Source organism: Strongylocentrotus purpuratus, unplaced genomic scaffold (assembly GCF_000002235.5).
Source record: "Strongylocentrotus purpuratus isolate Spur 01 unplaced genomic scaffold, Spur_5.0 spur5_scaffold_19, whole genome shotgun sequence".
Classification (NCBI taxonomy): domain Eukaryota; kingdom Metazoa; phylum Echinodermata; class Echinoidea; order Camarodonta; family Strongylocentrotidae; genus Strongylocentrotus; species Strongylocentrotus purpuratus.
In genome coordinates this window covers 24,073,261-24,145,349 of record NW_022145604.1, presented here as the reverse complement: position 1 = coordinate 24,145,349, position 72,089 = coordinate 24,073,261, and the positions used below count along the sequence as shown (strand labels likewise).

The 72,089-nt window shown below is 38.0% G+C and overlaps 1 long non-coding RNA gene across 1 annotated transcript; it reads left to right on the top strand.

Moving 5' to 3' along the window:
* The first annotated feature begins 40,001 nt into the window (after nt 1-40,001).
* LOC115925922 lies at nt 40,002-44,345 on the top strand. The gene is made up of 3 exons (XR_004064858.1): nt 40,002-40,119; nt 41,084-41,232; nt 44,274-44,345. It is a non-coding gene; the product is annotated as an uncharacterized LOC115925922 (long non-coding RNA).
* Nucleotides 44,346-72,089: the final 27,744 nt, after the last annotated feature.

The window sequence follows — 72,089 nt, the reverse complement described above, 5'->3', positions numbered from 1 at the left end:
AGACCGAGAGCTGATGCCGGTTCGAGCCCCCCAAGCCCTGATACAAACCTGCTTCCGACTCTCCGACGGCTGCTGGAGCAGCAGACAGAGAGATTAGGAGAAAGATTCTCTTCCCTGGAGGCTAACATTAAAGAGCAAATGAAGCAAATTGAATCTCAATTCAAAGATTTAAAGGAAGCAATTGATTTTCAAAGTAAGGAGTTGGATGAGATTAAGAAGAAAATGAGGATGATGGAAGCGAAAGCAATGGAAAATGAAGCGGCTCTTCAAATGGAAATTGACAAACTTGCCGTGTACGTGGCAAGAGAGAACCTTATTTTCATGGGACTACCAGAGAAGGAAGGAGAAGACATCAAACAAGTTATGAAGGATTTCTACATTAATAATTTGAAGATGTCAGAAGAAGAGGCCGATGCCGTAGAATATCAGAGGGTGCATAGGATCATGACGAAAACCATGCCACGCCCCATTAAGGCGCGCTTCTTTCGATACAGGGACAGGGACACCATTATGAAGAATGCGAGAAACCTGAAAGGGACAAGGCTTTCGATACGGGAAGATATCCCATTGAGAATGAGGAATTTGAGGCAAAAGCAGATGCCAGCTCTTTTTGCGGCAAGAAAAGCAGGCAAACTTGCGTACTTCTCAAAGTCTGAACCAAGCAAACTATTCATAAACAAGGTGTGGCTGCCAGTGGCAGCCCACCAAAGATTCATCCAAGGTTTGCGAGAGGAGGGTCAAGATGTCATACGGCCTATGGAGAACTGAATTTACAGCTACCCCAAAGCCATGATTTTGTTTGTGATAACAAGTAGAAGACCTACCACGATTTGATTTCGGATAGTCGAGCACCGTCTTTAATGGAAATCAGCTGAAGATTAATTAAATGCAAGTTTTCGGACTACTGTTGTTGAGTTGTGCGTCACCTAAAGTTTAGTTCATGCGGGAAATCTGCAGATCGAGTCGGTTTCGTTCGTCGAGATTTTTCATTATACAGTGATGTATGTTGAGTTACTCTTTACACATGGGAAGATACAGTGCAAAGTTAAAGCAGGGACTAAAGGGAATATTCTCTGTTCAGCCAAAAGAAGAGATTAATAAGAAATTAGAGGCAAGTGCTCCCGAATGGAAGCTGAGGAGAGGGGATATTGAGTCAAGTTTCGACAATCTTCGTATGAGTTCTACAGTTCTAAATCATTACAAAATAGGAGCATATCAATATGTCAGGAAGGAAAAAGTTGTATGCAACAAGTGTCATCTGACAATGCTCTCGATTTGGCTACGACATGCCTCAAGTCAAGATGTCATACGGCCTATGGAGAGGCAAGTGCTCCCGAATGGAAGCGGAGGAGAAGGGATATTGAGTCACGTTTCGACAATCTTCATTTGAATCCTACAGCTCTAAATCGAGCACTTCATTACGCCAGGAAGGAAAAAGTTTTATGTAACAAGTGTAAAGCTCTCGTTTCTACTACGACATGCCTCAAGTCAAGATGTCATACGACTTATGGAGAACCTGAATTTCCAGCTACCCCTAATTCATGATTTTGTTTGTGATTACAAGGAGACCTACCACGATCTGTTTTCAGATAAGTATCCTTTACTTCATAGATGTGCTACAGTGTGTGAAGCAAAAAGCGAGCTACATGTATTGTTTTCAATGGAAATCACGTTTCGACAATCTTCGTTTGAACTCTACAGCTCTAATCGAGCACTTCATTACGCCAGGAAGGAAAAAGTTGTATGTAACAAGTGTAAAGCTCTCGTTTCTACTACGACATGCCTCAAGTCAAGATGTCATACGACTTATGGAGAACCTGAACTTCCAGCTACCCCTAATTCATGATTTTGTTTGTGATTACAAGGAGACCTACCACGATCTGTTTTCAGATAAGTATTTTTTACAGTGTGAGAAGCAAAAAGCGAGCTACATGTATTGTTTTCACTGGAAATCAGTTGTAGATTAAATTATGTGCAAGTTAATGTGAATACTTTTTTCAGCCAAAAGAAGAGATTAATAAGATACTAAAGGCAAGCGCTACCTACAAGAGCATATTATGATGGTGTAGAATTGTACGAATGAGCAGCGAGATTCACCCTAACTCAGACGGTAACTGCAACCAGGATTGACTTATAAACTTCAAAGTGATTGTCAGGCATGGACACAGAATAACATAATGTGCAGCCATTTAATAGGTCAAAGACCATTTTGTTACTGTAAAAAAGGTTCCTATGACAAAGATGAATAATATTCCAAGATTTACTTTATGCCTTTCATATCATTCTTGTAAACAAAAAAAAGAGTGTGGTAATAGCTGATGAGTTATGTAATCAAGAATGTTACACCAATCAATATGTTATTAAGATTTCTCTTTTCCATAGGAAATTGAGAAAAGAAAAGTACAAGCTATAAAGTATTGTGAACTATACATTGGCCAATGTGAAATGTATGGGTCAAACTAGCCTGTCAGGTTCCGTAATACAATTCAAGTCATTTGTTAAGGGTTAAAAGCTCTTTGTATTTTTATTTTTTTTTAATTAGATTACGGTTATATAACAATACAACGTATTTCTCATCGACTTGTGCAAGAAGAAATGTTCATTGGTTTATTCTGTCATTGGTCTAGTTAAATTGACAGGGAAAGGGGGAGGCTCTTGCTCTCGGATGTTTACGTACACCGAAGAGCAGATTTGGGTTGTTTTGTGTGGGGGTGTTGTGTGTGTAGTGAATATGCTTGTGTGTATGAATGCGTTGGGTTGTGTGGTACGGGGTGGATTCTGTTTGCATTTTTTATATAATTCGACGATAAGTATGCATGTTTGTTTGGCTGCAGATAGTTTTTTCTATACATTTGCTCACGGTGGAAATAGATTGTGTGGAAGTTTCTTTGGAGTTTATCGATGTAAGGTTTTGGATACAATTACACATAAAATAACATGGCAGTGAAATTATCTTTCATGACATTAAATGTTAGAGGAATAAGAGATAGGTTAAAAAGAGTGAATATTTTTGAATGGTGCAAAACTAAAAAGAATAGTATAATTTTCTTACAAGAAACATTAGTACAGTAGAGATAGAAGAGCGGTGGAAACAAGATTGGGGAGGGCCAATGTTTTTTAGTCATGGGTCAAACCATAGTAGAGGGGTTCTTATTTTATTTTCTAATCATTTAGATTTTGAAGGAAAAAAAATTAAAGTAGATGAAGAGGGGAGATACATTATTTTTAAAGGTGAAATACAAAGGGTTAAAATGCTATTGGTTAATGTTTATTTTCCAACGAGAGATAAAGAAACTTTACAAATTGAATTTTTGAAGAAGTTAGATGAAAGTATTTTTGATCAGTGTGATCGGGACTATTTAGTTTTATTAGGAGGTGATTTCAATAGTATATTGGATGGAAAATTAGATTATGTGGGGTCAAAAACACCGGTGAAATCTCGGGTTATTGATTTGATTAAGGAATTTTTAAATAAATACGATTTAGAAGATATATGGAGGAAAAAAATCCGAATGTAAAGCAATTTACTTTTCGACAAAATTGGCCGGTGGTGCAAAGCCGTTTAGATTATTGGTTTATACCTTGTAGTGTTGAAAAATTGGTGGGTACGTGTGAGATTTTGACATCTATTACGCCAGATCATTCTGGCGTTAGGCTAGAATTTAATGATCTTGTTGATAAGTTTGTTTTTGGGAAATCATATTGGAAATTTAACAGTAGTTTATGTATGGATAAAGATTTTGTTGAAGAGATGAATAAGGAAATACAGGAATTAAAAGCTGAATGGTCATTACAGATTTTGAATAAATTAGTATTTTGGGATTTTTTAAAGATGAAAATTAGAGAATTTATTATAACATACTCGCGGAAAAAGGCAAAAGCAAGGAGGGTTGAAATAGAACTGTTAGAGAAACAAATCAAGGATTTAGAAGGCGAACTGGTAGTGGGACCCACTAAATATATTGTTGATTGTATTGAGGAGAAAAGGGATAAACTAAATAAATTGTATGATTTTTCTCGACAGGGCATTAAAATAAGATCAAGAGCACCTTGGTTTGAAGATGGAGAAAACGATACGCAATATTTTGAACAGTTGTTAAAATCGAATAAAAGGAAAAGTGTAATTAGGGAGGTGTACAAAGAAAATGGGGAAACTACTAGAGATGAGGAGGAAATTTTAAAGGAAATTAAACTATTTTATAAAGATTTATATTCTTTAAGGGCTGATATAAATCAAAACGACCCTTTCTTTTTTAATGATATTTCAAAGTTAAATGAAGACAATAGGGATATCTGTGAAGGTAAATTAACTAAAGATGAATGCTTGAAAGTTTTAAAAGAAATGAAATTGAATAAAACCCCGGGAAATGATGGGTTAACAGTTGAATTTTATTATACTTTTTGGCCAGCTTTGGGTGATTTGTTAGTAGAAGTATTGAATGAAACATACGAAAGGGGGGAATTAACGGCATCTCAAAAACAAGGGGTAATTACCTTAATTGAGAAGGAAGCGAAAGATACTCTCCATATAAAAAATTATCGACCCATCACGCTTTTGAATGTAGATTATAAAATTGTATCTAAAGTTCTAGCAAAAAGAATGAAAGAGGTTTTAAATGAAATAATTCATCATGATCAAGTTGGATATATAAAAGATAGAAATATTGGGGAAGCTGTACGATTGATAGATGACATGTTATTTTATTCTATGCATTATGGGGAACAAGGGAAAGGGTTTTTGTGTGCAGTGGATTTTGAGAAAGCTTTCGACTCTGTATCTCATAGATATTTATTTCAAATATTGAAATTGTTCGGTTTTGGAGATTCATTTTGCTCTTGGGTAAAATTATTGTATAAAGGGATAAGTAGTTGTGTTATGAACGGTGGTCACTCCACGGGGTATTTTGAAATAGAAAGGGGAGTAAGGCAAGGGGATCCATTATCGCCATATTTGTTTTTGGTTGCCATCGAAATTTTGGCGCATGCAGTAAGGAGGGACAACGGTATTAAAGGGATTACATTTGGAAAATCTGAAATTAGGCAAGTGTTATATGCAGATGATATGACAATATTTTTGAAGGATATTGATTCGGTTAGAAGGTTGCAATATATTTTTGAATCATTTGAAAAAATTAGTGGTCTTAAAGTGAATAAAACAAAGACACATTTTATGTGGATGGTTGATTTGATAAGCTTTAATACTTATTTCCATATTTCTAGTAAAAAAATACAGTTTGTGGATGTGGGTTCAAGAACAATCTATGATTATTTCATCAAAGCACTGCAACGAACGTATGATTTGCAGGTAAGGGATGGGCAAAATAATTATGATTTTATAGATAAAGAATTAAAAGAAATATTTGTTAGACCAAGAATTACTATACTCATTAGAAAACAACGTGAATTTCAATTTAAATTATTGCATGGAGCCATATACACTAATGAGCATCTTCATAGATTTGGTTTTGTTGGTGATAATTTATGTTCGTTTTGTAAGCAGGAAATAGAAACATACAAACATTTATTTTTATCTTGTGGGAGCGTTCAAAGGTTATGGCAGGCTTTAATACAACTTTTTGAGTTAGATGAAATTAAAGATTTAGAATGGCGAGATATATTTGTTGGGTTGGTAGGTAGTTCATATAGAATAAAAATGTGTAATACTATCATTTTCATGGTGAAGTATGTTACATTTATGTCAAGATCGGGGGGGCGAGTACTAACTTTAGAAAAGATGAAAAAAAGCATTTTTAAGTATAGGGATGAGGAAAAGAAAATAGCAATTAAAATGGGAAAGCTAGGATCACATTTCTTAAAGTGGGAGCAGCTTAAGATTAATTAAGATTTGCTTTCTTCTCCACCGTGAGCTTGTTAAAAGCGTAACTCGATTTTGCGGCCTGGATAACTTATTTAGTATATTTTCTTAAGTTGAGAATGTTGGCAGACATCTACTGAGTGAGTACTGTGTGTGTGTGTGTGTGTGGGGGGGGGGGGGGTGGGTGGGTGGGTGGGTGAGTATGTGTGTGAGTGGGTGAGTATGTTTGTGTGATAGAGGGTGAGTATGTCTGTGTGATGGAGGGGGCAGGGAGGGGGCAGGATTGTTTCAGTAAAATTATCTCCAGATTTGTTTTTTTTTGTAATATATAAGTTAATAACATTTACAATTGACATATTATGTTTAGGTACTTATACGTTTATTTTGTTGCTAAGTTATATTATACTTCAAATAAGTTTGTGTTTAATTATGTTTATGTAAAAGCATCAATATTGAACACGTTTATTTTATTCAATTGTATGTCATGGTTTGTATTACACATCTGGAGAAATAAAACAAAATTGTTTAAAAAAAAAAAAAGTAACGAAAAAACGTATACAATAGCTTGGCAATTCTCATGGTTATGAGATACAATGTGAAAGGAAATGAGAGAATAATGGTCGCGTAGCTTAAATCAAAGTTCCCCATTGCAGTCCTCTCTTTTTGGATATTTTGGCATTTTGTTTTTGTAAGAGGTGTAGCGCTAGAAGAAAGAAGAGGAAGAAGAAAAAGAAACGGGTGAAGAAGGAGATCGGGGGGCGAAAGGGCCTTGCCTCCCAGGCTGTTGCACCCCCCCCCCCCCTCCAATAAAAAAATAAGAGAGAAGGAAGGAAAGGGAAAGGGTAAGAGGAGATAAAGGGAAGGAAAAAGAAGGAAAAAAAATAAAGGGGATATCATTTGCAATTTTCCCGCCGGTGGATCGAGGAGGGGCAAAAGGCCCTTACCTCCCCCGCCCCCGCTATAACAAAGAGAGAAAGAAGGAAAAGGGAAAGAGGAGAGCTAAAAGGGAACAAAAAAGAGGAAGAAGAAAAGAAAAGGGTGAAAAGAACGGGAGATCAGTTCCGGTTAATCCCGCCAACAACGTGTGGATCGGGGTGGGGGCCGAAAGGCCCTTGCCCCCACCCCCCCCCCCCCCCCCCCTCGGCAAACCTTAAGGAGGAGAGAAAGGGAAAGAAGAAAAAAAGAGAAAGACAAAAAGGGGGCACTGGCGTACTGATAGGGGGGGGGGGGCTTGGGGGAATTCAAATTCAAACGTGGTTTATTTCAAATTCCATAACGGTGGCTTACCAATAATGCTGAAATCTTTTCGAGATTTTTCCTCAGTTTTTAGTAAATTATACTTTTGTATGCGTTTGTTGGAAAATGACAAATTCCTAAATTTACAGCCAGGCAAGAAATATGATTCTTGAGAAAAGTTAGGGCCCGGGGATCGGCTGGAATCGCAAGCCTCGAGCCCCCCCCCCCCCCCTCCACTTTTTTTTAAAAGGTAAAGTAAAGAGAAATAGAAATAAAGAGAGCAAGAAAGAAAGAGTAGTTAACTAGCTGCTCATCTGAACGAAATTAAACGCCTAAAAACCCCTGAGCTTCCGGGGTTCTTGATGCTAATCTGACGGAAATGTAATGCCTAAAACCCCTGTTTTCTGGGGGCTTCGCCCGCTGGACCTCACGCCAATTAGTGTCCTACCAGTGTCACAAATAAGGTATAAAAAATATGTTCATCTGACCGTAATCAAATGCCTAAAACCCCTGAGCTTCTCGGGTCGGACAAGGTATCAAAATTTGTTTATCTGACCGCAGGCACGTAGCCAGGGGGGGGGGGGGGGGGGGATAACAAAAAAAAGAGAGGAGAGGAATAGAAGAGGACGTAGGGAGAAAAAGGAGCAGACAAAAAACATCTTTGAAATTCAGACAAGAATTAAGAGTATAGAGAACGGTACAACGAATCGTCTTCTATCTCTAGTAATTTAATGAATCGTCAAAGCTTCCGCGCTTCGCGGAGGGGGGGGGACTGAATTAAGACGAGGATTAAGAGTATAGAGAACGGTACAACGAATCGTCTTCTATCTTTAATAATTTAATGAAACGTAAAAGCTTCGCGCGAGACGGGGGGGAGGGGGGCTGAATTAAGAGTCGAGAACGGTACAACGAATCGTTTTCTTTTGTCAATGATTTAATGAAACGTAAAAGTTTCCGCGCTTCGCGCGGGAGGGGAAAATTGCATTCAAACGAGGATAATTTTCGAGAACGCTATAACGAATCGTCTTCTTTCAATAATAGTTTAATGAAACGTCAAAGCTTCCGCGCTGCGCGGAGGGGGGGGGCTGAATTAAGAGAAGGATTAAGAGTCAAGAACGGTACAACGAATCGTCTTCTCTCTCTAATACTTTAATGAAACGTCATATATAGCTTCCGCGCTTTGCAGAGGAGGGAGGGGGGAAACTCGCCCCTCCCTACATCCCCCTGCATTACGTCACTGCTGGTCACCATAACGTACCAATATTTGGCTGGCATAATTTCAAATTTGGCCCCCCCCCCCCAAGAAATCCTGGATCCGCGCCTGGTAATAGACCAGTTTCATGGTTAGCACATGTCCCAAATGACCCCGAATATCCACAGATCTTCAAATCATGAAGAGGTCCCACTGTGTACATTTAGAAATAATCACTCCTACAGCGATGGAGGTGCTACATAAATATCCTTTGTTTCCCCTTTTCAAAGCATACTTCCACCTGTGTATCATGCATGGAGTGCACTGCTTGTGCATAAATGAATAATGATTACATAACTTTCATGAGCACGTATCCAGTATTTTGTCTCCGTGTATTTCACAGTTTGGTCTGCAATGACCTTTATCTGCTCAGACTGCAACTATGAACTGGCGTATAAGCGAGTTCGTAAACAGAGACTTTTAGATTGAGTGGACGAGAACACGACGAACTCCGACTGTTCATGCGTGTCAACGTACTTAACTGCCCATGTTGACTACACTTATAAATCCTTTAGATTCCACTCGACGATATACATGCATGCAGGAAGTAACACTATGAACATCACGGACAAAGAAAGAGGACAAAATATACAGTTCCCCATTCTACCCTCAACAAAAGAACATCCCTTCACTGCTATTAATATGTAAAAATGTGAAGAACAGGTGAATATGCATGTGACACCTGTTCTACACATTTTTACATAGCAGGGAAGGGATGTTCCTTTGTCTACCTGAGGAACTGTATATTTTATGCGCACGCGGCATACTAGTACCTTGAGCATGTAAAGGCGCTATATAAATATCAATATGTATGTATGTATATGTACTAGATTTAGGAAAATCAAGGTTGACGCATTCTCGATCGCCGACTGAGACGACATAACGCATGCACAGTGCCTTAAAATGACGTCACACGTTGCAGTCAAAGCTGTTGACGTGCAAATCTAAAAGTCCCTAATAGCTCTGGAACGCATGACCCCAAAATATCCACAGATCTTTTACACGTTGGATACGTCCCACGTGTGCATTTTAGAATAATCCCTGCCAAAGGGATGGAGGTGCTTCATGAATACTTTTTGTTTGCCTCTTGAGAAGAATACTTCCACCTGTGTATCAGATAAATGTACTGTTGGTGCATAAATGAATACCGATTACATAACTTTCATGAGCACGATCCGAGTATTCGTCTCAATGGTTTTACAATTTGGGTACGAATGACCTTTATCTGCCCATGCGCAAATCCTAATTACGAATTCGCTTATTATCATGGTCCTTCTAGGTCCATGGTATCAAGGAGCTTGGTATTATCTGCCCCTAATTTTTCTTCTCACATCATAAGGCCACGTGATATTGATTCCTCGTTTCTCGTCCGGATTTGCCGATATAATATTAGGGGTTAGTGGTCAGATAATCAAAGTTTGTGATACGGTAAGCGTAAGTTTTAAAGGGATATAGGGTGATTAAGCATAATTTCGTCCCTTTTTTCACGAAGTGACGGTAGTGAATGAACATCGCATACACTTCCTTTCCCGAATTTCGTGGGATACGGTTAGCGTAAGTTTTGGTGATAGGGACACAGGCTGAATTAGCATAAATAAATTAACTAACTTCCTAGCCACGGAATCGGAATAATGCGAGCCAATAATCCAATAAATGGCATATTTCCGTCCTATTCACAATAAACCGCTTCCAATGTTAGGGTATTAAATAATCAGGCCTACTCATCTAAAACCATCCAGTCCATAAAGTCATGGTCTTTTTACATTTCTGGTTTGGGAATCGTATGTCAAAGGGACATGGATATATTAGTATAACTCACACTGGATTATTTATCCTGCAGTAGCTTGATCGTATGAACCAGTAAAATAAACAAATAAACAAATAAAAATCACAAAAACCTGGTGAAAATCATCTGCAATCAAAACTGAAGCATTTGTCTACATCAATAACCCACTTCTTGTGATGGCCAAGATTAAACTGATTGAATCTTTGCGCAGCATAAAACGTATGACCATTTGGTACAATTGTCTGAAAATCAAGACTATTACTTTTGGGCTCTATAGCCCTAAAGTCGATTTGACAACTAATAGTCGTTATTTTCCCACTTGAAGACATTTTCAAAAACCACCTTTTTTAGGGAAGTTCTAAATTAGTATTATCTTTCAAATGCAGTTGGTATTTTACTTTTTCATTTTTTGGGCCTGCAAATGGGACATAATACCTTTAAGGCACAATGATTTTTTGATAAAGCTGCTATAAAAGTCATTTAAATTGCATACTATTGGCACATAAAATGGCCATGCATTTGATAACATTTTCCCCATGTAGAACAAGTTCAAAGGCACTGTTCGTACGTCTACAGGTATTAGATGTGCATAATCTGTTCAAGCATTCAGTATCGACCTTTGTATATGACCTGCAGAAAGGACATTTACCACATTCGTTAATGGATTACTTTGTTTTAATGAATCACATGTATAGAACAAGAGGGAGAGAACATTTAATGCCACGATTACCTAAATGTAGTACGACACATGGCACTTTTTCAATTTCTTTCATTGGAGCAAAGCTGCTGAATAATTTGCCCATAAATATAAGAGAAGAAAAAACAAGATCATCATTTCGTCAAAATCTCAGAATTAAACTCCTAAGCAGAGATGAATCATGAGGATCAAATAATAAATGATATTAAGTCAAAATAAATATCAATATGAATTTGCATATAGTTTTAGAAACTTGGAGATCCAATCCCGACAAGCACTCGTGCTAACTTTTGGATCTCCCTTTAACAACATTTTAAGTTTTTAAGTTTAAAAATATCCTTTATTTAAATAACTTAAATACGCTATTTAAACTCTGTAAATTTCAATTCCAGCCACAAATCTCTACGTATTATTAAGTTATAGCTAATTCAAAGGTTTTGATATGACATGGTATATGATTAATTTAATTTGTACACATAGTTCAACTATGGATATTTTCTTTTTCCTTGTAACTCATGTACATAGATATTTTTGTTATTTTGTTACCCACTTGAATACATTTGTAACATTGTGTTATGTTGTTGTTTTGTTGTTAATAAATTCAAATTCAAATTCAAATTCAATTAGGGTCTGTGCTTGCAGACTACCATGTGACCCGTGTTATATAAGCACATGTCTTTTATTTGTAATCTTGAACGTTCAATGTACATTTTGCTGGATTCATTTTTCTCATTAAACCAGAACTCAAATTTAACTATTATTGAACTTCTAATACATGTAGCCTCACATCCAGGCGCGTACACAAGGGGGGGGGGGGGGGTTGGGGGGTTAACCCCCCCTTAGGTATTTTAATGTGTGTAAACCCCCCCCCCCCATACCCCCTAAACCCCCCCCCCCCCTTTGATTTTTTTTTTGGATTTTTTTTAAAAAAAAATTAAAAAACCTTACCCCCCTCCCCAACGGAGCAAAATTTCAAATTTCCAAATTTCGAGACCAAAAAAAAAAAAAAGGTGACCTCTTACCCCCCCCCCCCCCCCCCCCCAACCCCGCTTATTCAGCGGCTGGCTGAGTCGTTGCGAAATTTTCGGCCCGATTTATAAATGTTAACCCCCCCCCCCCCCTCCCCCTTGAAAAAATCCTGCGTACGCGCCTGTCGCACATGAATTATACAAAAGGGCACTGAATAAATCCGCAACTATTACAATTAACTTTTAAAGGTAATTTGTCCCATTTACAGGCCCCAAAAAAATGAAATGGTTTAATTCCAGCGCAGCATTTGAAAGATAAAACTAATTTCTTCCCTTAAAACGAAAGGGCTTGAAAATAACGAGCATTTAAGTTGTCGAATCTACTTTTAAGAGTGGTTGAAATCCATTTAGTAATAGTCTGATTTTCATACCTTTGTACCGAATGGTCGTACGTTTTGTGCTCCGCTAAGATTCAATCAGTTTAATTTCGGCTATAACAAAAAGTGGGCTTAGTATTGGTGCTCATGGATCCTTTTTAGCTCATTTTCTGTATGTTATTACCAAAGAAGAAAAAGAAGTCAGTGTCTGACATTGAAGTCTAGAAAATAAATGGATTTTCCTTGCATAATTTGAATATTAGGACACTACAAACGTTTACATTTCACAAAGAGGACACGTGTGACATCCCATATTCATAATTCCTGCAAATTTCCAGTACATAATGTGATGTTGGCTGCAGAAGGGATACACTACCTTTAAAACTTCAAATTTATCTCATCAGAAGTAAGCAGAAAAAGATAAATGGGGTATAAGAGAGAAGGTAGATATGGAAAAGCTGGAGAGAGGAATTGAGAGAAGAAAAGAAATAATAAGATACAGAAAGAGAAGGAAAGAAAGGGGGAAGTAGAGAGGAACTTAGGATCGAAAAAAGGAGAGCAGGATGAGGTTTTTAAAAAAAATCATCAAAATGATAAGAAATTTGGCCCAGACTTGGTAAAGTTACAAGCACTGAACACAGACAGATGTTCATGGGTCTACGCGATATCTATCCAGGCCGGATATATATAATAATTTACCAAATATATCAATTAGTAGGCGTTTTCCCGACTAAATTTTTATCATCACGTATTAGTCAAAACATATTCTTTCTCATGATTGTAATAACAGCTTTCATTTCATTTTTTGAGGGGGGGGGGGGGCATTTCCAAAACTCGTCTATACCTTTAAAGTTAGGGAGTCAATTTTCATCGAGTGAACGAAGCATTATCTTCTAAATGAAAAAGCATATTAACACGGGATGGAAATGCAGTTGTATGGTATGGCAGAGTTTTTAAACGCATTTAAAACACTAAAGATAAAGGATAAAGGCAATTCAATAGCAATATAATGTTCTACGTAACCATTATGATAGCTGAATATGTAAATCAAGGTGATATTTTCTTTATTATTTTCCTCTTCACAGGGGTTTAATTCAATAAGTTCACAGTTCAACAACATGAACAACATTAAAAGGATTTATAATATATATATATATATATATAAACACATCCAACAGCAACAGTAACGTTAAGAGGATTTAAATTCGTAATTCATAAACATTCAATTTACATTGAAAAAAGGGGAAATATTATTTTCAGTAAAAAATCACTGTGTAAAATGTTATAGAGTATTTAAGACAATGTGATTTTCGTTTTTAAAAACTGGACATGTCGAAAAACTATTGTACGTTTTCCATTGAAAGTAATTTAACATGTATATTTTACATACTGCGTATTGTGCGTATGTACTTACTATATTTATATATATTGTATTTGGACAATTAAGTATATACCAAGAATAAAATGCTATTTACCCTCTAACACCCCTTTCCCCCGTAGATCCGCCCCTGAGTTCGAACCAAGTACAGTTCAAAGTTGATTCCGAGATACAAAAAGTCAATTTTCTACAGTATCGTATACACAGGGAGGGGGGGGGGGTTGGGGGTTTAAACCCCCCCTTTGGGATTTTTTATATGTATAACCCCCCCCCCTTTTTTTTTGGATATTTTTTGTTGTTTTGTTTTGTTTTGTTTTTTTGTTTAAAAAAAATAAATAAAAAGATTCCCTTGGCTGACCTAAAAAAGATGACCTTACCCCCCCCCCCCCCCCCAACGGTGCAAAATGTCAAATGTTCAAATTACGAGACAAAAAAAAAAAAAAATGACCTCTTACCCCTTGCCGGGGGATAAAGGAATAAAATTACAATGTAGTTTTCGATGTCGGAACCCGATGATGACGAGCCTTAACTAATCGATGCTTGCCATCATGGATTCTGCACATGAGCAATGCATTGAATTTGCAACTTGCAAGTTTTGGGAAATTGAGAAAATTAGGTGGATAGCGATTCTTTACAATTTTGATACATTTGGATGGCCCTGTGGATGTATCATAAGCACTAGAAAATTTAGCCCCTAAAACACTTCTGCTTTCGAGAAAAATGTAATATGAAATATATACATTTTGATAAATTTCAAATAGCGCCTACGGCCGTACAATGGGAACTGCCACCATGAAAATCTCAGAATATGTAGTTGTGATATATAATTTCCAAACGGGAATTTTAGTCAAGAAATATTGTTTTATAGCTCAATTAATATCTTTACCTTGAGAGGGAGCGATACAACATAAAGAGTTTATTATTTTCAATTTCATAACTTTAGACTCGATTTCAACCGCGACAACGATCACTGAATATTGTAGGATCGCATAATGCTTCCAATATGTTCATTTGGACCAAAATCATGACCCCATACCAAAATAGTGTATTACCTTTAACACAATTTAACATCTTTAACATTGCAGACTTGTCAGTAAAATCGATGGTAAAATTTCGCATAATATAATTTTTTTAGAGAATGCAAAATTTCAGCGTCATATTTAAGAACCTGGTCTTAGTCCGCTCTACATATCGCCGCCATTCCTGCAGCTGCCCTACCCTTGCAAATTACAATAACCATGGACCATGCGATAACACCCCACTAGTGCAATACGTACGATGTGTGGTCAAGTGGTCAATGGGAAAAAAGTATATAACTGAGCCACTATGGACCCACCCTACGGAACAAAATGTAATATTAAATGTTTGTAACGCCCCGCCATCGATTCATTCAAATCACTTCTGAAGACATTTAGGTTCGTCCAATAGTCTGTTAATAGGCCATTTTCGTAATGTAACCAATAGACAAAGACTTATTCATTGAATTTGGTTACATTACGAAAATGACCTATTATATGACTAGTTTATGTCAAATAATGTTATTTCGTTACTACAATAAAATCGTAATTATACAACTATTATAATTGTGTGCAATCATAAGTTTATACCATTATATCTGAATTTTTTTTTCATCATTGTATATGATATGTACTTTTGTTAAATTATGCATATTTAAATCTTCAGATTAATCGTGTAAAATATTGTACAATACATTGTTGTAAAGCGCATAGAGAATTTATTATAATGTGCTATATAAAAATGACTTCATTAGTATTATTAGTACGATTATGTATATCTCAGTCATCTTGATCGCTCTGAATGCATGCATCTTCCTGTAAATACTAATGCCCACTGTGTTAATTGGAATCGCTTCCTAATAATTAATTTTTTACGTTCTGCACGCTCCGAGGGTCAAGCTCGCTATCCATATGGACCGCCATTCACAAGGAACATTATTCATAAAGTCCGCTATCCATAACGCGAAACAAAATGAATAGCGGTCCTTAAAAACAGCGAGCATAGCCCGCCTCAAACTGGTACTATCATTATTTCAAACTGAAATGATAAAAAACAATCGATGTTATCTCCCACGAACTCTATGTTTTCTATGACTTTTGTTCCTGTCTCTCTCTCTCTCTCTTTCTCTCTCAATCTCATGTATACATCTACGGCGAAAGATCCCTGAGCCACTATGGACCCACCCTACGGAACAAAATGTAATATTAAATGTTTTTAACGCCCCGCCATCGATTCATTCAAATCACTTCTGAAGACATTTAGGTTCGTCCAATAGTCTGTTAATAGGCCATTTTCGTAATGTAACCAAATTTAATGCATAAGTCTTTGTGAAGTGCCTCAATACAAATTATTTCATTCACCTGATAGGAATAATAGTGTTTCAATAGTCAGAATGCAACTGCATAATATTAAGTGTTGTTAGGTAGGTCAAGCCTTCATGTTGTCCAACCTGGCAACAATTAATGTATGCATTTCGGATTTTGTCTATTGAAATACTATTATTCTTATCAGGTGAATGAAATAATCTGTATTTAGGCACTTCACAAAGACTTATTCATTGAATTTGGTTACATTACGAAAATGGCCTATTATATGACTAGTTTATGTCAAATAATGCTATTTCGTTACTACAATAAGATCGTAATTATACACCTATTATAATTGTGTTCAATCATAAGTTTATACCATTATATCTGAATTTTTTCTTCATCATTGTATATGATATGTACTTTTGTTAAATTATGCATATTTAAATCTTCAGATTAATCATGTAATATACTGTACAATAAACTGTTGTAAAGCGCATAGAGAATTTATTATAATGTGCTATATAAAAATGACTTCGTTAGCATTATTATTATGATTATGTATATCTCAGTCATCTTGATCGCACTCTCTCTCTCTCTCTCTCTCTCTTACCTTATTTTTATTTGACTTGTATTTAATTGTTACTGTGATACTGTGCTATTACTGCTAGCTCCAGCATCATTCCACATTCCATAAACTTTGATAATGATATATTTTGTTAATGCTATTTGCTGTGTATTGGATTAATTTAATTCCAAGAAACATAATGCTAATCGACGAATATAAAGAATATCAAAAATAATTTCCGTTTCAAGGGTTCTCCTCATTGCTTGTGGTTAAAAAGAGTGTTCCTGATTCGAGTTATTGAATGAAATGAATGGAAAAAATAAATTTACACTGTTGCTCTTAAAATTTGAACATTTTTTCTTAGTTCTTTTCATGAAATGATTTTGACAATACAGTCTATTCTTGATTCTTTATTTATCAATCTCTACGAGTATAAAGATTATTCATATTCTCATAATGTTCTGAGAAGATATAATCTGAGATGCATGGCCCTACGTGATATCACTGTCTGCGATATGGTGTAATAATGAAGCCCCAAAGAAATTGCGCTTCAAAATGATCATGAAGTGCCTCAAAAATGGTTTTACCATGCATACTCATTTTCCCCAAAAGATAGTGTTATAAAAAAACGTTGGGAAAACGTAAAATTTGATTTAATTCGATTTCCAATCATAAATATCTTGATGATCAGACAGTAAAAGTGTAAAAGTCATGGGATTTCTGATATGACTGACGTAAAGGTTTATAATTATGATTGCAGCATGAGCTAAGTCCAGGATTTAGTTTCAGAATCTGAGGCAATGTTACCGAGTCACTTTAAGAAGAAATCATATTTTAACGGCCACTTCGTGAAAAGAGGCAAACAAAATGTAGCTTTTGGGCCAACAGTGTACCATCTACCTATAGGTCATCATTGAATCTGAGCGACTTACCCAATCCCCATCTTTGAATGTTGTCAAAAGGAATGTCTCCGATCTTCTCCTTTCTGATATATAAATGCAGTAGAACAAAACGAGAAAGATGGTGACACATAGAGAAATATAAAATCCCATCCTGAAGTTTGTGCAGGTACAGTTTTTCTGCGCCATATTTTCAACCATACTATACATATAGGACTATGCATAAACTACGGAAATAAGTTAGGAAGTCCTGTGTGGTCAGTCCGCAGCTAGAGAAGGGTCGGAGGACGCATTAATTCAAGCTCACGATACAAGGAGAAATGTGTTACGCAACTGAAAAAACACCGACTCTAAGCTCGAAGGTTATGCGCAGTCAAGCGTGTGTGCGTGTGTGTGTGCGTGCGTGTGTGCGTGTGTGTGTGTGGTGGTGTGTGCGCGCGTGTGTGCGTGTGTTTAGGAGCGTATGTGCGTGCGTGTGTGTGTGTTTGTGCAATTCGTTTTACATACGATTATTATATGTCTGGGGACTTGTTGCTGTTGTTTTTGTTTTATTGGCGTGTATCATTCATTTATGAATCTTTACGCCGAATTTTGGCATGTTTACCCTCGGTGTAATGCCGAGAAGTACATTATGTTTTAGCGTCAGTCGTTACAATTTAAAAGGAGCCCCAGGTCAACTAGCTGAATGTTCATACATTTAATATGAATATATATAAATACATATAACATGCAGGCCTAATCAATTGCACACTCGATTTCTATCCATTTCTGTAATCATTAAAGATAAACTTTAGTACTGGTAATGCGATTGCATTGTGAAAGAAAAGGTGTGGAAAGGATCAGAAACAGTTGATCATGTAGCATGTAAGTATTGGTGTGCACTGCAAGGTTCTGGAGTCATCAGAATCATAATAAATTTGACAGAGTCTTGGTAAAGTAACAAGCACTGTACACAGAAAGCTATATATGGGACAACACACATGGTGTCGGGGCTGGTACTACCTTCATTTCCTAGTCTTTTCTATGCTCATTACTCAGCCAGTATACATTTTCTTCCAAAATTGTTTGGCACATGTCATTTATTTGTAATCTTGAACATTCAGTGTAAGTTTCGTTTGATTCTGTGAGAATTAATTTCTTTTTTTTACCAGAACTCAAGTTTATCTTTAATAGTGAATTATTCAAAATCATTTCATCTTTTTTGTCTACCTCACAGGCATGCATACCCTTTGAAGCTAGACGTTCCATGTATAGATCAGTTCGTGTATGTTGATCAGGGGCGGCGATCCCGGGGGCGGGGGCTCTTCCCCGGCCTCAATTTTTGTTAGGGGGGATCGTCCACCCCCGGAAAATTTGAAAAAGTTAAAACAAAAAGAATGTATAGCAAATACTGACTGTATACTAGTGGCGGATGGGGGGGGGGGTGATCTCCTGTGAGAAAAAAAGAGTAAAAACAGGTAAATTTTACCCTTTTTTGGAGATGGGCCCCCTCCCATGATGCTCAAAGAAGGGGGGGGGGTGCGATTTTTTAAAATTTTCGGGAGCCAACAAAAAACAATTAGTGCTCACTATTGCTTACACCATTTTTTTCTTCAAAATGGCCGCTTCAATATACCCATTTTTCAAGATGGCCGCAGGTATTTTTTTATTTTTTTTAAATCAGAAGTATATCATTTTAGCAGTAGGCCCATGAGGCGGCCCCCGAAAAGGAAGTGGGCGGGGACGCTTAAACATGTATATTTGTTAATGGCATAATGATAATGATAATAATAAAATTGATGATAATGATGGAAATAGTGATAACTAGAAATGCGCTTCAAAATGATCAAGAAGTGCATACAAAAGTTAAATGTTAAATCTGAGATGCACAGCCCTACGTGTTACCAGTGTTTGTGATATGGTGGTATATTGAAGACCTAACAAAAATTGTGCTTAAAAAATGATCAAGAATTGCCTCAAAAAAGTAAAAATCTTTGAGTGACCGGTTTTACCATACTCATTTTCCCCAATAGACTGTAGTTTTTTTGAAAACTGTTAGGAAAACGCAAAATTTGTTTTCGATTAAATATCTTGATAATCAGACAGGGGATCGGCTTGTAAAAGTCATTGGGTTCCTGACTGACCTAAAGGTTTATAATTATGATTGCAGCATGAGCTAAATCCAGGATTTTGATTCAGAATCTGAGACAAAGTTACCGAATCCCTTTCACGACAATCATCCCACATTTCGTGATTTGGCTTAAAGGAAACCGAACCCCAAGTAATAACTTTACTTATTCTGAGAGATTTATTATGTTATTACCCATACATCTACAAGATTCCCCACCAAAGTGTATGAGAGAGGTATAAAGCAAAAATAAAGTACAGTTTCTCAGCACGACATGGGCATCGCCATTTTCTTGATAATGTGACGTACTATGCGAAGTCGTTTATCAAGTAAATGTAATCAAATTTATGGATGCTTCTTTCCCAGACGTGTGTGGTGATAAAGCACTTCACACTATGAACATGACAGACAATGAAAGCGGACAAAATATACAGTTCCTCAGGTAGACAAAGGAACATCCCTTCACTGCTATTATGTAAAAATGTGTAGAACAGGTGAATATGCATGTGACACCTGTTCTACACATTTTTACATAATAGCAGTGAAGGATGTCCCTTTGTCTACCTGAGGAACTGTATGTCTGTCATGTTCATAGTGTCATTCACCTGCTATTATCCTTTGTACTATAATTGCCAGAACGCAAATTGCATAAATTAGTTAGTGCTCTTCTGGGTTGAAGGTTTCTCATAAATGAAATAAATTTGTCATATAGTGTAGTATATATAAATGAATTTGTTACAATTGTGCCCTTGTTATTTATTTTTCACCTAATATAATTTCTATCATCTCAGTTGTTATTTTTTTTCATTGAAAAGTAAAGGTTTCGTTATTGATTTAAAAATTCTTTCCAACTAAAGCTTGGTGCATGGTACATGTACAACTTCAACAGATACATCACATTTTAAAGAAAATGGCTGCGCCCATGTCATGCTGACAGGCATCACATCATGCCAGGAATATCTTCATTTATGTTATATCTTGTACATTTTCGTAAGGAATATTGTACATCAAAGGGGAGGAATATCTCATTTTTCAGAATACCTACACCTATTCTTTGGGTTTAGGTTTCCTTTAATAACTTTTGATTCAGAGCCCCAAAATATTCCAGATGCATGAGTAGGAAGGGCAAAAGCTATTGCACACACCGCACACAATGCTAGGAATTTCGAAGAAAAAAAAGAGCTTTATAATCCTTAAGTTGGCAGCACATTGAGGGGGTTCAAAATCGTTGGGTTTTTATTTTATTTTATTTTTTTTTAATATTAGAGTACTTTAAACACCTTGAGCTGTGGATGTGAACGCTATAAAAACATCTAATATCATTATTATCATAAATTTTGATGATGCTCAGGATGATAATTATGATGATGATAATGGTTATTATTGATTTTCTCAACATTATAGTTATTATCATTATAATAATAATAATAATAACTAGAAATTTAATTCGTCACGAAGACGAATAAGGTGGTCTGTCTAAGTCTTATGATAGATTTGAGAATGGGAGAAGTTATATAGACATGTAAACAATGATGATCATGATGAACATGATGATGATCATGATAGTAAAGGTGATGATGATGATGATAATGATAATGTTATATGACGATAAAAACGATAATTTTTATGATGATGATGATAATGATCATGATGATGATGATGTTGATGATGATCATCTTCAGACCATGATGATGATGATGGTGACATTGATGATAATGATGATGATGATATTGATGATGATGATGATGATGAGCATGCATGAGCATGATCCTGACATCTGATTGAAGAAAAAGGAAGGATTTAGATAGCAAATAGTCCCAGCTACAACATACTAAAATTGGGGAGAAAGCTGTTGAATAATAACCGAGATACTGGTCAAAACACATTGTCATGCAGATACATGTTTTGACAAAAGTGACCTCCCATAGACGTAACACGCAAATATGACAAATTATGCATTGTCGCCTTTAATCGAATATTTTACTATGATGACGTCATTCAAATGAAAAATGAATGGCATATTTCTGGTAGAGAATTATCTCAGCTACAACATATCGAAATCTGGGAGAAAATCGATCACTGATAAGCGAGATAATCTCAATTAAACAAAGACAAAAATAAGGTCATCAACAAAATACATTTTCTTTAGTTTAGATGCAAATATGAAGATTTTGTTTCAGTTTGTACGAGTCAGGGTGGTATGAAATCATATCTCCAACTCATGCTCTTTCCAACCATGATATAAAAATTGGGGGTCGACGGACTATCTGAAGAGCTATTTCGATTTATAAAGTAGCATGTTTTTGATCAAATTTACATTATATTGCGCATAGCAGCACGCGCGGAATTTGAACTTTGACGCGCGCTCACAGCCTTATGAAAGGTCAAGAGTGACTGAAATTAATGTAAATTGTCATTTACGGTAAGAGGAATCTAAATAATGTAAACAAATTAAATTTGATCTTTTCCGCGCGTTGTGAGCGCGCGCACCGCGCGCGGGGACAAGTACGGACGGAAATTTTTGAAATGCTTAAAATGACCTGATTCGTACTCTCTTTTAATAGTTAAGTGATTTTGAGCATTTTAAAATTTTGACGCGCGCGTACGTGCGCGTCATGACCTTTATGTGACCTTTGATGACATGACTCGTTGACCCTTGACCTGAAGTATATGTGATATGAATATGAATGACCTTTGTTTATGCATCATAAAGATATGATGGATAATGTGATTTCACAAAATGGCGCCTGGATGACGTCATGATGACCTCATGACCTTGAAAAGGTTACTGTCACGTCTTATGGCAATGACCTATGACTGTGCCAAAATTGAATGAAATTGACGGAACCGAACTTGAGTTATCTATGGCACAAAAAAGTGTAGGAAATAAAAATAAATAATAATAATAATAACTAGAAATTTAATTCGTCACGAAGACGAATAAGGTGGTCTGTCTAAGTCTTATGATAGATTTGAGAATGGGAGAAGTTTTATAGACATGTAAACAATGATGATCATGATGAACATGGTGATCATGATAGTAAAGGTGATGATGATGATAATGATAATTTTATATGACGATAAAAACGATAAAGTTAATGATGATGATGAGCAAAAGCATCATCCTGACAACTGATTAAAAAAATTGAGGAAATATTTAGATAGCAAATAGTCTCAACTACAACATACTAAAATTTGGGAGAAAACTATTGAATAACAATCGAGATCCTGGTCAAAACACCTTGTCATGCAGATTCATGTTTTGAAAAAAGTGACCTCCCATAGACATAACACGTAAATATGACAAATTATGCATTGTCACCTTTAATCGAATATTTAACTATGATGACGTCATCTAAATGAAAAATAATTGGTATATTTCTGATAGAGAATTATCTCAGCTACAACATATCAAAATCTGGGAGAAGATTGATTACCGATAAGTGAGATAATCTCAAATAAACAAAGACTAAAATGACGTCATCAACAAAATACATTTGTTTGAGTTTAGATGCCAATTTGATGACTTTATTTCACTTTGTACGAGTCAGGGTGGTATGAAATCATATCTCCAACTCATGCTTTCTCCAACCATGATATAAAAATTGGGGGTCGACGGACTATCTGAAGAGCTATTTCGATTTTTAAAATGGCATGTTTTTGATCAAATTTGCATTATATTGCCCATAGCAGTACGCGCGGATTTTGAACTTTGACGCACGCTCACGGCCTTATGAAATATGAAGAGTGACTGAAATTAATGTAAATTGTCAATTACGTTAAGAGGAATCCAAATCATATAAACATTTGAATTTGACCTTTTCCGCGCGCTGTGAGCGCGCACAACGCGCGCGGGGACACTTCCGGACGGAAAATTTTGAAATGCTTAAAATGACCTGATTCGTACTCTCCTTTAGTAGTTAAGTGATTTTAAGGTTTTTAAAATTTTGACGCGCACATACGCGCGCGTCATGACCTTTATGTGACGTTTGATGACATGACCTGTTGACCCTTGACCTGAAGTATATGTGATATAAATATGAATGACCATTGCTTATGCATCATGAAGATATGATGGATAACGTGATTTCTCAAAATGGCGCCTGGATGACGTCACGATAACATAATGACCTTGAAAATGTTCCTGTCACGTCTCATTACAATGACCTATAATTGTGCCGAAATTTAATGAGATTAACTAAACCAAACTTGAGTTATCCGGGGCACAAAAAACGGGAAGAAATAAAAATAAATAAAGAAAATTCTGACGAAATCAATAGGTGGTCTGTTGATAACAGACCACCTAATAATAACTAGAATTTAATTCGTCACGAAGACGAATAAGGTGGTCTGTCTAAGTCTTATGATAGATTTGAGAATGGGAGAAGTTATATAGACATGTAAACAATGATGATCATGATGAACATGATGATGATCATGATAGTAAAGGTGATGATGATGATGATAATGATAATGTTATATGACGATAAAAACGATAATGTTAATGATGATCATGATCATGATGAACATGGTGATGATCATGATAGTAAAGGTGATGATGATGATGTTAATGATAATGTTATATGATGATAAAAACGATAATGTTAATGATGATGATGATAATGATCATGATCATGATGATGTTGAAGATGATCATCTTCAGACCACGATGATGATGATGATGATGGTGACATTGATGATGATGAACATGATGAGCACGAGCATGATCCTGACATCTGATTGAAAAAATAAGGAAATATTTAGATAGCAAATAGTCTGAGCTACAACATACTAAAATTTGGGAGAAAACTGTTGAATAATAACCGAGATACTGGTCAAAACACATTGTCAAGCAGATTCATGTTTAGAAAAAAGTAACCTCCCATAGACATAACACGCAAATATGAAAAATTATGCATTGTCGCATTTAATCTAATATTTAACTATGATGACGTCATCTAAATGAAAAATAAATGACATATTTCTGATAGAGAATTATCTCAGCTACAACATATCAAAATCTGGAAGAAAATCAATCACCGATAAGTGAGATAATCTCAATTAAACAAAGACAAAAATGACGTCATCAACAAAATACATTTGTTTGAGTTTAGATGCCAATAGGATGACTTTATTTCACTTTGTACGAGTCAGGGTGGTATGAAATCATATCTCCAACTCATGCTTTCTCTAACCATGATATAAAAATTGGGGGTCAATGGACTATCTGAAGAGCTATTTCGATTTTTAAAATGGCATGTTTTTGATCAAATTTGCATTATATCGCCCATAGCAGTACGCGCGGATTTTGAACTTTGACGCACGCTCAAAGCCTTATTAAATATGAAGAGTGACTGAAATTAATGTAAATTGTCAATTACGTTAAGAGGAATCCAAATCATGTAAAAATTTTGAATTTGACCTTTTCCGCGCGTCATGAGCGCGCGCAACGCGCGCGGGGACATGTACGGACGGAAAATTTTGAAATGCTTAAAATGACCTGAGTCGTACTCTCCTTTAGTAGTTAAGTGATTTTGAACTTTTTAAAATTGTGACGCACACGTACGCGCGCGTCATGACCTTTATGTGACCTTTGATGACATGATCTGTTGACCCTTGACCTAAAGTATATTTGATATGAATATGAATAACCTTTGCTGATTCATCATGAAGATATGATGGATAACGTGATTTCACAAAATGGCGCCTGGATGACGTCACGATAACCTAATGACCTTAAAAATGTTCCTGTCACGTCTCATTACAATGACCTATAACTGTGCCGAAATTTAATGAAATTAACTAAACCAAACTTGAGTTATCCGGGGCACAAAAAACGGGAAGAAATAAAAATAAACTAGAAATTTAATTCGTCACGAAGACGAATAAGGTGGTCTGTCTAAGTCTTATGATAGAATTGAGAATGGGAGAAGTTATATAGACATGTAAACAATGATGATCATGATGACCATGATGATGATCATGATAGTAAAGGTGATGATGATGATAATGATAATGTTATATGATGATAAAAACGATAATGTTAATGATGATGATGAGCACAAGCATGATCCTGACATCTGATTGAAAAAATAAGGAAATATTTAAATAGCAAATAGTCTCAGCTACAACATACTAAAATTTGGGAGAAAACTGTTGAATAACAACCGAGATACTGGTCAAAACACCTTGTCATGCAGATTCATGTTTTGAAAAAAGTGACCTCCCATAGACATAACACGCAAATATGACAAATTATGCATTGTCGCCTTTAATGGAATATTTAACTATGATGACGTCATCGAAATGAAAAATGAATGATATATTTTGATAGAGAATTATCTCAGCTACAACATATTAAATTCTGGGAGAAAATCGATGACCGATAAGTGAGATAATCTCAATAAAACAAAGACAAAAATGACGTCATCAAAAAAATACATTTTGTTGAGTTTAGATGTCAATATGAAGACTTTGTTACACTTTGTACGAGTCAGGGTGGTATGAAATCATATCTCCAACTCATGCTTTCTCCAACCATGATATAAAAATTGGGGGTCAATGGACTATCTGAAGAGCTATTTCGATTTTTAAAATGGCATGTTTTTGATCAAATTTGCACTATATTGCCCATAGCAGTACGCGCGGATTTTGAACTTTGACGCACGCTCACGGCCTTAAGAAATATGAAGAGTGACTGAAATTAATGTAAATTGTCAATTACGTTAAGAGGAATCCAAATCATGTAAACATTTTGAATTTGACCTTTTCCGCGCGCTGCGAGCGCACACACCGCGCGCGGGAACACTTACGGACGGAAAATTTTGAAATGCTTAAAATGACCTGATTCGTACTCTCGTTTAATAGTTTAGTGATTTTGAGCAATTTTAAATTTTGACGCGCACATACGCGCGCGTCATGACCTTTATGTGACCTTTGATGACATGACCTGTTGACCCTTGACCTGAAGTATATGTGATATGAATATGAATGACCTTTGCTTAGGCATCATGAAGATATGATGGATAACGTGATTTCACAAAATGGCGCCTGGATGACGTCACGATGACTTGATGACCTTGAAAAGGTTACTGTCACGTCTCATGACAATGACCTATGACTGTGTCAAAATTGAAAGAAATTAACACAACCGATCTTGAGTTAACCGATGAACAAAAAACGGGGAGAAATAAAAATAAATAATAATAATAATAATAACTAGAAATTTAATTCGTCACGAAGACGAATAAGGTGGTCTGTCTTCAAGTCTTATAATAGATTATAATATTTACTATAATGAAAAAGGGAGAAGATATATAGACATGTAAACAATGATGATTATGATGATGATCATCTTCAGACCATGATGATGATGATGGTGACATTGATGATAATGATGATGATAATATTGATGATGTTAATGATGATGATGAGCATAAGAATAATCCTGACAACTGATTAAAAAAAATGAGGAAATATTTAGATAGCAAATAGCCTCAGCTACAACATACTAAAATTTGTGAGAAAACTGTTGAATAACAACCGAGATACTGGTCAAAACACCTTGTCATGCAGATTCATGTTTTGAAAAAAGTGACCTCCCATAGACATAACACGCAAATATGACAAATTATGCATTGTCGCCTTTAATCGAATATTTAACTATGATGACGTCATCTAAATGAAAAATAAATGACATATTTCTGATACTGAATTATCTCAGCTACAACATATCAAAATCTGGGAGAAGATCGATGACCGATAAGTGAGGTAATCTCAATTAAACAAAGACAAAAATGACGTCATCAACAAAATACATTTTGTTGAGTTTAGATGTCAATATGTTGACTTTGATACACTTTGTACGAGTCAGGGTGGTATGAAATCATATCTCCAACTCATGCTTTCTCCAACCATGATATAAAAATCGGGGGTCGACGGACTATCTGAAGAGCTATTTCGATTTATAAAGTAGAATGTTTTTGATCAAATTTACATTATATTGCCCATAGCAGCACGCGCGGAATTTGAACTTTGACGCGCGCTCACGGCCTTATGAAAAGTCAAGAGTGACTGAAATTAATGTAAATTGTCATTTACGGTAAGAGGAATCTAAATCATGTAAACAAATTGAATTTGACCTTTTACGCGCGTTGTGAGCGCGCGCACCGCGCGCGGGGACAAGTACGGACGGAAAATTTTGAAATGCTTCAAATGACCTGATTCGTACTCTCCTTTAGTAGTTAAGTGATTTTGAGCAATTTTAAATTTTGACGCGCACATACGCGCGCGTCATGACCTTTATGTGACCTTTGATGACATGACTTGTTGACCCTTGACCTGAAGTATATGTGATATGAATATGAATGACCTTTGCTGATGCATCATGAAGATATGATGGATAACGTGATTTCACAAAATGGCGCCTGGATGACGTCACGATGACCTGATGACCTTGAAAAGGTTACTGTCACGTCTCATGACAATGACCTAAGACTGTGTCAAAATTGAAAGAAATTAACACAACCGATCTTGAGTTAACCGATGAACAAAAAACGGGGAGAAATAAAAATAAATAATAACTAGAAATTTAATTCGTCACGAAGACGAATAAGGTGGTCTGTTTTCATGTCTGATGGTAGATTATACTATTTACTATATTGAGAAAGGTAGAAGTTATATAGACATGTAAACAATGATGATGATGATGATGATGATCTTGATAGTAATGGTGATGACGATGATGACGATGATAATGATAATGTTAATGATATTGATGATCATGAGCATGATCCTGACATCTTATCGAAAAAATAAGGGGTGATTTAGATAACATATAGTCTCAGGTACAACATACTAAAATTTGGGAGAAAACTGTTGAATAACAACCGAGATACTGGTCAAAACATATTGTCATGCAGATTCATGAAAAAAGTGACCTCCTATAGACATAACACGCAAATATGACAAATTATGCAATGTCGCCTTTAATCGAATATTTTACTACGATGACGTCATCTAAATGAAAAATAAATGCCTGTTTCTGGTAGAAAATTAGCTCAGCTACAACATATCAAAATTTGGAAGAGAATTGATCAACATTAAGCGAGATACAATCAATTTTCCAAAAACATGCTGACGAATTTTCGATACACTGCAATCAGTTTGCCTAGGGTGTGATTGTTACGTCACAATGGAGTTCGGGCATAGTGCGCATTTTGTTATACACGTAATATACATTGTGATTGTCACCAGCAGCTGGTGCGCGGTGAAATGTACAACTGGGTCAATTATTGCTCACTAGTTTCACACGCATTTTGCCGTTGACTTTTCAGATCGAGCCATAATATTTTTTTCTATACAGTTAATAATGTATTTCGTATAGGCATGTTTTTGCCCATATATGCTATGTATTACAAGAGCTCGCACGCACAGACGTTTACCTTAAACTGACGCTCATTTCGTTATTAATGGTCATAAAGAGATAAACATGGTATCAAATTGTTCGGAATAAAATGGGCAATACTATGATAGACAAAAAAGGCGATTCTAGGTTGCGTAAGACCATTACGAACACAAACGCGCGCGCAAATTTATGCGCGCGCAAAGGTGTGCCCACGCAAAAATCTCGAAATGCTTGAAATTGCCTAAAACGTACTCTAATTTGATCAAAAAGTGATTATGAGCATTTTTTATTTTTGCGCGCACCGACGGGCGGACGGACGCGTACGCGCGCGTTTATTGACCTTAAGTTGACCGGATGTATATTGACCATAATTGTTATAAATATGAATGAGAAATGATTTACGGTTATGAAGATATGATCATGAGTTGATTCTCAGAGCACTTCACAAAATGGCGCCTGGATGACGTCACGATATTTTGATGAACTTGAAAATGTTCCTGTCACGTCTTAAGATGATGACCTATGACTGTGTTAAATTTGAAAGAAATTGGACGGTTAAATTTTGAGTAATCGTGCACACAAAAGAGTGGTCACAAATTTATTTTAATTGAATTGTGTTTTTGTACAAATTCAATTAAAATACTAGAAATTTAATTCGTCATGGGGACGAATTAGGTGGTCTGTCTTCAATTCTTATGATCATGCTCATCTTCAATTCAATTACCCAATAAAATGATGTTAATGTAAAATGATGTATTGAGATATGAATTGATGACTGAAGTACTAATGAACTGATGAAGTGATAGATTGAACTGTCGTGAAATGATCTGAATTGATGAGCTAAACGGATGAACTTATGAACTGAACTAAACTGATGTGCTGAACTGATGAACGAAATATTGAGAAATTATCATGATAATTCATAATGATCATGATCAAATTTAATGCAAACAAATATTAAAATAAGTAGGCCTAATGAATATGACACAAAGTATTGAAAATAAACTACTTAATCATGATTATCATTATTGTCATGATGACGATAATGATAATCATGATGATGATAATCATGATAATGATGATGCTGATGAGGATGATTATCATCATTATGATAATGATGATGATAATGGTGATGATGATGACGATGATAATGATATTGATGATGATAATCATGATCATGAAGATTTTGATGGGGATGATTATCATCATTATGATAATGATGATGATGATCATAAGCGTGATCCTGACATCTGATTGAAAAAAGTGAGGAAATATTTAGATAGCATATAGTCTCAGCTACAATATACTCAAAAATCAACAAAAACCAAGCGAAAAAAACGGCGATTTTGCTCGCAAAAGACAGGAATGTAGAATCCAGATTTGAGAAAAAGTCATGTCCCATAGAGAATACACGCAAAATGTGAAAAATTGACATGCCTCCTTTAATCGCAAAAATACGCCATGATGCTTTTGTCAAAATGAAAAATCGTGGCGACGGTATTTGTTGAAAATTGTCTCAGCTAAAACATATCAAAATTTGGAAGAAAATTGATCAACATTTACAGAGATACACTGCAAACAGTATGCCTAGGGTGTGATTGTTACGTCACAATGGAGTTCGCTCATAGTGCGCATTTTGTTATATGCGTTATATACATTGTCATGGTCACCAGCAGCTGGTGCGCGATGAAATGTACAACTGGCTCGATTATTGCTCACTACTTTCCCACGCATTTTGCCGTTGACTTTTCAGATCGAGCAATAATATTTGTTCTATACGGTTAATAATGTATTTCGTATAGGCATGTTTTTGCCCATATGCTATGTATCAAAAGAGCTCGCACGCACAGACATTTACCTTGAACGGACGCTCATTTCGTTATTAATGGTCATAAAGAGATAAACATGGTATCAAATTGTTCGGAAAAAAATGGGCAATACTATGTAAGACAACAAATGGCGTTTTTAGGTTGCGTTCGACCATTACGAACAAAAACGTGCGCGCAAATTTATGCGCGCGGAAAGGTGTGCGCACGCAAAATTCTCGAAATGCTTGAAATGGCCTAAAACGTACTCTAATTTGATCAAAAAGTGATTATGAACATTTTTTAGTTTTGCGTGCACCGACGCGCGGACGTACGCGTACGCGCGCGTTTATTGACCTTAAGTTGACCGGACGGATATTGACCTTAATCGTTATAAATATGAATGAGAAATTATTTACGGTTATGAAGATATGATCATGAGTTGATTTTCAGAGTACTTCACAAAATGGCGCCTGGATGACGTCACGATATTTTAATGAACTTGAAAATGTTCCTGTCACGTCTCAAGAAGATGACCCATGACTGTGTCAAATTTAATTGAATTTGCACGGTTCAATTTTGAGTAATCGTGCACACAAAAAAGTGGTCACAAATTTATTTTAATTGAATTGTGTTTTTGTACAAATTCAATTAAAATACTAGATTTTAATTCGTCACGAGGACGAATAAGGTGGTCTGCCTTCAAGTTATATAGACATGTAAACAATGATGATCTTAATGATGATCATGATGATGATGATCTTTATAGTAATGGTGATGACGATGATGATGAACATCACAATCATGATGATGTTGATGATCATCATCAACAGACCATGATGACATCAGACTGAAAAAAATGAGAGAACATTTAGATAGTATATAGTCTCAGCTACAACATACTCCAAAATCAACAAAAATCAAGCCGAAATAACGGCGATATTGCTCGCAAAAGACAAGAATGTAGAATCCAGATTTGAGAAAAAGTCATCTCCCATAAGGATTACACGCCAAAAGTAATGGATCAAGTGATAATAGGGTAATATTAAAGTAAATATGGTTGTTTATTACATTATTTGCGATTGTACGTGTTTTAATATTCAAAGGAGATGGTACAGTGAAAGGTCAAAAAGAAAAAAAAGTGAAGAAAAAAAATTGTTGGAAACGCCCGGACTCGAACCAGGGACCTCGAGGTCGGAAGTCAAGTGCGTTTATACCGATATACCAAAACATTTCCAATAGAGATTACACGTAAACGGAAAACTGAATTCTCAAATCCCACTTTGTAAGTGAAATATGAGCATGATCCCGGCATCTGATCGAAAAATAAAGGGCACACTTGTGATAGCTTATTGTCTCAGCTACAACATACTCAAAGCTCAGCGTAAACAAAGATACAACGACGGAGATATTGCTCGCAAAAGACGAGAATGTAGAATCCAGTTTTGAGAAAAAGTCATGTCCCATAGAGAATACACGCAAAATGTAAAAAATTGACATGCCTCCTTTAATCGCAAAAATACGCCATAATACCATTGTCCAAATGAAAATTCGTGGTGACTGTATTTGTAGAGAATATTCTCAGGTAGAACATATCAAAATTTGAAACAAAATTGATCAATATTTACAGAGATACAATCAATTTTCCAAAAATCTGCTGACGTCATAATATGAAAATTGAAATTTTGAGTTCGGAGGCCATTATGATGACGTCATGAGTCAATTGAGGGTCAAATGAGACATGAAATCATATCTCCAATTCATACTCTATCAACATATGAAAACAAAATTTGGTTCATCTTCCATCCTAAAGCGATACAATGGATTTTGTATAGGCATGTTTTTGCCCATGTATGCTATGTATTACAAGAGCTCGCACGCACGGACATTATCTTAAACGGACGCTCATTCCGTTATTAATGGGCAGAAAAAGGTGAACAAGGTATAGAAATGCTTGGAAAAATGTGCTAAATATGATGACAGAGAAAACTTTGCGATTTTTTGTTGGCAAATACCAGTACGCGCGAAAACGCGCGCGCACGCGCGTGCGAATTTTTTTTGCAAAACGCTTAAAATGGCCTGAAACGTATGCAAAATTAATTTTAAACGATTTGAAGCATTTTTATTTTTTGCGCGCGCGCTGACGCGCGGACATACGCGTGCGCGCGCGTTTTTTGACCTGAAGTTGACCGGACGGATATTGACCTTAATCATGATAAATATGAATGAGAAATGCTTTTCCGTTAAGAAGATATGATCATGAGTAAAAAGTACCAAAAAAACACAAAATGGCGCCTGGATGACGTCATGAAATTTTGATGACCTTGAAAATGTTACTCTAACGTCTCATGACAATGACCTATGACTGTGCCAAAATTGAACGAAATTGACTAAACTGATCTTGAGTTATCCTGTTAACAAAAAAGTGTGAAAATAAATAAAAATAAATAATAATAATAATAATAAAGAAAGAAAATTCTGACGAAAACAATAGGTGATCTGTCGTTGACAGACCACCTAACTAGAATTTAATTCGTCACGAAGACGAATAAGGTGGTCTGTCTAAGTTTTATGATAGATTTGAGAATGGGAGAAGTTATATAGACATGTAAACAATGATGATCATGATGAACATGGTGATGATCATGATAGTAAAGGTGATGATGATGATGATAATGATAATGTTGTATGACGATAAAAACGACAAAGTTAATGATGATGATGAGCAAAAGCATAATCCTGACAACTGATTAAAAAAATTGAGGAAATATTTAGATAGCAAATAGTCTCAGCTACAACATACTAAAATTTGGGAGAAAACTATTGAATAACAATCGAGATCCTGGTTAAAACACCTTGTCATGCAGATTCATGTTTTGAAAAAAGTGACCTCCCATAGACATAACACGTAAATATGACAAATTATGCATTGTCACCTTTAATCGAATATTTAACTATGATGACGTCATCTAAATGAAAAATAAATGGCATATTTCTTATAGAGAATTATCTCAGCTACAACATAACAAAATCTGGGAGAAGATCGATCACTGATAAGTGAGATAATCTCAAATAAACAAAGACAAGAATGACGTCATCAACAAAATACATTTGTTTGAGTTTAGATGCCAATATGATGACTTTATTTCACTTTGTACGAGTCAGGGTGGTATGAAATCATATCTCCAACTCATGCTTTCTCCAACCATGATATAAAAATTGGGGGTCAATGGACTATCTGAAGAGCTATTTCGATTTTTAAAATGGCATGTTTTTGATCAAATTTGCACTATATTGCCCATAGCAGTACGCGCGGATTTTGTGCTTTGACGCACGCTCACGGCCTTATGAAATATGAAGAGTGACTGAAATTAATGTAAATTGTCAATTACGTTAAGAGGAATCAAAATCATGTAAACATTTTGAATTTGACCTTTTCCGCGCGCTGTGAGCGCGCACACCGCGCGCGGGGACACTTACGGTCGGAAAATTTTGAAATGCTTAAAATGACCTGATTCGTACTCTCGTTTAATAGTTTAGTAATTTTGAGCAATTTTAAATTTTGACGCGCACATACGCGCGCGTCATGACCTTTATGTGACCTTTGATGACATGACCTGTTGACCCTTGACCTAAAGTATATGTGATATGAATATGAATGACCTTTGCTGATGCATCATGAAGATATGATGGATAACGTGATTTCACAAAATGGCGCCTGGATGACGTCACGATAACCTAATGACCTTAAAAATGTTTCTGTCACGTCTCATGATAATGACCTATGACTGTGCCAAAATTGAATCAAATTGACATAACCAATCTTACGTTATCCGACACACAAAAAAGTGAAGAAATAAATAAAAATAAATAAATAATAATAATAATAATAATAAAGAAGAAAGAAAATTCTGACGAAATCAATAGGTGGTCTGTTTATAACAGACCACCTAACTAGAAATTTAATTCGTCACGAAGACGAATAAGGTGGTCTGTCTAAGTCTTATGATAGAATTGAGAATGGGAGAAGTTATATAGACATGTAAACAATGATGATCATGATGACCATGATGATGATCATGATAGTAAAGGTGATGATGATGATAATGATAATGTTATATGATGATAAAAACGATAATGTTAATGATGATGATGAGCACAAGCATGATCCTGACATCTGATTGAAAAAATAAGGAAATATTTAAATAGCAAATAGTCTCAGCTACAACATACTAAAATTTGGGAGAAAACTGTTGAATAACAACCGAGATACTGGTCAAAACACCTTGTCATGCAGATTCATGTTTTGAAAAAAGTGACCTCCCATAGACATAACACGCAAATATGACAAATTATGCATTGTCGCCTTTAATGGAATATTTAACTATGATGACGTCATTGAAATGAAAAATGAATGATATATTTTGATAGAGAATTATCTCAGCTACAACATATTAAATTCTGGGAGAAAATCGATGACCGATAAGTGAGATAATCTCAATTAAACAAAGATAAAAATGACGTCATCAAAAAAATACATTTTGTTGAGTTTAGATGTCAATATGAAGACTTTGTTACACTTTGTACGAGTCAGGGTGGTATGAAATCATATCTCCAACTCATGCTCTTTCCAACCATGATATAAAAATTGGGGGTCGACGGACTATCTGAAGAGCTATCTCGATTTATAAAGTAGCATGTTTTTGATCAAATTTACATTATATTGCCCATAGCAGCACGCGCGGAATTTGAACTTTGACGCGCGCTCACGGCCTTATGAAAGGTCAAGAGTGACTGAAATTAATGTAAATTGTCATTTACGGTAAGAGGAATCTAAATCATTTAAACAAATTGAATTTGACCTTTTCCGCGCGTTGTGAGCGCGCGCACCGCGCGCGGGGACAAGTACGGACGGAAATTTTTGAAATGCTTAAAATGACCTGATTCGTACTCTCGTTTAATAGTTAAGTGATTTTGAGCATTTTAAAATTTTGACGCGCGCGTACGTGAGCGTCATGACCTTTATGTGACCTTTGATGGGATGACTTGTTGACCCTTGACCTGAAGTATATGTGATATGAATATGAATGACCTTTGCTTAGGCATCATGAAGATATGATGGATAACGTGATTTCACAAAATGGCGCCTGGATGACGTCACGATGACCTGATGACCTTGAAAAGGTTACTGTCACGTCTCATGACAATGACCTATGACTGTGTCAAAATTGAAAGAAATTAACACAACCGATCTTGAGTTAACCGATGAACAAAAAACGGGGAGAAATAAAAATAAATAATAATAATAATAAATAAATAAAGAAAGAAAATTCTGACGAAAACAATAGGTGATCTGTCGTTGACAGACCACCTAATAAATAAATAAATAAATAAATAAAGAAAGAAAATTCTGACGAAAACAATAGGTGAGCTGTTTTCAACAGACCACCTAATAATAATAATAAAGAAAGAAAATTCTGACGAAAACAATAGGTGATCTGTCGTTGACAGACCACCTAATAAAGAAAATTCTGACGAAATCAATAGGTGGTCTGTTGATAACAGACCACCTAATAATAACTAGAATTTAATTCGTCACGAAGACGAATAAGGTGGTCTGTCTAAGTCTTATGATAGATTTGAGAATGGGACAAGTTATATAGACATGTAAACAATGATGATCATGATGAACATGGTGATGATCATGATAGTAAAGGTGATGATGATGATGATAATGATAATGTTATATGACGATAAAAACGATAATGTTAATGATGATGATGAGCATTAGCATTATCTTGACAACTGATTTAAAAAAATGAGGAAATATTTAGATAGCAAATAGTCTCAGCTACAACATACTAAGATTTTGAAGAAAACTGTTGAATAACAACCGAGATACTGGTCAAAACACCTTGTCATGCAGATTCATGTTTTGAAAAAAGTGACCTCCCATAGACATAACACGCAAATATGACAAATTATGCATTGTCGCCTTTAATCGAATATTTTACTATGATGACGTCATACAAATAAAAAAAAAATGACATATTTCTGATAGAGAATTATCTCAGCTACAACATATTAAAATCTGGGAGAAGATCGATCACCGATTAGTGAGATAATCTCAATTAAACAAAGACAAAAATGACGTCATCAACAAAATGCATTTGTTTGAGTTTAGATGCCAATATGATGACTTTATTTCACTTTGTACGAGTCATGGTGGTATGAAATCATATCTCCAACTCATGCTCTTTCCAACCATGATATCAAACTTGGGGGTCGACGGACTATCTGAAGAGCTATTTCGATTTTTAAAATGGGATGTTTTTGCCCATATATGCTATGTATTACAAGAGCTCGCACGCACGGACATTATCTTAAACGGACGCTCATTCCGTTATTAAAGGGCAGAAAAAGGATAACAATGTATCAAAATGCTTGAAAGAATGTGTCAGATATGATGACGGAAAAAATTGGCGATTTCATGTTGCAAAATGCCAGGACACGCGAAAACGCGCGCCCATGCGCGTGTGCGCGTTTTTTTGCAAAATGCTTAAAATGGCCTGAAACGTATGCAAAATGAATTTGAGACGATTTGAAGCATTTTTATTTTTTGCGCACGCGCTAACGCGCGGACGTACGCATGCGCGCGCGTTTATTGACCTGAAACTGACCGGACGGATATTGACCCTAATCATGATAAATATAAATGAGAAATGCCTTTCCGTTATGAAGATATGATCATGAGTAAAAAGTACCAAAAAAACACAAAATGGCGCCTGGATGACGTCATGAAGACTTGATGACCTTGAAAATGTTCCTGTCACGTCTTATGACAATGACCTATGACTGTGCCAAAATTGAACGAAATTGACTAAACTGATCGTGAGTTATCGTCGGAACAAAAAAGTGGGAACAATAAATAACTAGAAATTTAATTCGTCACGAAGACGAATAAGGTGGTCTGTCTTCAAGTCTTATGATAGATTAAAATAGTTACTGTATTGAGAAAGGGAGAAGTTATAAAGACATGTAAACAATGATCATGATGATGATGATGATCTTGATAGTAATGGTGATGACGATAATGATGATGATGATGATCATGATGATGTTGATGATTATCATCAACAGACCATGATGACATCAGACTGAACAAAATGAGAGAACATTTAGATAGTATAAAGTCTCAGCTACAACACACTCAAAAATCAACAAAAATCAAGCTGAAATAACGGCGATATTGCTCGCAAAAGACAAGAATGTAGAATCCAGATTTGAGAAAAAGTCATCTCCCATAAGGATTACACGCAAAAAGTAATGGATCAAGTGATAATAGGGTAATAATAAAGTAAATATGGTTGTTTATTACATTATTTGCGATTGTACGTGTTTTAATATTCAAAGGAGATGGTACAGTGAAAGGTCAAAAAGAAAAAAAAGTTAAAAAAAAAAATTGTTGGAGACGCCCGGACTCGAACCAGGGACCTCGAGGTCGGAAGTCAAGTGCGTTACCGATATACCAAAACATTTCCCATAGAGATTACACGTAAACGGAAAATGGAATTATCAAATCCCACTTTGTAAGTGAAATATGAGCATGATCCCGGCATCTGATCGAAAAATAAAGGGCACACTTGTGATAGCTTATTGTCTCAGCTACAACATACTCAAAGCTCAGCGTAAACAAAGATAAAACAACGGAGATATGGCTCGCGAAAGACCAGAATGTAGAATCCAGTTTTGAGAAAAAGTCATGTCCCATAGAGAATACACGCAAAATGTGAAAAATTGACATGCCTCCTTTAATCGCATAAATACACCATGATACCATTGTCAAAATGAAATAGCGTGTTGACTGCATTTGTAGAAAATATTCTCAGGTAGAACATATCCAAATTTGAAAGAAAATTGATCAATATTTACAGAGATACAATCAATTTTCCAAAAATCTGCTGACGTCATAATATGCAAATTGAAATTTTGAGTTTGGAGGCCATTATGATGACGTCATGAGTTAATTGAGGGTCAAATGACACATGAAATCATATCTCCAACTCATGCTTCTTCCAACCATGATATAAAAAATGGAAACAATTGATTATCTGAAGAGCTATTTTGATTTTTAAAATGTCATGTTTTTGATCAAATTTGCATTATATTGCCCATAGCAGCACGCGCGGATTTTGAACTTTGACGCGCGATCACGGCCTTTTGAAAGGTCAAGGGTGACTGAAATTAATGTAAATTGTCATTTACGGTAAGAGGAATCTAAATCATGTAAACAATTTGAATTTGACCTTTTCCGCGCGTTGTGAGCGCGCGCAACGCGCGCGGTGACACTTACGGACGGAAAATTTTGAAATGCTTAAAATGACCTGATTCGTACTCTCCTTTAATAGTTAAGTGATTTTGAGCATTTTAAAATTTTGACGCGCACGTACGCGCGCGTCATGACCTTTATGTGACCTTTGATGACATGACCTTTTGACCCTTGACCTGAAATATATGTGATATGGATATGAATGACCTTTGCTTATGCATCATGAAGATATGATGGATAACGTGATTTCACAAAATGGCGCCTGGATGACGTCACGATGACGTGATGACCTTGAAAAGGTTCCTGTCACGTCTCATGACAATGACCTATGACTGTGCCAAAATTGAATGAAATTGACGAAACCGAACTTGAGTTATCCTAGGCACAAAAAAGTGTAGGAAATAAATAAAAATAAAGAATAATAATAATAATAAAGAAAATTCTGACGAAAACAATAGGTGATCTGTTTTCAACAGACCACCTAAAAATAAAGAATAAATAAATAAATAAAGAAGAAAGAAAATTCTGACGAAAACAATAGGTGATCTGTCGTTGACAGACCACCTAATAAAGAAAGAAAATTCTGACGAAAACAATAGGTGATCTGTCGTTGACAGACCACCTAATAATACTCAGTTTTTATATAGCGCTTATTAGAATCACTAAGCGCTTCCAAACTTGGAGATTATTACCCTGGCTTTAGCTGTGCTGCCATTGCGGCGCTCTAGCATTTCAAAGAATTAATTCCTGCCAGGTACCCATTTACATCACCTGGGTTGAGTGTGGCAAATGTAGATCAATGTCTTGCCAAAGGACATTAGTGCCGTGGCGGGTCTCGAACCGCGGACCTTGTGATCGACGGTCCTGCGACTTAACCACTCGACCACGGCACATCTACATTATCATTATTATTATTACCATTATTTGTATTATTAGAAGTAGTATTATCACTGTCAATGTTGTTGCCGTTATTATTATTAACACGAATTTGCACTATACAATTTTGGCTCACCAAATTAAACCCTCTTTGTTTCTTACTGATTTCAATAGATAATCCATATCGGTTGATAGCACACACCGATAAGAAGACATCGGTACATTCACGTATCATCTGGGCATGCTCTTGGTCTCATGATAGTCAATTTTTTGCTACATCCTCCAGAGATAAGAAGGTAAGCTTCATCATTTTTATTTTAAATTATTTTACTTTTACGTAGCGGCTAATCATTCCTATGTGCAGGAATGGTTGCTATATTTTGGCCCTCAAAACTAATGTTATGATACCCAGATTCCTAACTTCTTTTGAAAAAAAATTGTGTAAAAATATCATAATATCCTAATGTTTCCTTTCAAGATTCTAATACTTGCTGTAGAAGGTTGGCAGGTATGCTTCTACTCACTGCATGAACGTCTCCTACTCCAAAGTACTATATTATATTGATAAACCATTTTGCTCCATCTAGATTTTGACACTGCCCAAATTCTGGATTATTTGGTCTTCCAAACCTGATGTTATATTTCACCAAGGCTGCAAATGAGGCTTAAATATAATTGCTGAACTCCTTGACCTTCTCTTTAAAGGTATAGACCAGGGCCCCGTTGCATAAAACTTACCATTGATGATAACTTTGCGATCAATGGCAACTACCATGGTAACAGGGCTCAACAGCCAATCAAAATCAAGGTTTCCATGGTAGATACCATTGATGGCAAAGTTACCATCAATGGTAAGTTTTATGCAACGGGGCCCAGTTCTGGTCATGCGATTGCATTGTGTAAGAAACGTTGTGGAATCGATCAGAAAAGGTTGATGATCTAGTATATATGCATTGGTGTGTACTGCAAGGTTCTGGAATCATCAAAATGATAAGAAATTTGGCAGAGTCTTGGTAAAGTTACAAACACAGAAAGATGTATATGGGACTATGAGATATCTATCCAGTCCAGACAGATATGGTAATTTACCAAATATATCAATTAGTAGGCGGTTTCCCGGCAAAATTTGTATCATCACATATGAGTCAAAAGATATTCTTTCACAGATTGGTAATAAGAGCTTCCATTTCATTTTTTGAGAGGGGAGCGTTTGCAAACCTGGTCTATACCTTTAAATATTTCTAATTTTTTTTTCTTCAGGTGATTGTGTGGGGTAAGAAGAAAAGCGTGGATGAGGACCAAGGTGACGCCGGTCCTCTTGGACAGTACGGAGCTTTGTCCAAGCCGCTGGACGTTGGTGATTCTGCTACAGCTATAGACTTTGCCAGACAACTCACAACAAATGGAAGGTAAATAAAAAAATTAGTTATGGAGCCATTGTATTGAAATTACTAAAATGTTATAATGATAATATTTATGATAATAATATTGGATATTTTTATAGGGCTCATATCCACCACGCAAGGTGTTTAAGGCACTCCGGCTCTGGTGGGCTACTGATTTCGGTGAAATTCAAGAAATTCCTTCCTACCGGTACCCATTTAGCACCTGGGTGGAGAGTGGCAAATCGTCGGTGGGGTGACAAAACCTTGTATCTCAATTTTCTGAGATTTTGATTTTTTTTTGCATAATTTTGTATGTAATGGCCTACGACACCACCTCATAAATCCTTGGAACGCCTCCTTCTCGGTTTTTTCACAAATTCCACACAAACACCCTTAAACTAAATCTCGTAACTTTAACCCCCTTTGAAGCTGCACTGACAAAACCTCGTAACAAAAGATACGTAATTCCTTTTCCTCGTATAACTCACACACGGCCTATCAGTACCGAAGTTAGTGTATTCAAATCCTTGTAACTTATTCAACCAAATCCTGGTAACTCATCCAGAGTTGAAATTAAGAACTTGTATCTCAATTTGAATACAAACTAAAAACTTGTATCAATGTAGATAAACACAAAAACTTTGTAACTCACTTTCAAATATAAAATCAATTATTTTACTGTATTTCAACAATGACATTAAAAATTGTATAAATATTCCAGTTTTAAAAAGAAAGAACGGTGTCACAGCACTAAATTTGTTGAGACATGAAAGTTTTTTCGCTCTCCTGAAAATTCATGATTTTTGAGATACAAGGTTTTGTCACCCCACCGACGGAATGTAGATTAATGTCTTGCCAAAGGATATTCATTGGTGTTGAGGCAGCACTTGACAAAGTCTGAGTGATGATATGACTTCTTAAAATTGGTTGTATGACGCATGCTCCTGCAACCATTGCTCAGCCATCAATTTCCTGCTCTTACCATACTTCAAACTTCATTCGTGGATTAACCATTAACTAATAGTGTGTTTAGGTTAACCCTATTTAGCCCGGGCTATTTTGAAACTGCATAGCCCTGGGGGGGGGGGGGGCTTCTAAGGCCCCCACTATAATCTCGGCCGTGAAACGACCAATCGCCGCGAAAATTTGCATACATGTCAAGTGAAGTGTATAGAATACTATGGTAATTTCAATTTTTTTTTAAGTGCTAAGCCCGGCCCCCTCCCCCGCATTCGTGTTCCCAAAATCCAATGGCTTCTATTGGTAAATCAATAATGATAAATCAAAATCGACTTTAGCAACTGTCCACCAAAAAATTGTTGAGTGCAAATTTGACAATTGTAATTAAAGTAAACCTATCTTAGTAGTTTTTTACTTGTGCAGCTGTGATTGTTCTATGCAATCATATTTGACTTTGGGTCTTACATGTAGAGTGTGTTGAGGTATATTGTAACACAGTCATGTCCAATGGCTTCTATTGGTAAATCAATAATGATAAATCAAAATCGATTTTAGCAACTGTCCACCAAAAAATTATGAAGTGCAAATTTGACAATTGTAATTAAAGTAAACCTATCTTAGTAGTTTTTTACTTGTGCAGCTGTGATTGTTCTATGAAATCATATTTGACTTTGGGTCTTACATGTAGAGTGTGTTGAGGTATATTGTTAGACAGTCATGTCGAAAATCACATGCATAGCTCACAGAAATGGGTATCTGGGACTACACCCTCATTTGGCATTTTTGTTTGGTCTAAAGCTCTCAGCTATTTCTTGTCATATATTCAAAATATAATGGCATTAGAAGAGCAATCATATTTAGGGGACCTCTTCACTATGGCATTCTTCCAAAGTGACATTAAAAAAGCTGACAAATTAATTATATTCTTTACCGGAACTCAAGCTTGTTAATTGAATTGAACTGAATTCGCATTTATTTCATTATCGATTAAAAATTACATTGATACAAAAGATACAAAATTATTCATGAACAAATTTAGAAATGAAATGGGGAACTACATAAATAATGCCCTTAGGCCTTGTACACGCATAGTTCCCAAAGCATTCATAGCATATACATGTAAGCAAAGATTTTAAAAAAGAAGAAAAAAAAACGAACATTAAATAAAAAGAAACAAAAATCAAAAAACATATAACACAAATATAAACATAAGATAAGTAACCATACATAGTAATACAAAGTTTTGGGAAATTTTGAAAATTGGGTGGATAGTGATTCTTTACAATTTTGATATATTTGGATGCCCCTTTGGATGTATTATAAACACTAAAATATTTAGTCCCTAAAGCACTTCTACTTTCAAGTGCTCCCGGTAAATTTTGATGAATTTCAAATAGCGCCTACGGCCGTACAATGGTAGCTGTGACCATGGAAATCTCAGAATATGTAGTTGTGATATATAATTTCCAAACGTGAATACCTAATCGGTCGATTATAGTCAAGAAACATTGTTTCATAGCTTAATTAATATCTTGACCTAAATGTATTATTTACAATTTCATAACTTTAGACTCGATTGCAACCGCGACAACGATCACTGAACATTGTAGGATCGCATATGCTCCCCAATATGTTCATTTAAACCAAATTCATGACCCTATACCAAAACTTTGTAATACCGGTACCTTTAAAGATAAAGTTGAGTTCTGGTCATGCAATTGCATTGTTAAAGAAACAGTGTGGAATCGATCATAAAAGGTTGCTCATCTAGCATAGGCCTATAAGTATTGGTGTGTACTGCTAGGTTCTGGAATCATCAAAATGATAAGAAATTTGGCCAAGTCTTGGTAAAATTACAAGCACCTGTACACAAAAAGATAAATATGGGGCTACACGAACATGTGTCATAAAAATCTGTCCCGATATTTACGTTGTTTAATGCCATATTTAGAATATGAAAGCATTTCAAGAGCCATGCTTTTCAGGGAACATTTTTTATCTGATGTTCTTCCACACTTGCATAGTAACAATGATAACGCTAACAAATTATTTTCCACCTCTTCCGAGAACTCAACCTTCTAGTACTTAAATATTTATTTTGACAGCTACATCCTGGCTGTTGGTGTAGAATCAGGATCAATATCAGTCCATTCATGGCATCCTTCCCAGCCAACTGCGCGTGTCTCGTATCCTTACCTAAACAGTGAGTAGAATATACCAGGGGTCAGTTCTCTATTTTTTATGAAAGCATGTAGGACTTGCATTTGTGGTGAATTGATAATAATGATAATAATAAAAACGTTACTTATAAAGCAGTGGCGGATCCAGGGGGGGGGGGGGGCCGGGGGGCCCGGGCCCCCCCCCCCCCCCTTGAGAAAAAAATCATGTAAAATCACGTGATTTTTACCTTTTTTGGGGGTTGGGCCCCCCCCCCTGGCGCTCAAGGGGGGGGGTGCAAATTGAAATTTTTTTGAGGATCAAAAAAAAAAAATGTGCTCACTACCCCCCCCCCCCCCCCCCCCGAGAACTCAACCTTCTAGTACTTAAATATTTATTTTGACAGCTACATCCTGGCTGTTGGTGTAGAATCAGGATCAATATCAGTCCATTCATGGCATCCTTCCCAGCCAACTGCGCGTGTCTCGTATCCTTACCTAAACAGTGAGTAGAATATACCAGGGGTCAGTTCTCTATTTTTTATGAAAGCATGTAGGACTTGCATTTGTGGTGAATTGATAATAATGATAATAATAAAAACGTTACTTATATATAAAGTGCTTACCACCGAAGTCTCTAAGCGCTACAACAAACAAAATAGACTGATAAACAATTACAGTGTTTACATATTAAACAAAACAAAATAGTGCAAATAAACCTACAGATTACAATACATTTGAAATACACACCAATGTGAACAGGATAAGTTAATGAATGCAAAAGCAATCTTAAATGTATGTGTCTTAAGACAAGTTCTAGATAAAAGGACATGATAAAAGTGTAAAAAGATTCCTTTATAGTATTAATATTTGTGTACTCCAATCAAATTCACTTTTGGAGAGTGTTATATTTAATTGGTTTGATTATTTTTTTTCCAGCTCGGGTCACAAAATGACTGTTAAACGATTGAGCTGGAGACCAACAAGTAGAAGTCAACCTGGTGAATCCAGTCAGAACTGGTTCCAACTGGCTAGCTGCAGTTCAGACGGGAGTGTGCGGATACACATGTTCGATAGCCTGTCGTGACATTATTCCTCCTCCTTGAAAGCGTAGAAACTGAAGGGCTACAAGTTTATAGACACTATTTTGACATTATTGTGGCACTATGGGCCATGGCTTTCACGAGCATGATAGCGCAATGTCAGTTGGTCAGCTGTAGATTTAGTCTTTGCGTTTTAATAGTCTGTTACCCCCCCCCCCCCCCACACATTAGGTATGTCCTCATCAGCTCGAGATTGCCAAATAGCACGCTATTTTTGATTTGGGAAATAGGCCCGAAGTTACAAATCGCGTCTTCATCAGCTCGAGAAATTAGCTCAAGATATTTGGCTCAGTGTTCGCGCATTGTGCGAGTCTTCGGGCTTGTGAAGATGCACCGGATAAATAGTGGGATATTTTGCTAACTAGCTCAAGATATGTTGGGATGATTTCCCGAGCAAAAAGCCCACTGTTTACGCCTTCACCTGTCAAATATATCCAGGATCAGTAGCAGGATATTTGGCAATCTCGAGCTGATGAAGATTACAAATTGAAAAAGGCCTAAAAGCGGAGACCAACAACTTTTGTTCCTCTTGGTTTCGTTGGGGGGGGGGGGGGGGTTGGGGCTTGTGTAAAAAAAAGGTTTGTACTTGGGTCCCCCCCCCCCCTCCCCCACCCCACTCAGAGAATTTCTGGATCCATCCTTGATTGATATCATATATGGAAAACTTTCCTGTGGTCATGATGTTTGAATTCATAGTTGAAATACATGTACTGTATCTTGAAACCCGCTTTAGTGACCACCTGTATGTAAAGACCACCTGTCTTTAAACACCTTGAGAGGTCTTTATATACAGGTATATTAAATGTTCCTTGTCATCATGATTCTGTGTGATTCATTGTGATTCAGTTATTTTGTGTCATGAAACCGCTATGAATCCAGGCCTGATAAAACCCAATTTTAATCGGTTTCCCAATTGTTTTTTTTTTTCTCCGATTTTTTTTCTACTTTTATTTTCTCCCGATTCCCCATATGTTCTCTATTCTTCCCTATTTTTCCCTATTATTTCCCAATTTTTTTTACTCAAAAGGGGGGAATGTTGTTAGATGCCATTTCCCCCCCGAATCCTCTTCCTTTTTTTTTTTACTCAAGGGGGGCGTGGTTGAGGGGGAAATTTTTTTTTTTTTTTTTTTTTTAGTGCTCACTATCAGTCTTCCCTGGAATCTGAACTTGGGGAATCTGTGAATGGTCCATGTATACACACATTTCTTGCTCTAAACTATTTATGATCAATGAATCATGATGTTTCCTTTGCTTCTCCAGACAATAAATAATTTTTCATGTAAAAGAACTTAATTTCCTGTAGCAGTATACATTATTTCAACGTTAATGTATTCAGAAAACTAATACAAGTGCAAAGCTCATAACAATACTTTTTAGCAAAATTGATGATCAAGGTAGATGTCATATAGCAAAAACGTGTTCAACCATTTTAATAAAAACATTCAAAATACATACAATAGGTTTTTCAATGATAATACATGAATGTCAAAATTTGAAACAGATTTAGTATAAAACAAAATAATAATTGTTCAATAAAATGGTGAGAGTATCCACGAAGAAGCATACGTTTGTGAACGGTTCCCTGTATTAAAGTAAAGAGAAAAAAAGGGTAAGAAAACACGAATGATTACAGATTGCCTACAGAATGTGTACACATACACCCAACACACACACACACACCATCACACATGCACACACACACAAGCATACATAGTTAATAGACAGATAAAAGGTGGAAGGAGGGGTAGGAGTAGCAGAGAAGGGAAGAGAAGAATTGCAATAAAATGCATAGTGTTCTAGGGAGGGGGCCAATGTCTCTTTACCTGGTTACATGAATATCAACTAACCCATTTTTACATTTTAGGAGCAAGTTTTGTTGTTTTGGAGAAGAAAAAAAAGACAAGTAGACACACAATAGATATGTGCTTAGATTTTGGGATATAAAAAAGAGAAAAGTAAATCGATGGAATTAACGTTTCACAAAGATCCTAGGTTGAACTTATCTCTAATTTGGACTTAAAAATTATGGAAAGCCGTAAGCATCATTGAAAATGTTTTGTAAAAATTATTTTAAAAGGCATGAAATGTTGATTCAAATTATTCATATTTCTATTATCGTGGGATTTCATGTTCTTGATGTGGAATTTATGAAAAGTCTAAAATACTTGGATTTTGCTTTTGAATATATTTCATTTTAAGGCTACAAATGGCTCTCCGTAATATAAAAGTCCAACTCAGAGTTAAGTTCGACTTAGAATCTTTGTGAAACACCCCCTAGAATATATATAATGAGAAGAAGAGATATAGGTGGATGGAGAGAGAAAGATTTGGAGGCAAATTGAAAAAGAGTGAAATATTGGTAATTGGGAACGGGAGGAGGAGGGAAGCAAAAGAAAGCATAAACAAGAAAGAAAGATAACATATCTTAATTAGGAGCAATCGGATCAAGACAAAAAGAAAAAGTGACTGGATAAATGGAAAAGGAATTCTGTCGGAACAACATTAGGCCAAAAATAAAAACTTGTTGTATTGCCCTTTGCGATCGGCCCAAAAATCTGAAAATCTACGGTCGGCATTTTAAAAAAGTTTTTTTTTTTTTAAACCGTTTTTTAGATTTTGTTTTATTGATGAATAAAAATGCATATAATCAAATTATTCCAAAATTCTCACTCGTGCAAACCATGGATGATTATGAGGTGAAAAAATATATCAATGGAATGGTGACGTTGAAACACATGTATTAAAGCATTAAAAACTGAGAAATATCAGCCAAAAGAGGGCGGAAAAAAAAGGAGAAACAAAAAAACATTTAAATCTGAAATATATCGGCCCAAAGAGGGCGACAAAAAAAAAGTTAAAAAAAAAAAAAACTTTTCCGACCGCCCGACCCATGTTTTGGCACCCAAAGGGCAATACAACAAGTTTTTATTTTAGGATTTAGATAGAAGATGTATTTACCAACTAAATTACAAATATATCCAAGAAGTGAAGGCTGCTTGAATAATTCTATTTTCACAATCCTTACTACAGCCATATTCCCCAAGGTCTGACTTACAAACCTTGGAAATGCCTAGTCGTGATAATTAATGTTACATGACGTTCGGTACAAATGAATTATCCATTATAACTTGGGAATGATACAGTAGCCAGGGAAAAGGTCAATTTGATGGTTTTATATAATTGCGAGAGCCATATTTTATATACTGTACATTCTACATGTATAATTGGTCTCCTTTTTGTTATGCGCAATAGAATTATACATTAATCATGCATTTGTTAAACTTCATATTTCATTACTAGCTAAATCTTTGTCATCGAGTCGCTGGCCTCGAGTGGAAAAGCTCAATACAATACAACAATTAAGCCTAGTCCATTTGTAGTTTAGGCGCATCTTTATCATTTCCTCTTTGATGTATGGATAAATGTATACATAAAGCAAACTGGCAATTATGAGGCTTTCGTCGAAAGGGTGCGGTGCGGTGCGGTGCGGCGCGCGAATTTTTTTTCCGTACTCGAGAGGGCAAATACCCCATGTGCGCATGCGCGTGGACTTGTGATTTCTCTGCTACTTCCCATACGAAATGTACATGTATTCGCATGTACTGTGCACGATTCGCGTTCTACGAGTAAACGATGGCATAGTAGTCTTCAAACACAGACTCTGATTTGCCAGTTTGACAAATCAATATGCGTATGTGTCGCGATGTGCTTATTCAAGTCTGTGTAGTTGTATGATTCAGACCCAGTAGTGCATATGGAAATACATTGCAACTTGTATAGAATGGTATAGTAGTCTGCAAGCACAGACGCTAATCTGACAGTTTGACAACATACTAGTAGTGTGCTGAGAAGTACTTTATTCAAGTCGCCAACTTGTATAGAATGGTATAGTAGTCTGCAAGCACAGACGCTAATCTGACAGTTTGACAACATACTAGTAGTGTGCTGAGAAGTACTTTATTCAAGTCTGCGTAGATGTATGATTCAGACCCTACTGGTGCGTGCGTTAGAAATGCATAAAAATTCGCTGGAGGGAGGGCTAGAGAGAGAGAGAGAGAGAGAAAGAGAGAGAGATATGGAGAGAGAGAGAGAGAGAGAGAGAGAAAGAGTGTGAGAGAGCAGTGGCACAATACATAGGCCTACCATGGGGTCTGGAATCATTAAACTACACAAACTTGCATAAAATCACTACTCATCAATACACAATATATTATTATGTCCTTGCAGACTACTATACTACACTCTACACATTGAGATGCATTTCTAACGCACGCACCAGTAGGGTCTGAATCATACATCTACGCAGACTTGAATAAAGTACTTCTCAGCACACTACTAGTATGTTGTCAAACTGTCAGATTAGCGTCTGTGCTTGCAGACTACTATACCATTCTATACAAGTTGGCGACTTGAATAAAGTACTTCTCAGCACACTACTAGTATGTTGTCAAACTGTCAGATTAGCGTCTGTGCTTGCAGACTACTATACCATTCTATACAAGTTGCAATGTATTTCCATATGCACTACTGGGTCTGAATCATACAACTACACAGACCTGAATAAGCACATCGCGACACATACGCATATTGATTTGTCAAACTGGCAAATCAGAGTCTGTGTTTGAAGACTACTATGCCATCGTTTACTCGTAGAACGCGAATCGTATGGTTGGCTATCGCCTTCATTACGTGTGCCAAGACCGTACGCGTGCATGTCAGAGCGTACGCGTGGTTCCGACAGAACGTACGCGTGGGTCGATCATAACGTACGCGTGGTTCTGACAGAACGTACGCATGGTCATTTTCCATTATACTTCTATGTAATTCTTAACGTACGCATGGTTTTGACATAGCGTACGCGTGGTTCAGTCATGTCATACGCGTGGTTGTGTCATGTCATACGCGTGGGTCCCGAAAAAATGTGTAACTCCAAGACGGAACCACGCGTACGTTATGACAGAACCACGCGTACGTTATGACGGAACCACGCGTACGTTATGACAAAACCACGCGTACGTTATGACAGAACCACGCGTACGTAATTCAGCTGTGTGTTTTTACTGTTTACTAGACAGTCGTACAACCAATGAGAAAGCTTGTTGTATTGTGTGGATAGCGCTGAATTTCCGCCGTTCTTTTATTTGCTGGCCGAGCATGCTTTCCCGTTTACAAAGGTGGGGGAAGAGGGGCGTTAATGAGATATAAGGGAGGGGGATAAAATGGTATAAAAGGAGGGGTTGGGGGGGGGGGGGAGTTCATGGGATATAAAGGAGTGTACATTACGGGGTTTTATTAATTATGAACAATGGGCAGGATCGTTTGAGGATAATGACAAGGGGGTGGGCTTAGTGATGTAGCGGATGGTTATAGGTTAGTGTATATAGGTGTGGGGGTTGTTGGAGAGGGGGGGGGGGGTTAATGGGGAAATAAAGGAGTATATATTATACCTATTTCGTTTTAAGGTTTTTAAAATTAATTATGAACCGCAGAAAGGATTGTTTGAGGGTGATGAGAAGAGGGAGGACATGGCCATGTATCCTGGATGATCAGAGGCTACCGGGGTGGACGGGGGGGGGGGCTGAGAGGGGCGGATGGTTATAGGTTAGTGTAGGTATGGGGGTTGTTGGGGGTTAGGGGGAAGAGGGGAAATAAAGGAGTATATATTATACCTATTTCGTTTTAAGGTTTTTAAAATTAATTATGAATCGCAGAAAGGATTGTTTGAGGGTGATGAGAAGAGGGAGGACATGGCCATGTATCCTGGATGACCAGAGGCTACCGGGGTGGAGGGGGGGGGGGCTGAGAGGGGCGTTAATGGGATATAAAAGAGCATATATTACCTACTTTGTTTTAAGGGGGTTTATTAAATATGAACAGTGGGTAGGATTGTTTGAGGGTGATGGAAAGGAGTTGGGCTTAGTGATGTGGTCTGGATGGTTAGGGGCTAGTATAGGGAGATGGGGGTTGTTGAAGCGGGGGGGGGGGGGATGGTTCAGGGGAAATAAAGGAGTATATATTATACCTCCTTCGTCTTAAGGGTTTTATTTACTATGAACAGTGTATAGAATTGTTTGAGGATGTTGAGAAAGGGGCGGGCATAGTGAAGGAGCGGTGATGGAAAGAGGCTAGCCTGGATGGGGTTGTTGGAGAGGGGGGGGGGGGTTAATGGGGAAATAAAGGAGTATATATTATACCTATTTCGTTTTAAGGTTTTTAAAATTAATTATGAACCGCAGAAAGGATTGTTTGAGGGTGATGAGAAGAGGGAGGACATGGCCATGTATCCTGGATGATCAAAGGCTACCGGGGTGGAGGGGGGGGGGGCTGAGAGGGGCGTTAACGGGATATAAAAGAGCGTATATTATCTACTTTGTTTTAAGGGGTTTTATTAAATATGGACAGTGGGTAGGATTGTTTGAGGGTAATGGAAAGGAGTTGGGCTTAGTGATGTGGGATGGATGGTTAGGGGCTAGTATAGGGAGATGGGGGTTGTTGGAGCGGGGGGGGGGGGGGGTGGTTCAGGGGAAATAAAGGGGTATATATTACCTTCGTCTCTCTGAGGGGTTTTATTCATTTTGAACAGTGGATAGGATTGTTATAGGGTGATGGGAACGGGGAGGGCATAATCATATACCCTCGATGGTTTGGGGCTAGCGGGGGGGGGGGGGTAGACGGAGAGGGACGTTAATGGGATATACGGGAGTGGGATAATGGGATACTAGGAGGAGTGCCGGAGAGGGGCGTTAATCGGATATAAAGGAGTAGGAGGGGCCGGGGAGGGGGAGGGTGCCGGAAAGGGGCGTTAATTGGCTATAAAGGAGTGTATATTACCTTCGTCTTTCTCAGGGGTTTTATTAATATTGAACAGTGGATAGGATCAGTTTAAGGTGATGGGAAGGGAGAGGGCATAGTCATGTAGCCTCGTATGGTTGGGGCTAGCGGGGAGGGGGGGGCGGCGGGGCGGGGAGGGCGTTTATGGGATATAAGGGAGAGGGATACTGGGATACTAGGAGGGGTGCCTGGGAGCGGCGTTAATCGGATATAAAGGAGTGAGAGGGGGCCGGGGAGAGGGGAGGGTGCCGGAGAGGGGCGTCGATTGGCTATAAAGGAGTGTATATTACCTTCGTCTTTCTCAGGGGTTTTATTAATATTGAACAGTGGATAGGATCAGTTTAAGGTGATGGGAAGGGAGAGGGCATAGTCATGTAGCCTCGATTGCTTGGGGCTAGCGGGGAGGGGGGGCGGCGGGGCGGGGAGGGCGTTTATGGGATATAAGGGAGAGGGATACTGGGATACTAGGAGGGGTGCCTGGGAGCGGCGTTAATCGGATATAAAGGAGTGAGAGGGGGCCGGGGAGAGGGGAGGGTGCCGGAGAGGGGCGTCGATTGGCTATAAAGGAGTGTATATTACCTTCGTCTTTCTCAGGGGTTTTATTAATATTGAACAGTGGATAGGATCAGTTTAAGGTGATGGGAAGGGGGAGGGCATAGTCATGTAGCCTCGTTTGCTTGGGGCTAGCGGGGAGGGGGGGCGGCGGGGCGGGGAGGGCGTTTATGGGATATAAGGGAGAGGGATACTGGGATACTAGGAGGGGTGCCTGGAGCGGCGTTAATCGGATATAAAGGAGTGAGAGGGGGCCGGGAGAGGGGAGGGTGCCGGAGAGAGGCGTCGATTGGCTATAAAGGAGTGTATATTACCTTCGTCTTTCTCAGGGGTTTTATTAATATTGAACAGTGGATAGGATCAGTTTAAGGTGATGGGAAGGGGGAGGGCATAGTCATGTAGCCTCGTTTGCTTGGGGCTAGCGGGGAGGGGGGGGGCGGCGGGGCGGGGAGGGCGTTTATGGGATATAAGGGAGAGGGATACTGGGATACTAGGAGGGGTGCCTGGGAGCGGCGTTAATCGGATATAAAGGAGTGAGAGGGGGCCGGGGAGAGGGGAGGGTGCCGGAGAGAGGCGTCGATTGGCTATAAAGGAGTGTATATTACCTTCGTCTTTCTCAGGGGTTTTATTAATATTGAACAGTGGATAGGATCAGTTTAAGGTGATGGGAAGGGGGAGGGCATAGTCATGTAGCCTCGTTTGCTTGGGGCTAGCGGGGAGGGGGGGGGGCGGTGGGGCGGGGAGGGCGTTTATGGGATATAAGGGAGAGGGATACTGGGATACTAGGAGGGGTGCCTGGGAGCGGCGTTAATCGGATATAAAGGAGTGAGAGGGGGCCGGGGAGAGGGGAGGGTGCCGGAGATGGGCGTCGATTGGCTATAAAGGAGTGTATATTACCTTCGTCTTTCTCAGGGGTTTTATTGATATTGAACAGTGGATAGGATCAGTTTAAGGTGATGGGAAGGGGGAGGGCATAGTCATGTAGCCTCGTTTGCTTGGGGCTAGCGGGGGGGGGGGCGGGGAGGGCCTTTATGGGATATAAGGGAGTGGGATAATGGGATACTAGGTGGGGGAGAGTCGTTAATGGGGATATAAAGGAGTTGGATATAAAGGAATAATGGAATGTAAAGGAGTGGGAGGGGGCCGAGGAGGGGCCGGGGGAGGGGGAAGGGCGTTTAAGGGTTTTAAAGGAGTGTATATTACTTACTTTGTTTAAAGAATTATTAATTATGTACAGTGGGTAGGATTGTTTGAGGGTGATGGAAAGGAGTTGGGCTTAGTGATGTGGCCTGGATGGTTAGGGGCTAGTATAGGGAGGTGGGGGTTGTTCGAGCACGGGGGGGGGGGGGGGTTCAGGGGAAATAAAGGAGTATATATTGTACCTCTTTCGTCTTAAGGGTTTTTATTAACTATGAACAGCGGATAGGATTGTTTAAGGGTGGTGGAAAGAAGTTGGGCTTAGTGATGTGGCCTGGTTGGTTAGAGGCTAGTGTAGGGAGATGGGAGGTTGTTTGGGGGGGGGGGGTTTAGGGTAAATAAAGGAGTATATATTATACCTCCTTCGTCTTAAGGGTTTTATTAACTATGAACAGCGGATAGGATTGTTTGAGGGTGTTGGAAAGAAGTTGGGCTTAGTGATGTGGCCTGGTTGGTTAGAGGCTAGTGTAGGGAGATGGGAGGTTGTTTTGGGGGGGGGGGGGGTTCAGGGTAAATAAAGGAGTATATATTATACCTCCTTCGTCTTAAGGGTTTTTATTAACTATCAACAGCGGATAGGATTGTTTGAGGGTGGTGGAAAGAAGTTGGGCTTAGTGATGTGGCCTGGTTGGTTAGAGGCTATAGTGTAGAAAAGGGGGAGGGAAAAATGAGAGGGAAAGGGAAAGAAAAAATAAAGAGAAGGAAAAGAAAGGAAAGAAAGGAAAGAGAAAAGAAGAGAGAAAGAGAAAAAAGAAAAAGAGGAAGAAGAGGAAAGAAAGGGAAACAAGAAGAAAAAAAAAGGGGGGTGGGGAAAGGAAAAAATGAAGAAAAAATATAAAAATGAAACAAAGGAAACGGGGGATGAAAGAGAGGAGAGAGATGGGGTAAGAGCCTGAGAGAAGACGGGTGGGAGTAAGAAAGAGAGAGGAGGATGTTCGATGGAGTCGCCATGTCAAAGGAGCAAGACAAATATGCATAGATAATTATTTAGCTGTGTCGGGTCCGCTATGTCGGTATTCTTGCTCGATCCCCGTGTACTATATCAATGCAGAAGTTTGAAGTCGGTGAGATGGTTTATTATGGTCGGCTGGCAATTTGTTTTCCCCTACGGACGGTGATTTTTTATCGGACAAAGAAATATTTCTTTTTGAAATTCAGACAATGATTAAGAGTTGGTACAAGGAATCATCTTCTTTCTCTAATAATTTAATGAAACGTGAAAGCTTTCGCGCCAGAGGGGGGGGGGGGGAGGAGGGGGCGGGTAAACCGAATTCAGACAAGGATTAGGAGTCGAAAACAGTACAAGGAATCATCTTCTTTCTCTAATAATTAATGAAACGTCAAAGCTTCTGCGCTTCGCGCGAGAGGGGGAAACTGCATTCAGACAAGGATTAAGAGTCGAAAACAATACAACGAATCGTCTTCTTTCTCTAATAATTTAATGAAACGTCAAGGCTTTCGCGCCGGATTGGGGGGGGGGGTGGGGGAAACTGAATTCAGACAAGGATTAAGAGTTCGAAAACAGTACAACGAATCGTCTTCTTTCTCTAATAATTTAATGAAACGTCGAAGCTTCCCCGCTTTGCGCGGAAGCGGGGTGGGGGGGGGGTGGACTTAAAAATAATTTAGCTCCTGGCCACGGTTCTATAGGGTTAAATTTGTAGACATTGGGACATTGGCATAAATATTTTTGTCGGTAATTGGTGGCTAGTTTTGTCGGTAATCGTACGCCTCTACACCCCCCTCCCCCCCCCCCCCCCCCCAACAACAACGGAAAAGTGCATTTATCAGAAGGAAAATGGCACTAATGTGTGATAAGGCGCACGTGTCAAAGGGGGGCACTTGTCAGAGATGAAAAGGAGCGTTTATTAAAGAATTAAAGGGGGCACTTCTAATATTTGAATAAGGGCATGCACTCATCGGAGATGTAAAGGGCACTTATAAGAAAAAAAAAAAATCTTACGCACAAATAATGCAAAAGCGGTCAGTAATTCCCAAGTTGGTTTCAGAAAGCTGGAGAAGAATCATTTTCGCATCGTATACTGTCAGATTATAAGTTTAATGATTTACACATTTATCCAATCTGTCTATAAAGTGTAACAGTAACGACCCATATGTGACACTTATAGACACTTATAAACGATGTGCATGAGACTAATTTTGATCGAAATAATTTGCATATAATTATGCGCAGATTGAATTTTTTTTTTTAGACTGACAGTTCGTCTTTTGCGCACCGATACAACTGAATAGAGTGTTTTTACCGAGATTCTGGCGATAAAAGTGTGTAATTTCCTGAACAAATTAGGCTTTTAAGATATGGCTTTTACTGATTTTGTGAATCCACAAACTACAGAATTCGGAAGCTTTGCCGACATGCTTGACGATGCATTCGTGTCTTTACTTCTCGCATTTGCTATTTTTTCGCGCTTTTTTCCCTAACTTGGTTCGCTAAACCGCGCTTTTATAGTTAGCATTTTGCAGTTTAAAAAAATGAGTTCTTTCCGGGGCCTTGCCCTTGGTTGGTTTCTTTCTACTTCTCTTTAACATACTTTTTCAAAAAAGAGGGGGAGGGGCTCGAGCCCCCCCCCCCCCCCCCCATGCGGGCCCTGTGACTTACGGCATGATGATTTGACAGATGGACCTGAAGCTAACTGAGTCCTGACATACTTTTGAACGTTGTAACTTGTGCGCCCTGTTGTAAAGCGATCATCGGCACTTTGTTTCAATCATATAGACCTAAAACACGAATTAGGGCTAGTTATGACCAGAAAACGACCCAAATCTCGGAGAAAAACGGGAGAATGGCTAGCTGAACCGCGGGACCTTGGCCTATATACGAATAAGTGAGGGCCCTGGGTCCACTTCGAACTCGTGTTTCTGGCCGGGTTTCTGGGCCGTCGCCTCCCCTCCCCCATGTATCCGCACCTGGATAGAGCTATTATTAGTATGTTGTAGGCTATTTCGGGGTTTAAATGACTCTTTTCTCCCTATTACATAATTATATGACTAATATGCCGGGTTATTATGCCGCGGTAATATGCCGTTAAAATTGAACTGGTTTCTTTATATTTCCTGCAATAAATAGGGGATGTATGGAAATAGACGCAGGCGCGGATTCAGGATTTCTTAGGGAGTGGCGCCCAAATTTGAAATTATGCGAGCCAAATATTGGTTCTTAATGGTGACACCGGCAGAGGTGAAATGAGCAAAAAAGATTTGTTTTTGGGTAGACAAAAAAAATCCGCATCACCCCACTCTTTCATGCAGGCCCCGCTGAACGTTTCTCTAAGTAGGTGGGGGTGGTACTTACGATCAGGTAGAGCGTGGCATAAATTCGCGTGGGGTCTAGGGGCGAAGCCCCGGCGGGGGTCAAGGGGTGGAGCCCCAGAAGCTCAGGGGGTATAGGCATTTAATACGGTCACTAAGATGAGCTTATTTTGATACCTTATTTGTGACACTGTCAGGTCACGAATTGGCGTGGGGTCAAGGGGCGGAGCCTCCAGAAGCTCAGGGGTTTTAAGCATTTTATAACGGTCAGACAAGCATGCAGGGGCCGCCTTAGGGCCCTTGATGGGGTCGAGGGGGCAGAGCCCCGGAAGCTCAGGGGTTTTATGCATTTAATTACCGTCAGATGAGCATCCAGGTGCCCGCCTTAGGGCCCTAGGTGGAATCCAGGGGGCAGAGCCCCCGGAAGCTTAGGGGTTTTATGCATTTAATCACGGTCAGATGTTAATGTTGACACCTCATTAATTTGTGACAAAGGCAGGTCACTATTCTTTCTTTCTTTCTTTCTTTAGGAATTTGGCATTTTCCAACAAACGCATACAAAAGTATAATTTACAAAAGATTGAGGAAAAAATTCGGAAAATATGTTATTTCAACAACATTTGTTAATCACCGGTAGCGAATTAGAATTAACCACGTTTAAATAATATTTGGGAGGCATCTGTCCCCCCCCCCCCCCAATAAGCCCGTGAAAATCGCAACTGATCTCCCCCTACCTTTCTTCTTTCTCTCTTTATTCTTCTCCCTTTTTTCTCCTCTTTTCCTTCCCTTCCCTACCTTCCCTCTGTTTTAGGTTTGATGGAGGAGGCAAGGGCATTTCGCCCCCCCCCCCGATCCACACGTTGTTGGCGGGATTAATCGCAACCGTTCTCCCCTCCTTTTCAACCTTTCTTTTTAGTGTTCCCTAGCTTTTAGCTCTCCTCTTTCCTTTCCCTTCCCCCTTTTTGGGCGGGGTTGGGGGCAAGGGCCTTTTGGCCCCCCGAACTACAACTTGTTGACGGGAAAATGATAACTGTATATCCCGCTTCTTCTTTTCTTCTTCCACTTGTTTTTCTTTCCCTTTCTTTCCTTCTCTCTTTGTTTTTGATGGGAGGGGGGGGGGGGGGGGGTAACAGCTGGGAGATAAGGCCCTTTCGCCCCCCCCCCCGATCTCCTTCTTCCCCTTTTCTTTTCTTCTTCTTCTTCTTCTTTCTTTCCCTTTCTCTCCCTTTCCCTACTTTTCCTTCTCTTCTCTCTCTCTCTCTCTCTTTTTTTGCGTGGGGGGGGGGGGGGGGGCAAGGCCCGCTCGCCCCTCCTCTGGATCCGCGCCTGAATAGACGGTCATCACGACTGTGCATATGTTTATCTCCTCATCGATGAGCTGAGGGTCTTGAAAGAAAGAGAAAAACGGTGACAAGAGGAATTCCTTTTGCGTTGCACGCTTTCTTGTATTTCTCACTGTACTTGTACTTGTACTTTTTACTTTGTAACAATCATGTAAATTGGAAAAGAACTTATGGGAAAAATCCACTAAAAAGCAGAATGAGCAGCACATCTCGAAAGTGCTCACTTATTCTAAATTTTATAGTATGAAACTGGGATGTGACGACCGGGTGAAACGCCCGTTTACACATAAGTTTGTTCTCCGTACACTCGAGTAGAGGGGGGGGGGGATTACTCGTTTATAAATTAGTCAGAAAAGAAGACGAAAGACTTCATGCATGGCTGATCGTCAACAAAACGGAATTAAGTATTTTGTCAACTCTTTTGTTGCTGCGGCAGGCAGCCAGTGAAAACGAATTTTGTTTAATCAAATTATGAAAATGCAAGCATTAGGCCCTACTTGAAACAAACAGAACTTTGTTATTCCTGGCTCATTTCTCCTGATTGAGGTGTCATATGAAAAGGAAGAAAATGTAATATCTAGAAATATGATTTTCTCTTTGAAATACATTCAAATATTGTTCGCCAAATGACCTTTTGGTACCCTCTCTTCAAATTGTTTTCAATCACTCATGTGTTAAATATGCATCATAATGAGTTGCATCAAATGAAAGAAGAGGATCTAAGTATGTGTTTTTTATTAATTATAATTGTGATTAAGTTTTGATAATGCATCGATAATTCTCGGTTTCGTTTTTCTTGGACGCACTGTATATCACCTCCTTTTGGAATACCCATGTTTGTGGTAATTGACTTTAATATAATATTCCGCTTTTATATAGCGCTTAATACAATGTCTCAAAGCGCTTTGCAGATATACTATCTTCCATGGTAAATCTAATCAAGATTATGGTCAGATTTGTTAATTATTTTTTCTCCTTATAGTATTTGGTAAAGTTTTTCTTTGGTAACTTCATCCATGTTATTGAAATAATTCGGCAGCCATTTTGAATCTATAAAGGGCCGCCATTTGTAAGAAATATAACAATTCTTAAAACTCAAGTATTGTGTAACTATATGCAGGGGCGGTGATTTACTTTCATGACCGGGGGCACGAAATGCTAGGGACGGGGAGCAGTGTAGTAATAAGCAAAAAGGTGTTTTTTTTTGGGGGGGGGGGAGAAAAAAAATCTGCATCACACCAACTTTTACATGGTACATGCAGGCCCCGCGGAACGTTTTTCAAAGGGGGGGGGGGGGCTAAAATGTTTTCGGTCAGGTACAGCAAAGCGAGCGAAGTAAGTGGAGCGTAAAGTGGCTTAAGGTCAAGGGACAAAGCCCCGGCGGGGGTCATGGGGGGGGGTTTTAGGCATTTAATAACGGATAGATGAGCATCCGTGGCCGCCTTAGGGCCCCTGTTGGGGTCCAGGGGCGGAGCCCCCGGAAGCTCAGGGTTTTTAGGCATATAATTACCGTCAGATAAGCAACCAGGGGCTCGCCTCAGGGCCCCTGGTGGGGTCCAGGGGGTGGACCCCGGAAGGTCAGAGTTTTTTAGGCATTTAATTACGGTCAGATGAGCAACCAGGGGCAGAGCCTCCGGAAGTTCAGGGAAAAACCATGCCATTTCAGCTACATTTGTAAATCACTGGTATCGAATAAAACCACGTTTGAATTTTATTCGGGGGACAACTGCCCCCAAGCTTCCCCCCATATCATTACGCCAGTGCGAGGGAGCACAGTGAACGAGAGGGGTGACGGTGACGGAAGTGACTATCCCTTCACAGGTTTTTGAAGCTTAGTTGTATTAACAAATTACATTCCTTAGCAAAACTGTAGTATAAAAACAAGCGATATACATTTTTCATACTTCACTTTTCTACAATATTTACTGGTAAACTCTGAAGGAGTTTATACGAGGGAGCGTAGCTACCGAGCGAGAAGATTTTTGCATTTTTATTTGTCTAAACACTGCACTCTTGGGCCTTCCAGAGCCTTAAAGTTTGTTGCAGTCTTTAGTCAGTATTTGCTATACACTTATTTTTTGCACTTTTTCAAATTTTCAGGGGGGGGGGGGAAGATCCTCCCTAAGAAAATTGGATCACCGCCCCTGAATATATGAGGTACCTGAATCAAGTATTTTGAATTTATGACATCTTTGTCCCTTATGTCGTGGAATTGTCCATATGTATTAATATCAATCACATATTCAACTTAAATATGCTTCTAATTTGGATTAAATTTAAAAACTAAAACAATCTCAATTAAAACATGCACACTCAAAAAGATAAAAGTAGCAATTTCTATATCTCTTTAAACCCCTTCTTCCCCCGCTTAGCCCCTAACCAACAAGGCTTCATCGCTATGCCCATCCCATTCTCATCATCCAAAAACAATCCTATCCACTGTTCCTAAGTAATGAAACTCCTTCAAACCATAGGTAATAAACTCATTGATATCCCCGTAACCCCCACCCCTCCACTAGTGGCGGATTCAGCCAGCGGCGAGCAGGGGCGAAGGGGGCTCCATTCGTGAGAAAATATTTTGCGACGGATCAGCCGGCCGGGAATAAGCGGGGGTGGGGGTTAAGAGCACAACAATTTTTTTTTGTTTTCATGAGAAAATATTTTGCGGCGAATAAGCGGGGGGGGGGGGGGGGGCGGAAGGGGGAAGCACTTAATTTTTTGCTTTTGAAGGTAAAATTGTGGTTACCATCTCCCCCTTTTTTGGCCAGGGGTGGGGGCCTGCCTTTTTTTAACATTTGCCCTTCACTAAGCCCGCAACCATCGCGGCTACATGACAATACCCAACTCTCATCAACCTCTAATAATCCTGCCCTCTATTCATAATGAAGAAATTAACCCCCTCAAAAAAGTAGCTTATATACAGTGATTGTTTCCCTTAACCCCCCCCCCTTTCCCCCTCTCCACTAAACCAAACCATCACGTCTAAATCACTATGCCCGCCCCCTTTTCATCTACCTCAAACAACCCTACCCACTGTTCATAATTAATAAAACCCCTTAAAAACGAAGTAGGTATTAATATACACTCCTTTATATCTCATTATATGCTCCTCCCCGGCATCCCTTCCCCTGCCCCTCCACCTCCTTTATATCCCACTATTTCTTTATATCCACGCCTTCCCATAACGCCCCTCCCCGGCACCCCATCCCATTATCCCATTATATCCCACTCCTTAAATTATATCCCATTAACGCCCCTCCCGGCGCCACCCCCCGCTCGCCCCTGACCAACCAGGCTACCTTCTCATCACCCTCAAACAATCCTGCCCACTGTTCATAATTAATATTTTAAAAAGTCTTGAAACGAAGTAGGTATTATAAACCCCTTTCATAATCCCATTAACGCCCCTCTCCGCCCCCCCCCCCCCTCACGCTAGCCCCTGACCAACCAGGCTATGCCCACCCCTTCTCATCACCTTCAAACAATTATTCCTACCCACTGTTCATAATGAATAAAAACCCTTTAAACGAAGTAGGTATTATATATATATATATATATATATATATATATAAACCCCTTTCATATCACATTAATTAGCGCCCCTCCCACCACCCCACTCCCCTCCGCCCATCCCGATAACCCCTATAACCATCCTGGTCAAACTACTTATCTATTATCCTCTCATATTTATAGAAATATAATATAAATCTGAGAGGATAATAGACATTATGTTGTATCCTTCAAGCACACAGCATATACATATTCTCCGGTGTTAATATCGTTTTCAGAAAACGAGCTTATCAATCAATAGTACCATCGATCTGCATGATTCATCTATTAATGCACCACTATTATGCTTAGACTACCCATGACATATAAACAGAAAAGAATAATCATGAACTATATACAAGACCAGAAATATAGAATAAAAAACATGATCTTGAAATACATATACAATTATGGGATAATTATGAGCAGGTTTATTCTATTGAAACTAGCAAATAATAATGTTCAGACAATCCCTTATGCCTGGCAAATGCAAACTCTTCAGTGTTACCAACTTCCAATCTGAGCTCTAAAGCAAACATGCCTCCTACCACTAATCCCCCTCTAGAGTGTAATAGCTCAACAACACAGAATGAACGAGAATACTAGGGGAAGGAGGGGAGAGAGAGAAAGAGAGGGAGATAGGGAGAGAGAGTGTGTGTATGTTCCCCTACCAAGAGGGAGGGTTGACCTCTGTACAGAGTGACCCAAGAGAGATAAGGGAGAGATGGAAGAGCTAGGGGAGAGATCTACTACACATAGCATACCGTGCATGTATTATACTCTGTTGTTTCAACGCTATGTATCTACACTGGACCATAGGCCTACACAAACACGACGGCACTGTTGCATAATATATATATTCACCTAATTTGCAATTAAGAGAAAGTTCTGAAAGATAGATTGTAAATCAGGTAACTAACTATACCATATTAGATTTCCCTTTTCCCTCCCTCTTTTCATCACCCTCAAACACAGGGAACACTCGGGCCTGTGCCACGGATATAACGAGAAATATGATTGGCCATTCCAACATCTGTGTTTAAAGTTACACAACCACGCGTACGTTATGACAAAACCATGCGTACGTTATGACATAACCATACGTACGTTATGACAGAACCACGCGTACGTTATGACGGAACCACGCGTACGTTATGACTATATTATGCACACTTAATAACAATACCACGCGTGCGTAATGACAGAACCACGCGTATGACATGACAGAACCACGCGTATGACATGACAGAACCACGCGTACGCTATGTCAAAACCATGCGTACGTTAAGAATTACATAGAAGTATAATGGAAAATGACCATGCGTACGTTCTGTCAGAACCACGCGTACGTTATGATGGACCCACGCGTACGTTATGTCGGAACCACGCGTACGCTCTGACATGCACGCGTACGGTCTAGGCACACGTAATGAAGGCGTTGGCCAACCATAGAATCGTGCACAGTACATGCGAATACATGTACATTTCGTATGGGAAGTAGCAGAGAAATCACAAGTCCACGCGCATGCGCACATGGGGTATTTGCCCTCTCGAGTACGGAAAAAAAAATTCGCGTGCGGCGCGGTTTGCTCAACGCACCCATTCGATAAAAGAGGGGGGGGGGCTTTTCTCGAAAGGGTGCGTTGAGAGCGGAGTACCGTTTTAACACACCCTTTCGATAAAAGCGGGGGGGGGGGGGGTTTCTCGAAAGGGTGCGTCGACTAGTCTTTCGCATCAGTCGTTTAAAATGAGGATCTGGGACAGAAGGTAATAGTTGCCAATTTAAGTATATCGAAAATGTATTAAATAAAATGGAATGGTTGTTGTTGTTGTTTTAGTTTTAAGGGCGTGTGTCATTCAATTATGAATATTTACGCCGTCTTGATTACAGAGTGGTCTCTTTCGTTATTACTATGTTGATGGGGGAGACAGAGAGAAGGAAAAAAGGGAAAGAGAAAGGGAAGATAAAAGGATAGAAAGAAGAATAAGAAGAAAAGAGGTAAACGGGGGGGGGGGCGAAGGGCTCTTGCCTCCTCCTCACCCACCCCCCCGCCAAAAAAATAAATAAGAGAGAGAGAGAAGGGAAAGGGAAAGGGAAAAAGAAAATCTAAACGGAAAGAAGGAAGAGGAAGAAGAATTTGTGTCCTGCCAGTGTCACAAATAGATATAAAAATAGGCTCATCTGACCGTTATTTATTGCCCAAAACCCCTGAGCTTCCGGGGGCTCCACCCCCTTGACCCCACGCCAATACGTGACCCCTGTGTTACAAATAAGGTATGAAATAATAATTATTTAATGTACAAGAGGAATAAGAAGGAAAGAGGGAAACGTGGGAAGGGAAAAACGAAAAAGAGGGAGAATAGGAAGGAAAGGAAAAGAAAGAAAAAAAAAGGAGGCAAGAGCCCTTTGCCCCCGTTTCCCTCTTTTCTTCTTCCTCTTCTTTCTTTCCTTTTATCTCTTCTTTCCCTTTCCCTCTCTCTCTCTCTCTTATTTATTTTTTGGCAGGGGGGGGGGGGGCGAGGCAACAGCCCTTCCCCCCCCCCCGTTTCCCTCTTTTCTTCTTATTCTTCTCCTCTTCTTTCTTTCCTTTTATATTCTCTTTCCCTTTCCCTTTCCCTTCTCTCTCTCTTATTTATATTTTTGGCGGGGGGGGGGGGAGGGCAAGAGCCCTTCGCCCCCGTTTCCCTCTTTCCTTCTTATTCCTCTTCTTTCTTTCCTTTTATATTTTCTTTCTCTCTCTCTCTCTTATTTATTTTGGCGGGAGTGGGGGGAAGGAGGCAAGAGCCCTTCGCCCTTCCCCCGTTTCTCTCTTTCCTTCTTATTCCTATTCTTTCTTTCCCTTTCCCTTCTCTCTCTCTCTCTCATTTATTTATTTGGCGGGGGGGGGGGGTAAGAGCCTTTCGCCCTTCCCCCGTTTCCCTCTTTCCTTCTTCCTCTTCTTTCTTTCCTTTTATATTTTCTTTCCCTTTCCCTTTCCCTTCTCTCTCTCTCTCTCTTATTTATTTTTTTGGCGGGGGGGGGGGGGGGGTGAGGAGGAGGCAAGAGCCCTTCGCCCCCCTCCCCCCAGTTTTCCTCTTTTCTTCTTATTCTTCTTTCTTTCCTTTTATCTTCCCTTTCCCTTTCCCTTTTTTCCTTCTCTCTGTCTCCCCCATCAACATAGTAATAACGAAAGAGACCACTCTGTAATCAAGACGGCGTAAAAATTCATAATTGAATGACACACGCCCTTAAAACTAAAACAACAACAACAACAACCATTCCATTTTATTTAATACATTTTCGATATACTTAAGTTGGCAACTATTACCTTCTGTCCCAGATCCTCTTTTTAAACGACTGATGCGAAAGACTAGTCGACGCAACCTTTCGAGAAAAGCCCCCCCCCCCCCCGCTTTTATCGAAAGGGTGTGTTAAAACGGTACTCCGCTCTCAACGCACCCTTTCGAGAAAAGCCCCCCCCCCCCCTCTTTTATTGAATGGGTGCGTTGAGCACACCACACCGCGCCGCACCGCACCGCACCCTTTCGATGAAAGCCCAATTATGATGGATACGAATATAGTAAGAGGCACGTAAGTGAAGTAGACGTTGGTTTCCTATTGTTTGGCAATAATTTTTGAAGGTCATTTCAATTACTTCTTTAGCTCTTGGTACTGAGCTTTATAGTAAATATTGAAAATAAACTATTATAAATAATAAGACTGATGATGATAATAATACAATGTAAGTGATGCAACAACAACAAGACAAAGAAGGAGAAGAACAACAATAATAGTAATACACTGTAGTAATAGTTCTGATAATAATGCTAATAATAATTAAAATTACGATAATGATTATAACTACAAAAATAACAAGAAAAATAGTAAAGATAATATTAACAGTAATAATCATAGTAACAGTCATAGGGTAAATGATTATAATATAACAGTAATAATAATAATGATAATAAAAATAACAGTAAATATCAATAATAATAATAGTAATGATAATGATAATCAAAACAGTAATGTTACAAATACATGTAATATTCATTTATTTATTAACTATACTGTTCTCCCTGCATGAAAACCAAAGTTGCTTCAATTATTACTCTGACTCCAATAACAGGATATTGTAAAATGAATTCATTGTTTATACTCTATTGGCTTTCAGCAGCAGCAAACTTGACCAATAACTGAACATTAATTCTGATGTTGTATATTTTCCTGAGCCAATTTTGTAATAAAAAGAACTCCCAATATTGCCCTCATATTTTAGGTGCACCCTTAGGTGCATTGCTGACTTAGAGACCTATGTTTATCAAAGTGATTTGATTTCGAAGTACCTAAATAGATTAAAGGATATCATACAAAATAATCAGTTTGAAAATATTATATGATATCTAGAGTTAACGAACTACTTATGTTATAGAAATACATTCAAATATTTGACCTGCATGTGTTCTTTTTAAGATTCACGCATTGCGCTGCCCTCGACAAACTTACTAAACTTTTTGCTGCACGCGCATCCTTACCATTGTTGACGTAGAGGCAAGCGCGCATTATGATTAACAGTGCGCATGCGCGTATCTCTGGTTACCGCTAGTACTGCCCATACAATTTTATGACAATCTAGATTCATTTCTCTTGCGCACATAGCTTTTGGAGAGTTATTGAGCGATTTTCGCAAATTCTTTCGAAACCTTTTGGCAATTTTCAAAATGGGCTCTGCTAAATCCAGACCCCGATCTTTGTCTTTCGAGGAGGAAGTTGAAGATCATTCTGAGACCCTTGAGTCCTGCTGTTGGGCAGGAATCAGAAAATTGTTCTCCAAGAGCAAGAGGGTAAGGGAAAGATAATCTTTTCAGATTCCCACTTGTTATAGTTGCATACACAATCTGCAGTGGCATATCCAACATAAGATGGGGTCGGCGCGCCGGCGGCGGGCTTATGAAGGTCCCGAAAAATGTCCCGAAAAATGTAGATAAAGCCCGTTCGCCATTCTCCCTTCATTTCTTGGCAGCATTTGCCCCAAGTGATTCGAAGATTTTATTTATCTTTATAGATACACCACTTTTAATTGATATGCCATGTCCTTCGCCAAAGGTGTATTTAATTCATGGGTTGAATTCAATCTGTAACTAGGTGACAGTCGAAGAAAACACATATTTAACAGAAAAATAAGGCGCCTGGCGATACATACTATATAATTATTCAAAAATTGTTGGAAGTTTAGAGAATGAAGTTTCAATTAGATACAAAGTCTGTTAATTATACATGTTACCTATTCAAGCCATGTAGTGTGATACTGTTTATTATAATAGTCTTATAGACATAATAGTCTGTCGTAAATAACATTATTTAGGGGATTAAGACCAGATCAATTCAAGAGGTAGCTATTACTTAAATTGAGCTTTATTATGGCAAGCTTTTTGGCTTTCACAAGATGCTTAGGATCAAGATTTGACCAAGTGATAATGCAAGATCAATTTTATGAAATTTAAAAGGATAATTCCAACAATTTGAAAATAATCAAAGTACTTTCGATCTATAATGTGTTTAACTAATGTATTATAATTAACGTAGTGGGGATGAACAGTGATATCAAATGTTCTTTACATGTAGGATAAACCCATTTCTACACCACAAAATACTCAGTAAGCTAAATCCGTATAGCAAGGTTTAAATTGAATTGAATTGAATTGATAAGGTTATTATTGATAAAAATCCAAAGCCACAGCTATAAGCTGACACATCTTGAACTTACAAATCAAACTGCAACATTTAACATACATTTACATCAAAATAGAACAATTTAAAATACCCAAATTAAGACATGCAGTAATTAAAGTGATATGATAAAATGAATAAAAAGAAGGAGAAGAAGAAGAAGAAGAAGAGACAGGAGAACATTAAGGAGGAGAAAACAAGACAGACAGAAAAAGAAAAAAAAGAAAGAAAAAATACGAAAATATGGTTGACAGTAAAATAAGAAACAATATAAACAATAAACGTTTATAAACAGGGACGGCCGAGCGACTTTCAAAGTGGGGGGGGGCACCAACAAAAAAGGGCACTTTCTGGAAAAAAAGGGCACCTACTGTGGGAAATCTCAAAGCGAAAATATACAATTTTTAGACATTGGTATATACCCCTACATTGTGATTACATTATCAGGGATGATTTCAATATTTGTTTCTCTTCATACATCATACAAGATATCGCTTAAGCATCAAACTTTACAGTTGGGTGTGATGTCAAAATATGCATTTACGAGCGAGCGAAGCGAGCGAGAAATTTTTTAAAGATCTGTGAGGTCGCAGTGCGAAAAAGTACATCTTATAAAGAGGAAAAAAGCCAATCGTGATGGGGTTATAAGCACATTCTCATAACGGAAGACTGAAAAGACCTTTGATAAGTAACATAATTATATAGTCTTTAAATGCGAGCGAGCGCAGCGAGCGAACTTTGCGGGAAACTGCTCTTAGTCGCTTTAAATAAGGGGCACGTTTAATGATTACATGAAAAGGGGACAATTATCGAAAGGGATAAGACACTTATTAGAAAAGAAAAGGAGCACGTGTATAAGTACAAAGGATAATTATAAGAGGTGAAAATGAGGCATTTTTTCACTAGAAAAGAGGCACTCACCAGTGATGAAAAGGAGGCGTTTACGAAAATGGGAAATAGGCATTTGTTGACAGAAAAGGGGCACCCATCAGATTTTAATAGGGTCATTTATAAGAGGTGAAAAGGGGATAGGTCCCTTATTAGAAAGGAAAAGGGGCACGTATCATTATTAAAAGGGGAATTATCAGAGTTGCAAAGGGGCACTGACCAGATATGAAAAGGGGCACTTATGAAAATGTAAAAGGGGCACTTATAATAAAGGAAAATGTGCATTTTTTGAATGAAAAGGGGGCACCGTTCAGATGTTTAAAAGGGGCAGTTATGAGAAGGGGAAGGGGAAGTTATGAGAAGGGGAAGGAGCTCTCTCTCTCTCTTTAATGGGGGCACTTATCATAAGGAAAAGGGGCACTTATTAGAAAGGGAAAGGGGAAGTTATGAGAAGGGGAAGGAGCTCTCTCTTTTTAATGGGGGCACTTATCTTAAGGAAAAGGGGCACTTATTAGAAAATAAGAGGGGCACATGTTAAAATGAAAGGTGCGCTCATCCGAGTTTAAAAAAGGGGTAGTTATTAAAAGGAGAAGAGGCACTTCTTACAAAGGAAAAAAGGGGAAGTTGTCAAAGTAAAAAGAGCACCTCTCAGTTTTGAATAGGGCAATCATCAGAGGTGAAGGGGGCACTTATTAAAAGTGAAAAGGGGCACTTCTCGTACCTGAAAAGAGGCACTTTAATACTAGAGATTAAAAAGGGCACTTATTCAAGATAATTTCAAGATTCAGAATGGAAAATGAACATTTATTGCAAAGGAAAATGGGAACATGTCGAAGGAAAAGGGGCACGTGTCGAAGATAAAAAGGGCACTCGTCAGAGGTGAAAAGGGGAAAGGGGCACTTTTACTAAGTAATAGGGGCACTTGTCAAAGTAAAAGGGGCACCTTTCCTATGTAAAAGGGGCACTTCTTACAAAATAAAAGGGGCACTTTTCCTATGTAAAAACTGGAATTTTTGGGGTATCTGAAAAAGTGGGGGGCACTGTGCCCCCCTGCCCCCGGGAGGGCCGCCTTTGTTTATAAAACCAGTAAAAAAAATTGAGATTACAATTAGAAATTCAGTATTGAAACTGTTTCTGACCAGTTTTGTTTATAACTTTTTAATTAATGCAATAGCCTTGCATTGCCAATAACAAAATTAAAAGGTATTTCTATTTACGTAGTATAAAGAGACAGGCTGCTATATTACAATTAAAAATAAACAATATTGTTAAGAATATGTTATTGTTCGATTGCAAATATTTTAGATTGATATGATAATAAAAACTTGGTTGACTGTAAGAAAGAAGTTAAGAAGTGCGTACAGTATAACAGTTTATACTTAGACGGTTCAGTAAAAAAAAGTTTTTCTTGGCAAGGTAATAGATATTCATTTTTAAGCTCTCAAAATATTTTAGATCATGGTTTAACCAAGCAAACAGAGACCAAAAATTAATACAATCTGTAAAGCTGATTCCATCAATTAAGAGGAATCGAACTAGCTCCAATCTCAAAATCAATATACATGTACAGATATATCATGCTGCAATATGCCATATCACATAATATATTTGTTTATGGTAAACTAAAACAGCCAAATTCGATTGCATTGCAAGTGATGGAGGGCGATGGAGGGCACGTCAGTTACGTGCTTCTCACTATATATAATCGTAACCATCATAATTGCCAGTTTACTTTATTGTATACATTCATCCATACATCAAAGAGGAAATGATAAAGATGCGCCTAAACTACAAATGAACTGGGCTTAATTGTTGTATTGTATTGAGCTTTTCCACTCGAGGCCAGCGACTCGATGACAAAGATTTAGCTAGTAATGCAATATGAAGTTTAACAAATGCATGATTAATGTATAATTCTATTGCGCATAACAAAAAGGAGACCAATTAGACATGTAGAATGTACAGTATATAAAATATGGCTCTCGCAATTATATAAAACCATCAAATTGACCTTTCCCCTAGCTATTGTATCATTCACAAGTTATAATGGATAATTCATTTGTACCGAACGTCATGTAACATTAATTATCACGACTAGGCATTTCCAAGGTTTGTAAGTCAGACCTTGGGGAATATGGCTGTAGTAGTACATGAAAAGAAATACAAGATGAACCAACAATTCATTTATTTTCATAATTTCCGGTCAATTTCCGAATGAGGACAAAGAAAGACAACGAATATGGCTACATGTACTGCACATGTCTGTAAAGCATTGACGTCGAGTCGGAGGGGGTGGAGGACTATTTAAAAACAGGATTATAGAAATAGAATTATTCAAGCAGCCTTCACTTCTAGGGTATAATTAAGATTTTATTGGCAAATACATCTTTTTATCTATGTTGTTCCGACAAAAAAAAAATTCCATTTACACCAGTCACTTTTTCTCTTTGTCTTGATCCACATGCTCCTAATTAAGATATGTCATCTTTCTCTCTTGTTTATGCTTTCTTTTGCTTCCCTCCCCTTCCCGTTTCTTAGCTTTGTTTTCCAATTAATACCGATATTATACTTTCACTCTTTTTCCATTTGCCTCAATCTCTCTTTCTCTCTCCATCCACCTCTATCTCTTTTTCTCATTACATATCCTGGGGGGGGGGGGGCCGTGTTTCACAAAGATTCTAAGTCGAACTTAACTCTAAGTTGGACTTAAACATTATGGAGAGCCATTTGTAGCATTATGACGAAATACATTCAAAAGCAAAATTGAAGTATTTTAGACTTTTCTTAAATTCCACATCAAGAACATGAAATATCCCGAGATAATAGAAAATATGATTGATTTGAATCAACATTTTATGCAATTTAAAATAATTTTAATAAAATATTTTCAATGATGCTAACGGCTTTCCATTATTGTTAAGTCCAACTTAGAGATAAGTTTAACTTAGAATCTTTGTGAAACATCCCCCCTGGTCTTTCTGAAACGTTAATCCCACTGTTTTCACTTTTATATCCCAAGATCTAAGCATATCTACTTGTTGTGTATGCCTGTTTTTTTTTTTTTTCCAAAACAATCAATCTTGCTCCTAAAATGTAGAAATTGGTAAGTTGATATTCATGTAACCAGGTAAAGAGACAGTGACCCCCTCCCTAGAACACTATGCATTTTATTGCAATTCTTCTCTTCCCTTCTCTGCTACTCCTACCCCTCCTTCCACCTTTTATCTGTCTGTCCATTAACTATGTATGCTCGTGTGTGTGCATATGATTGTGATAGATGTATGTGTGTGTTGGCTGTGTGTATGTGTACACATTCTGTAAG